We start from the raw sequence: 64,637 nt of genomic DNA on the forward strand, positions 1-64,637 counted from the left end.
TGGCTTCTGCTCCCCTCCTCCAGGAGGCTGCTGGATAACACCCAGGAAGCAGGAACCAGAACCCCAAATAACACATCCTACTGTTTGCTCTATTGCTTCTGCACTGCCTCAGCCCTCGCCTCACCGCGCAGAGAACAGACGAGGCAACCCTTGTCCCACAGGAGCGGGGCCAGACAGCGCAGTGGCACACGAAGCAGGCCGACCCCCAAGACGCCCCGTGTGAGGACAGGAGCCGTGCTGCTACGCAGGCAAGCTGCGCGCCGTACCACAGAGAGACGGGGGCAGCGGCCGCCAGTCGCACCCACGCACGCCTCACCGCCAACTCACCGTGCTTCTGGCTGAATCTGGGGCTTCGTGCTCTTGGCCGCCACGGCCGCGGACGCCTGGCCTTGCCATCGGAGGGGGACCCTCAGGGAGCTGCTGCTTTTGACAACTGGAGGAGAGAAAACAACGCGTCTGAAACCTGGCAGGAACCAGCCCCGCATCAGCTGCAGAAACACTCAGTACTACTGAGCCCTTTGGTGTCTTCTGCCTTAAACGCCGGGTCGTGGAAAGCACGGGATTTTGGCTTTCTTTAAATCCAGTGCATACCCACTGAGGTATCAGGCAGCAACCTAAAAACCAACAAACGCCTCCCTAATTTAGGCTCCAACCGTAAGTTCGAAACAACTGCTGGAAACACAAGTACTGGTACAGGGGCACCCGGGCTGACTAAACACGAGTGTCCCTGCACCACCCCTGCAGGGCGCACCAGGCACGCGCCAGGCCTGGGTCCCCAGCAAACGCCCGCAGCGCGGGGCAGCGCCCCAGGGCCACGCAGGCGCAGCGCCCCTCACCGGGACGTGGGATCCGCTCCTTCACAGCGTCCTGAGGGATGCTGAACGCCCTCAGTCCTGCTGAAACCAGCGACAGCATCTTGCAAACCCAGCTTCTTACCCGGGGTTAAGGGTGTGCACGCGGGGACGCGGGCAGCTGCAGCGCTATAAAGGGCCGCAGCCTGAGGAGCTTCAGCTCCAGCACCCTGCCGCCCGGCTGGCTCCTTCCCTTTCCGAAGGACAACCCTCTCCTTCCAGGTCTTAGCCTGTGACTGACACCATCCGTAATTTGTACACAACAACGGGAGGAGAAGCTTCAGCAGCTGTCAGTCCTCCTGCACCGTAGAACTCCCGTGTCCCGTACGGCGGGCTCTGTGCCCGTCCCCGCCCGCGCCGTGGCACGCCCGCCGTGAGACGCCCGCCGTGGAGCCGCCGTCCCGCACCTGCTCGCGGCACCCGCCGTTCCTCGGAGCGCGCAGCCCGCGGGCTCTCCTGTCAGGCGGCCCTCGGCGCCCCGCTCCCCGGGGGGAGGGCGCCCTGCGCGGCCGGGCGGCACCGGGCCGGCCCCCGGCAGCCCCGCGGGAGCCCGGCGGCCGAGCCCCGCGACCCCCGGCCCCCCCGCCCGGCGGCGGCAGCCCCGGGCCCCCGCGGCGCGTCCGTGGAGCCCCGCCGCGCCCCCGCCCGCCCCGCAGCGCCGGGCAGCGGCCGAGCCCCGCCGGGAGCCGCCGCCTGGGGCACGGCGGGGGCGCGGCAGCCCGGGGCCGGCCCGGCGCCGCTGACGCCGTTACGCAAAGGCGGCCCCGGCGAGGCCGTTGTGTAACGCGGTCCCGCTGCCCTCCGCCAGCACGGCACGGCACGGCACGGCACGGCACGGCACGGCTCGGCACGGCACGGCTCGGCACGGCACGGCTCGGCACGGCCGCCCCCCCCCGGCACGCAGCCCGCAGCACCGCGCTCCCGCCGGCCGCCGGCCGGGGACGGGAGCGGAGCCCGCCCGGCGCTCCCGGCCCGCCCCGGCAGCCCCGCCGCCGACTCACGCGGTCTCGCCGCCCGGCCGGCGGCGGCCGCAGCCATGTTGGCGGCCGCGTGCGTTCCCTCAGACGGCCCCGCTGCCCCCGCCGCCTCCCGGCCGCTCCGCTCGGCTCCGCTGCGCCCCGCCCCCGGGCACGGCGCACGCCCGCCGCAGCGGGGGGCCGGGCAGGGCCCAGAGCGACCCGCCCCCGGCTCCCGCTCCCGCCCGGGGCGCCGCCGGCGGGGGGGGGAGCGGCGGGGCCGCGCTTCGGGCCGGGTTCAGCTCGGCGCCCTCCCCGGCGGCCTGGGAGGGGAGCGAGCGGGAGAGACCCCGCGTCTGCCGGGGCCGCCGCGGGCCGGGAGGGCTGCGAGGGCTGCCTGAGGGACGCCGGGTGAGCCCCGGCCCTGACCAACTACTGCCCGAGGAGACGGCGTCGGGACGCGGGCGCGCGATAGCGGTCGCGGAGCTGCCAGCGGGAGGCCGGAAGGGCGGCGGAGCCGCTGCCCGCAGCCCCGTTTGGCCGTTACCAAACCAGGTACCGGTCCGCCTGGAAAGCCCTGGAAGGGAAACGAACACGCGGATGAGCGCGACATCCAAGTTCTAATCGCTTTTACACTCTTCTGCAGCTTTGTTTACCCTTTCTAATAAGTATGAAATTAAGCACCGCTGCGTTCCCAGCACCTGAGGTGCCTTTCTGAAAATTCTTGTTAGCGGCCACAACCTTGCAGGGCTTGCAATCTTCATGGAAAGTCGCAGTGAAGTTTAACAGAGCAAAGGTTTGTCTGAAGCAGCACTTCCATACAGCCACCTTCCCGTGAGCTAGGCTTCGGGGGCAGCCAGAGGAATTACCCCTTGCCCCCCGCCAAGAGCTTCACACAGGCCCTTGCTGACCTCCAGGATCCTTTCCATGGAAAGCAAGGTGGCTTTCCCAGCACCTCTGCGTCACGAGCAGATTGGGAAAGCGCACAGCACTGTTACGGTTGACTCGATGGCATCCTTCATCTTGGTCACCTTTTAAGCTCCTTATCTGGGCTGCCTCTAGCACGAGCTCCCTGCAAGTCCTCCGACCTTCCCCTGGCAGCGCCCCTGACATTTTAAGGCTTTTAACCTTGCAAAGCAGCTCATCCCTTCCGGTTTAAGGGGCGGAAAACTGCCCTGCCAACAAGAATTTTTCTAGTAGTATCTTTTCCCAACCTTTCTCTGCCCTTATCACTACAGCCATTTGAAGGATTTTGTTAGTTTTTGATAAAACTCCGTATATGCTCACAAATTTCTACACATCCTGCATCACAGAAGCCTCTTGAGCATCTCAACACAAGAGCAATTATAAAAACAAACAACAAAAGAATCAAAACAAACAAACCCACAAACAATAAAAGCCCAAAGGGTAGGATTACTATTTGGTAGCACGTTCAACATTTGAACAGGGGACTTTTCCTATAGCTCGCTGTTAATGTGTTGTCACATGCATCAGTTTAGGAGTAAGAAATAACTTTTGTTTTCTTGCAGTCAAGCTTGTTCATATTTCCCTTCTTCCTCTGGTTTATATACTTAACACATTGCAACAAATACTCCAAATCACAGGAAATTTATGGTTGACCACACCTTTTCAGGTACTTCAGAGAATAATTTAATTGCTAAGTTCAGACAAAGAACAAAGGCATAAATAAAAAGAGTAGGGCAAATGTGAGAAACAGAGCTGAGGCACGTCACTGTATGAGAAGCAGCTCTTAAAATCTGTTGTCTTTTTCTGTCAGAAAAAGACTAGGCCACAGGAAGACTGAGAAAGTCAGTGAAAAATGTGAATTCAAAGAGGTGTGGATAAGAAAAACCATCCTAGCAACGCTTATTTCTTAGAGTACCTTTCATTCATCCTCTTCAAAGGGCAACCCTGCAGGTCAGCAGGCCTCAGCAGTCCCCAGGAAACCCCAGACAGTGTCGGGTCTAAAAGCTCTGGAAGCAACCTCGATCCTTCCCACCGAATCAGTTGGTGTGACAGAGACCATCTCTGCTTACAAACCCAGCCCCACTTCAGCAAGCCCAGGAGAAGCACCGTCAGACGCCTCAGCGACCACAGCAACCAAAGTCCCAGCCCACTCCCACTGGAGGTGCTGCCTCTGCAGCTAGTTATCCAGCACCACGTCTCTCATTTATTCTCGGGACAATATTTCTACTGGGTATCCCAGAAAGTTTATCCAAACTATTAAAAAAAATCATGACTTTAAGTTAATAGGTATTTAGCTTGAAAAAAGCAAATTTTGTTTTAAAGCACATGTATCCACTGCACTTGAAAATTTACTTTTCCTGCTTTCCCCCCCAGTGATTGTCTCTACCAGGATAGAATATTTTAAGCAAGTAAGCTACAAAGGCCAAGTGAAGGTAAAGAAACAGACATCACAGGTCAAGAACTACTGTCCTACACACCAACTTACGCTGACATAATTTATTGGCTGCTGATTTAGACCAGTTTGTATATTTAACATGCAAGGTGAAGAAAAAAGCCTTTTATTACAAAAATACGGATATCGCACAGCTCAACATGAATGGCAAATCCAGATAAAGTCTCGGTGCAAGTAGCCAGTGATGCACCTACAGATTTTCTTCTTCCTAGTAAAAGGGCTCGCATTTATGGATAAAAAGGATACAGATGGATGATTCAACACATTAAATATTTACTTAATTCTATTTGATAACCTGAATACAGCCAGAAAGTCTGCTAAGATGCAGCAGGACAAGAGTACACCAAGCTAGCAAGGCAACTGTTCTACCGTGAAAACATCCTTTAGCATGAAGTGGGAAAGCACTGCTCAAATTACAGTTCACCAAGAGAGGACAGTAATTCAGTCAGCACACAATGCTGAAACCCAATTATATTTCAAAGCTAGTTTCTTTGGGTCTTCGGTTAGTCACTTCTTGTCTAAAACAGATGGAATAACCTTCGTTTCAAAGGCACCACAAACACTCCGGTGTCTCTAAGCACATCCCCTCCTACTGTAATGCAGCTTATGCTGGGAGTGCACGGTCCCACTGTAGCACTCCATCCGCGGGCATCAGGAAAAAGTATCGAAGCATACCTCACTATCAGTCTTATAGTTTTTAATTAATAGAATTAATAGTAAATAATTTGGGAGAAAAAAAAAGTCTCAGTAGAATTTAGTGCTCAATACTACATAGCTTACAACTGAATAAACTCAAACAGAACTTCCATTAAAAGCAGTAAGAGCTAAAAAAAGCACAGCACAATTATTCTCCATTTTTACATTTTGTTGAGCCATTTAGAAGACATTTCTTCATATCACTCTCAGTGGTCAGGATTTGGGAATTTTAAAAGCTTGAACTGATTTCTCCAAAAGAAACCACAAGAGAAAAAAAATCTAGAACACCAGCTTAGGATTTTTGTTTTATGTTGACTTGAGAGCATAAATACACCTAACATTATTTTTCTAAGAATTCTTCCAGTTAATTAGTAGCATTTTCCTTAAAAAAAGTGTTTTCTCACACACTAAATTAATGAATGTATGAACAACAGGTTGCAGTAAGTCTTGTTCTCAGACGGGCTGTAGTAGAGTGTATCGTTCTTTTCCAAGCATCTGTTGCTTGATTTTCTTGGAGTTTGTCACAAGGATGGCTATGGTTTGCAGCGCTGGACAAAGCGTGGATAGAGACAGACATCTCGGATATGGTGCCTATTCAGAATCCAGGTCAGGAACCGCTCTAATCCCAAACCATATCCACCGTGAGGACAGGTACCATATTTTCTCTGTGAAATTAAAATCACAGAGAAGATATTAACCCTTTGCTTGTTAAGACAAAAACAAACCAAAGCCATATTCTGAACGAATGAGGAGGAATACGGACTATGCTCTCCTCAGAGAAGATATTTGTGTTTCGTTCCCTGGGGCAATGTAAGGACTAGAAGAGAAAAATGGAAGCTGAAAGATGAGGTCTTAATGATTTTTTTTTTCTCTCTCCAAACTCATCCTTTTCTCTTCTCCTTGCAGAGCTAGCTATTCCAGTCTGGAAAGACCAACCCATCTTTATCTAACAAGGGCTTCACAAAGGTAGCACACTGTGGAAGACATTACAAGGGGAATATACCTGCCCAGACCAGTTTAATGAAGGCAATCTGGTATGGGCAGCATGCACTGTAGCAAACAAAAGCAATTTAACAGAATGGAAACTATTATCCATTGCATTTTGCCAGTGGTTAAACGACCATCTACTTTTGGTCACGGAAAATGAATGCAATTTAGACTGCATCATTTTAGAAGCAGTTTAAGAAAATTCAAATGTCTGACAAGCAGCACACTGAATCTGTTTTACATACCTGATCGGTGTACCAGTAATACGGCGTGGGATCAATGCCCTCTCTCTTATAGCCTTCCAGTAGCTCCTCACTGTCCCAAATACGCATAGAGCCTCCAACAATTTCACCAACATTAGGCATCAACACATCAACCTACAACACACGAGATCAAACTATTACAGTTAAGCTGCCCTCAAAAAGATGAAGCCCAAACTTAAAACATAACATGTTTTACCATTAATATTAACTCTCCATGACAGAAGGAGAGAAGGCAATTCCTTCCAGAGCCAATTTATACATGGAAGAAACCAGCTGACCAGGATCTCTGACTTAGTCTTTAACACTCTTCGTGACACCAAACTGTTACACCACAAAAACAGTCCTAAAAACCACCACTCTTCCTGGCTGCTAGACAGCTAGTTTTTAGATAATAGTCCCCAAGAGGTCACAGAAATATTGTCATTAGACTAGAACCAACCAAAGGTCATTGAAAAGCATGATCACTGTGATCTAATGACATTTTTTAAGCACTTCAGTGTTGCTTCATTTGTTTCTACAGTATCAACAAGTCATGCCAAGAAAGGCCCCAGACAAATTCTGGTATGGAATTCTCCAACGTTTTCCTGTAGTACTCATTCATTTCATGCTCATTCACAGAGACATTCCCACTCTATTTAGAAGCCTGTACACCACTATGTAAAACACCAACTTACAGATTCAGTAAGACGGGAATCGTCATGACAGCGCTGCATATAGAAAGACTTTATCTCTGCAGGAAATCGGCACAACAAGATTGGCTCATTAATGGAGTCTGTCATCAGTCTCTCAGGAGCTTCAGGAATATCCTAGGGTTAAAGAGAGCCCTATTAATATTTAAAACCAAGAACACTCCAAAACCTCAAGGCCCACAACACATCAGGCAAGACACAGACAAAGACACTTTCAGACCACACATATCCAAGCATTCAACCTCATGTACCTACATTTTTAAAACAAACGTCTTAGAACAACTCAAGAAACTATATTTATATTCAAAAACATACAGGTCAGAAAAAAACTGTTTAACAGTCTACACGACATTTCACACAGGAAACTAGGCAAACCTTGAACCTGAAACAAACTTTCCACACAACTAACAAACACTGAAGAGCTTCATTTCCTCTTCCCCCAAGTTGTTTTCCACAAACCTTAAGACCAAGAACCACAGATGGGTCAGGGTGGGCAGGGAGCCCCATGTGTTCCTGGTTCCCACCCCCCAGCCCAACAGGGCCCCCCCAAGCAGGGTGCCCAGCCCCACGTGCAGGCGGCTGCTGGAGACCTCCCCGAGGTCTCTGATCCCAAACACAATGGGATCATGGTCCAAACGCATTGCTCTTCAAGGAACTCACGTACCCTTAGTGGAGGACTGTGGGATTTTGGTTTTAATTTCTAAGGAGACTCAGAAAGACTTACTTCCCCAAACTCGTAATAAGTACCATCTTCCTTCTTCACATCATGTTCCTTTAACCACTCAATTGCTTCAGCATAGTTCATTCGTCGGAAAGGACGTTTGGGAGGCTTGAAGCCCTGTAAATAATAATAAATGTAAATAAAGACATCAAAATGCTTGGAAGGGTATCATTTTTAAGATTTATTTTTCCAGTCAATCAGCTAGTCCACTTCCACACTCAAAGCACACACGCTACCCTTTGCAGGTTGTGTATCAACTATTGCTTAAAAAGCTCAGAAGTACTGAAAAGCTGGAACCCAACAAAACCATCTTCCAAGTCCAGTGCAGTTCACAGAACAGATGCTGAAAACGACAGCAGAAGAGAGGAGAGGAAGCATTTTCAGAGCTCTTTCCTTTTCCGTATGAATTAATTACACACGTAGGTGCTTCAGACTCAACAGTTTGCAGAAATTCCACACGCAGTGCCACAAAAGAACATTTTTGCTTCTTTGTGCATCAGACTGCTGCAGAATTTGCCTTTGTGACAAGCCCACAGGGCAGGTTGTGCTTCTGTTACTTTGGACCTCCTGCCCATCTCAGTTCAAACTGAAAATGGAACCTTCCAGTACTCATCAGGAAACCAGGTCAAAATGACAGGGATGAGAGAATCTATACGTGCTCTGAGAGAAAAGTTAGTGAAGGAGATAAGATGCCTTTAAGAGACTGCTAACTTTCTATGCAAAGGCAGCAGGAGACAAAGGGTCTCTAGCAAATGAAGATAGCTTTATAGAGCCGCACCTTCCAGCACAGGGAGTAAAATGCCAGGGTTGTTTCATTGCTCCCTTACGCTCAATCTGCGAGTACCAGCTGATCAATTTTATGAGCCCTAGGACAGAGGTTTTTATTCTACAGGTACAGTACACATTACGATAAATCCCAGCACGCTGCTGGCTCCTAGACCTTACTAGCAGGTAACATCTTCCTCTGCAGCCCCCCAGCTCCTGGAAGAATCGTTACCAGCCTCACAGCATTTTCACTCTTTGATGTCATTTAATATTCTTACTTAAGTAAGCAGAGCTCATTGCCATGCCTTGTCTTTCCCAGATGAACATGTTCATCAGGAAAGGTACGCTGCAGATCGTGTCTACTCAAGACTGCCCCACACTGCTGCTTACCGGGTTTAGCTCAAACAGTAAGCTTGATGCAGGTGATGCCAAGACTCTGTCAACTACATCACAAACCAAGTTCTCCAGACGGTCCAACAAATCCTCAAAAGTTATAAAGGGACATTCAGCTTCAATATGAGTGTACCTGAAAAAACAGGTCTTGACATTACAAAACCACACTCAAGCAACAAATCTATAGCTATGAAAAAAACTCAAGAAAAAACATGAAACCCACTTTTGTCCTGTTTTTCAACTCTCCCACTTCTACACTGCAAAGGAAATAAGGTTCTTCAAATACAAAAAAAGGAAGGAAAACAACAGTATGAACTGTTTATTCTAAAAACACAGAGCTTCCTAAAACCGTATCAGTTCTGTTTTGAGCAAATCCCCCTTCACTGAACATCAAATATGACCAGCTGGACGTTCACTGATACGAGGAGTTACCTCCAAATACACTTTTGATCAGCTGTTCCATAGTAGCATTACGCTGTCTTCTCGCTGTATATTGTCATCGAACCACCAGCTACTCCCCTTGTTTTAAAAATTCACTTATACATAAACAATAGAGAAGTATACTCTCTCCATACTCTGCCAAGTGTCTGCGTGTCCTGGATTGCTCAGCTCTGTATGACTGAGCAATACAGAAAACATCTCCTAATGCTGGAATGCAGGTCTCCAGATAGAGCTGGGACGATTGTGTTAGGTACGCCTCTTCTCCAAAATAATCCAGCTTGAACAGGGTTGAACCTCCTTCCACCTGCGTCTGGACTAAAGTTGGTGGTGTGACCTGTTAAAGAACAAGAGAGTCATTACTTGAGTGAAGAATTAAGGACAGTGACAACAACATGTTACAGCAGTGAGGTAAGGCACGCTCTTCCAGAATCCCACCTACAAAACTTTCGTAGCTATGGCTACAAGTACTTCTTCCTGATATCCTTCAGCACCCTGAAAGGAGGTATGCAGGCTGTTTGTGAATCATGCTGTAACACTTACCTCAGAAATGTCTACACAACGTCGAGATCTATGTCTATGAAAGTGATCGCACAGTAGTTTCCTAAGAAACAGATTTTTTCCCCCCCCAACAATTCAAGTCAATCAGAAAATCTGTACAGGTTTGCCCAGAAAAAGATAGCCTTGAAGTAAGGAAATTAGAGTAGTCACTTACCAACAAGGGCAAATATACTTACTTCATAATATCCATTGGCAAAGAAGTGATCCCTGAAGGCCTGTACCACCATGGAGCGCACCTTGAAGATTTTGGACATATTCTCGCCTCGAATCATCATGTGCCTGTTGTTAAGTTGCACGTCAACCTCCGAATCCTCATTGAGGAGATTGTCAGCCCCTCCTGCTGGGGCCAGACCTATAAGCTCCCAGTAGTCGCAGTTCAGCTCGTGGCCTCCTGGAGCCTGCCAATTTAAAAGTGAAACAAAACTTTCAGAAGTCTGCTTTTCACTCCCTGGACGTCACCGTCTGGCTGTGGCAGAGATGTCAATCTCGTTTAAACAAAAAGATACTAAAATCTTTCTAACTGCAGTATTATCAGTAACTGCCTTGTAACCCAGTCATACCAGCCTTGAAAATGCTGTTTGTAACCCACCACAAGTCTGTCAGACTCGATGTGAATGGGACTGAGTACTATTGCCAAATAATCAGAGCCTTCCAGATACGTTCTGTTGAAGTGTAACATATCAGAGACGGTTGGGTTTATTCAGCTGGAAGGACAAAACGCTAAACAGAAGGAAACTACTTGCTACTTTGAATTATTTCATGGGTGGTTATAGAAGAAATGGAGCAAAAGGACAAATGTCTTAAGTTGCAGGAAAAAGATTTCAGTTAGCTATAAGAAAAAAATTCTTCACAAAGGTCACAAGGAGAGAATGGACCTCACTGACTGTGTAATCTCTTCGGAGATGTTCATAAACACACTTGGGCAAGCCTGCAGTATGATATTCAATGGATTTTGTTCTTCCTACTGTTTGAGCCACATTCCCCTTCCATTCTGGCGGCAAACTTCGAAGAAGTCCCTTAGATTACGCCAGAGGAAGAACTAGCTCACTACAGGTACTTGTGAGTTCATCTGTCAGAGACGCCCGAGCCAGCTTTCCAGAAGGCAGCATTTCACCACGACATGAAAACAGCAGGTTCGTGCTGGCCAGGTCCCCTCTGCTACCTGCTGCGATAAGCAAGCCGAGGGGCCAGAGGGGCCAGGGCTCCTCCTGGCTGCCTGCACTGCCGGCCTCACCAGCTCCCCCGTGTGGGTCACAGCAGGCTTCTGTCCTTCTTATATTTACAGCAGTTTCAGGGTATAAATGCCGACTTACAAAGTCTAATTAACAGATTTTAACAAATCTGATGATTTTGTGCACTAAAGGCATTCTATTGCTGTGATGAGACACAAAACCAAAGTGTTTTCAGTGTACGAAACATTCTGAGCAGTCGCGTACAAATGAGTAATTTAGTTACTAAATTGCGTGAAAGCTGTTTAAAAGAAGTGTTTGATCCCTGTTTACCTGCACTTGTTTTTAGACTTCACAGTAGTATAAGCTGTGAAGAAAAGGAAATTATACTGATTTCTGATAGGCAAACGCACCAGGCAATGGACTCGTGTTTAACTGAGCTTGGCTCTGTAACCTTCGGAAGATCTCTTGGGGATAGGACTCGAGTAACAGGGCAAACTAGAACCATTCAGCTTATCCACGTTTCGTTAGCAAAACATGCTGGTAATGGCCGACAGCGCACTGCTTAAAAGTGAACTGAATTCTCTACAAAGCACCACAGAAGGTTAACACTCTGCCCTTATTTTACACTCTGCCGGCAGCCACAGTGAGGGGACTACTTTGCTCAGGTATTGTCTAACACATCTCAGAAACACTGTTTGAAGCAATATAACATCACTTCAGGATGCGATTCTGTTCAGATATATTTCTTCTCTTGTCTTCCTGGAGTCAGCACACTCGATAGACCAGACAATAGAGTGCCGATCCACAGAGAGAACCAACTCTCACTGCACAGTCAATGACAATTATGAATATGTATCTAAAGGAAGGGGTAAACTTGAAAGTTTCTTTGCTGCCTTCAGTCTGAATTCCTTTTTATGGACTGTGCCTCTGTGCCTTATGCATAGCTACTTAACATGGCATTAGCTGTAACTCTATATTCGATCCATCTTCCAAACAGCAACAGTTTTTAGATCTAGATTGGAATGAGAGAGGGACAAGGCATAAGCGGCATGGTATTTTGAAAGCTACCTGCCCAGCCAGTAATCTGAGACCACCGCTGCAAACAAAGCGCTACAAAAAAAGTTATAGCAAACTGCCTAGCTCATACACCCACCACGTGTTGGAAGACAAGTAAATGTCCTTATACAGTGAACAATACGGTGAAGAGTCAACAAACTCAACTCAGTAGAAGAGAATTAACCCTGAGTTCTTAACCTCACAAAACAAAAAGTGAAAAACCTCATTCATTACCCCTGTTAAGGAAAATAAAACTATTTATTTAATATAGTTTTCCACTGTTATATTTTAGGAAGTATCTATGTGACGTATCAGGGGAAAATTGTTTCAGGCAAAAGTTAAGTGAGAAGAGCCATACGGTTCACATGGCACACAACAAAATGCGGGTGACAGCGGCAACTTTGGGATGTTTGTTCTTTTTCCTAGAACAAATTCCCCCTGAAATCATTCAATAATTATTTCTACCTCTGCTTTTCCTCTCATCGGGAAAATGATAAACTGTTGAAAAGGAGGACCGAAACACACAGCACTATCCAGCTCCCCTACCTGCTTGCCTTCAGGAACAAGGTTCAGCACACCATACACTGCAACACTGCTCTCTGTGGAGAGAATTAGCCCGTTGTAACACTGACACTACAGAGAGAGAAAGAAAGAGACACAGTTATGGTAATTTTTAATTTTTGGTTTACCTATCTACATCTCCTATTGGAGGCACAGACAAGATAACTAGAGCTCACATTGACAAAGAACTAGCATCAGGAGACTGAATTTAACAAAAATACAACATAATCAGTAGATTTAGGGGAACTTCCTATTGTTTACATAGAAGACAGACGAAGTATGAACACCTCATTTATTTAATGAGGGAACAGAATTAAATCATCACAACTTACCAGTTCATCTGAAAGGACACACTGAAGAAAACCTGTGCCATCTCTCAAAACAACAAACATCAAATTTTTTCCTGGTTAGAAAGAGAAGAAAAAAAATACAGGCTCAGACGTATTCACCTGATCCATTTGAACAAACCCACCCCCAAGAAACATTACCCACTGATGTGCCGATTATTAACGAAGGACCATGATCACATCTTTCGATTAAAGAAAAAACAAACATGCAAAGATGTTCTGAGAAAACACCAAAGCATTAGCTCGATCACAGAAACATCAAGAGCACTGCCTGCTCCAGCCTCAGCACAGCTGGGATTGCACTGCCACGCCACGACCTCAGGCAGGGTCCGGCCCAGGGGGGACCAGAGGCCCCTTTAACAGCAATGCAGAACGCACAGGCCCACTTTATGCCTGAAGTGGATACAGTGACATCACCTCCACCCACATCTCCGCAAAAGCATCTGATTAAAACATTGATTTTCTATAAAATGCTCATGATATTCAGATCCATAACTGCTTGGTCAAGTCCTACAGTGACAATCTGAACAAGTGCTCTCTGTGAAGTCAGACTCAGCCTTGCCATGCACTTCCAGAGTTGTTTGGCAGAAGAACACAGGAAGCAGCCTGCGGTTTTCAGGCTTTGTGCTAGGAAGTTTGGCATAAGCCTGTCACTCCCCAGCGAACGCCACCTTGCGAACCAGAGTTCGAGAAGCGTTTGAACAATTCTCTCAGACACATGACCTGTTTTTTTATTTTTTTTTTGGGTGGTCCTTTGGGGACCCAGGAGTTGGACTCGATGATCCTTGTGGGTCCCTTCCAACTCAGATATTCTATGATTCTAACTAAAATACCGGTCAGTTTGAAAGCAAGTATTACTTGTTAAACTGCTAAAAGAAGGTATGTTACTTTATGAAACTTTAAAGAAAATTCTCACTCACTGATTTCGCTATGAGCGGATGCTATCTAGCTCCTCAGTCTCTACGATTAGTGTAAGAAACAAGTCTTTTGAAGAAATTCTGTAGGACTGGCCTCCAAATCAAACATCTCAAAAGTTTTCAACTAAGAAATGTCTACATCTTCATACATTGTACAGAATTTGTTAGTGTTGTACTGATCAGTGTGATACACCAAATCTAAGTGATGAGCTAAAAATTTAAGACTAGATGCTGTCTGATTCATTAAATGTCTGAATGTTGATGGCTACTTGGTTTGTTCCATCTCCCTGCATAGGCTCAATAAGCTTTAAGTGCTCGTGACTTACCTTGCCTACGTAACCTGTGAATCCAGCCAAAAATCTTTACTCTCTTGCCTCTATAAGCCTCCAGAGCACCAATCTTTACCTGTAAAGCAGGGAATAAAAGCAATCAAAAATAGGAATATAACTCACCATTTAGATGGTGTTTTCCACACAATTACACAAGTAATTTTGAAAGGGATCGTGCTTCAGGCAGTTAAACACTAACAGTGTGCGCTGGTTTGAAAGCGACAAGGATTTAAACCCAGCTGGACCTGGCTGCCCCTTTCACAAAGGGGAACCACGAGAGTGCCTTGCTCTAATCAGATCCATTTTCTACACATGTACATAGAAACCCCTTCTGTCCAAAACCCCACCACACATCTGCTTACTAAGTTAAGGACTGCATCGAATCACCAAATCCAGCAGGACTCTACAAACAGCCACGTAAGAACTGCTATAGGTGTGTCAGTGACTTAAATTACGTCCTCTGACCAGCAGGGTATCTTCATCCTCCACCACTACAATAACCAACCAAAGCAAAACTCACAAACTTTTCCAAATGGTTTCCATATGGTATCTGCCAGCAAACACTGACAGAGAAAAGTCTGGTGCATGAACCGAGAAGGTTTAGATACCCACCAATGCATTAATATATTGACTTCGGTCTTTCTGGAGTACACAGATAACCAGAAAAACAAAAGTACATTTAGTGACAGCAACTGGACAGTGGCCTTCAACAGCTGTCAGAACCACAACGCAGAGAGACAGCCTTTGTGCAGACAACATGCTGGAAACCAGGCACTGGACCTTACTCACACATTTTGGCTCTGGAAGACTGGGATCATTCTTGATAACAACTTTCTTAGCTTCCTCCAGGTTCTTCTCTCTTCTCAAGAGATCTTCTGCCTGGTTTAGGGGAAAAAATAAGTATTAAATAACTGTGGCCACGCTTTATAAGAGTCTCACTCTTTATAATTACTGGGGACTACAATGTACACTTACAGACAGACGTCATAAAAAGCCTTGTTGTTACCCTGCTGGGGCTTGGCCTGCCCTGATTTAAGACCAGGACGAGAAACAATGCACAGAAGCATTTCTCATTTTTCCCCAAAGTCCAAAGGCAATAGATTGCCATCATTCAAAACTCACACAGTTTCAGTCATTGCTTGTCCTAATCTAAACAAAGACAAGCTGTAAATAACAAATGTAAAACATACGGTACAGATGAAGAACAAACTAAAGGTTTATGGGGCGTAGGAAACAACACCAACACTGCTTAATATTTTTGGAAAAGAAACAAGGCATGCTTCCTCCAGCTTAGCACCATCCGCAACCTACCTCTTTCTTCTCCTTAGCCTCATTCTTCATTTGTTCCCTGTGCCACAGTTTTTTGACATTTTTCATCTGTGACTTTGAAATAATGGCCCATCTCTAAACCAAACCAAGGAGAAAGCAGAAGACAGAAGATTACATTTGTGTCACTTCACACAAAGGAGTATTAAAATAATTTCTGTTGGGAAGGTGTTACAGCACCTCATTTTCCTTTTGCGAATCCACGTAAATAGTAGGAAACGGTTCCTTTCCTGCTGTCATCAGAGCCTTAAAAGTGGGGAGGGAAAAAAGACAGAATCAACAACACCACAGGTGAACTGAAGTAATCCCATTAAAGGGACTGAGCAGGCAATCTACTTCTGACATTTTGGTCGGAGCTGCAACAGCAGCTATAAAATTTACATTTAGGAATACACGGCCAATCACTTGACCTAAAGCAGTTCACGTGCTTCAGAACAGCACACGTTCTCTGCAGTTACCTTTAAGACAGTTTTGAATGGTTTCTTCTGTGTCCCATCGCCAGTGGAATCACTGCCCTCTCGTTCAGAAACATACAGCTCTTCTGTAAGACATGACAAATATAGGCAGTTACTCAAAAAAAAGTATCAACTATGGAAATACACAGGAAGAAACTGGACACACACAAAAGATATAAAATGTTCGTGGTTATCAGCAGTGATAAACCTTCAGAAACAATCACTTGGTCGCACAAGTAAGAGCCCGTTAGTATTTTCCATGTTAAAAATCATTCCACGCAGAAAATGCATTACGTTGAGGCCTTAAGGACTCCCAAAGTACCGGACTCTTGGAAGCCCCTGGCTGCACACCAGGGGCCAAGAAGGAAGCAGCTTTCTTTGGACATAACGTCTAGGCAAGCAGGCAGATCATAAGCTGAGAAAAGTCAGACAATTCAACCCAGCATTTAGCTCACACATAGCCAAGGAATGAGTCACAAATTATAAGAACAGAAGATACTTCGTCTTTTTTCTAGTGCCCGAACGGACGCAAAGGCCAGAGGATAAGGCCTGCACGGCCCAGAGCCTTCCACGCACGGCCACTGCTCCTGCCCAGGTGCTCCCACCCCACGCCCCGACTGCTAAAACATGGACCTTTTTCTCTAACGCGATTTGGTTTCGATTTCCAGGGATCAGAGCACATTACACCTCTGTCTGACCGCACGGCCATTACAAAACCCTGGTTTCCCGTATCAGCATTCCCGTCCTGCGTTCAGAGCACCCCTTCGCCTTCTCCACTCCTCTCACCTCAACAGGCGGGCAGGGGGAGCCGCCAGGGCTGCGGGCTGGGCCACACACGTAAATACAAACATATACACACACATGTACCTGCGTATGTATAAGTATTTATAGGTATGAACTGATGTATAACCACCCGCACATGTATCGGTATGTCCATACGTGCACACGCTCCGTTCTTTGCCACCCTTGCACAGCTAACAGCCAGAAATGCAGCAAAATACGTGTGTGCAGTACTTTCCTTAATTAGAGGAAAACGCAACGCTTTCTTGTTGTTGTTTTCTTTTTACTCAAGTCATTCAGAACAACTGCACTCTCTGCAGAGGACGGACGGGCCTGTTAGGAGCAGCACACACACACACACAGGCAGCACACGCAGCCACGGTACAGGCGCTGGAGGCGTTTGGCTTGTGCTCAGCAGAAGGCCCCGCACGCGGCGCAGAACTGACTCATTTTAGCTTTTAACAGGCGAATTCTTGGGAAACGGCAGCGCCGGGCGCCCACCCGGGCTCGGCACCGCCGCCTCACCGCCCCGACGGCCGCCGGGACCCTCCCGCACGGCAGCTGGGGGTGACCCCGGGCCGGGCCGGGCCGGGCCCCGCCCGCGCCCCCCGCGCTCTGCCCGTTGCCCCCAGGCCCGGCGGGGCCCGCTGCGAGCCGCCCGGCCGCCCCCATCCCGGCCCGGCCCGGCCCCAGGGCGCGGAGCCGGCCCGCGAGGCCCCGGCGGGGCGCGGCCGCCGCCATCTTCTGCCCGCGGTGAGGGCCGAGGGGCCGCGGGGCCGCCCCGCACCGCCCCGCACGCCCCCCCCCGGGCCGCAGGAGGCCGCCCGGCCCCGCGCCTCACCCAGGGCGAGCGCCGCCGTCCTGCCGATCACTTCCCCCGCCATGGCCGCGCTGCCGCAGCGCTACGGAAGCGGCCGCCCCGCGCTTCCGCCGCCTTGCATCAGCCGGCCCCGCCCGGCCCCGCCCGGCCCCCCCGCCCCGCCCCGCCCCTGCGTGGAGCCGCGGGGCCGGGGCCCTGTGCCGGGCAGGGCGGGCCGCAGGGAGGTGCGGGGCGGGCGGAGCCGCGCTCCTGTCAGCGGGGCCCGCGTCCGGGCGCAGCGGCAGGGCCGTAGCGGAGCCCCGGCGGCTCCCCCTGCCCGCCAGGCCGCACTCCTGTGCTGGGCGGGTGCCGCAGCCCCGGCCCAGGCTGCCCAGAGAGGGGCTGGGGGCTGCTCGGGGAGGTCTCCAGCAGCCGCCTGCACGTGGGGCTGGGCACCCTGCTCGGGGGGCTGCCGGGCCGGGGGGCAGTGAGCCTGCGACGTGTCCCAATGACACGTTACAGCTACCGCCATTTCATATCTAAACTCCTCTCACACTCCCATTGTTACCCATATACTTACTAGAAGAGAAGCTGAAAACTTTCGTATATTTATCTTCACTATATTTTTGCAATGTACATCCTGTTGAACAAGAACTGCATACCATGCTTTTTACTATAAAACCATTTCAGTAATCAGCCTCAGACCATGAGTCAAAAGTAAATAAAAGCGACACGTTTATATATCTCAAGAGTGAAAGTATGTGCAAACACAAAAAGACTCATAAAGAAATACTTTTTACATTGTAAGAATGGTATTTATTCACTAACAATTGATACGTGTTTCATATAAAAACAACTGGTTACCTATTGGCGACTGCTGTATCTAAAGCAGAAATGCACAAACTGACAGTTCGAAGGGCAGCTCTGCAGAGATTAAATACGCCTGTTCATAAATACGCTGTATAAGCACGTAGCCACAAATATTCTGCACAGCTGGAAAGACAGAGAAACAAGTGAGAAAACAAAATCTGGTAACTGTTGACTCAGATTTCTTTATTCCATGGAAAATCAAGGAATTAGTTCTGAAAGGAACAATGGCATATCACTTATACTGACAATATGGAAAGAAAAGTCTCTCAATTTAATGCAGCAAGCTGTAGTCAACCATTCAAGAAATCAAAATGAACAAAAATGACATCTATAAGTGTCAGAATACCCAATAAAGTCGGATGCTGACTAAAGTTTGTCACCAGATATTTCTTAATCTCAGCTGCGCAAGCTCAGATGACAGTATCTATGACTCTCTCAAAAGTCTGATCATCTAATATGACATTATCATTGTACAATTTAATGAAATGGCGCACACAAAGTAACTGCTACTTAGCAGTTTGTTTTCAAAGACATAATATGAAATGTAGCTGCAATTTTATGTAAAGAAAAGTTGCAATTCCAGGCATGGAATTATAATGCCAGTTTTCATACTCTAACACACAGATCCTTCAGTTTCACATTAAACAGAAATCAGTTGCACAAGGATAAATAGTTCTGCAGAGAACTCTTGGCTCTTCTGTGCTTTCAGTAGTCCAAAACCAAGAAGTTCTGTGATAAAGCATAAAAATTTGGTTTAAAAAATATCCTGAGTTTGTTTAAAACAACAACAACAAAAATGTGCAATCATTTGGATAAGAAACCTCTCCCCAAAAGTGTAGTAAATCAGCTTGCTTCACGAGCTTCTCTAACTTCTGTGACAGCGTTGCCTAGGACTGCATCTAAAGGAGCTCGCTTTTTCCTTATGCTGCGTCCGGAAGCAATAAGATCAGCGTATCCTCGTTGGTGGGAGAAAGCATAAGCAGAACGACGGCTGGATAACCCTCGGCGAAAAGCACTCTGCCTCCTCTTCCACTGTTCTTCTTCTGCCATGTATTTCTTACGGTTTTTCTGAATCTTCATGCATGCAAAGACAAATTAGTTTATGGATTGAAAGGGAAACAACTTGTTTGCATTTTGCATTTACTTTCTTGGGAAATAACCTGATAGGCGTTATTAAAAAACAAACAACAAATAAAAAACAAAACCAGAAACTGCTTAAAAGGAGTGTCTTCTTGTTTAAAATTGATTGTTTGAAACAAGAGTATATGAGGTCATGTATCAAAGTTTCTGAAGGCCTTCCTGTATCATTTTGTGCTTCATTATTTTCATTTATCCTCAAAGTGTCTTTCACTCAAAGTGGACTGAAGATGCTTCTACTGAAAGCTATTACTGTGTTTGCATGCTGATACTTATTTAATACCTTTTTAAACAACTGTGTTACACAGTCTGTTACTCTGTTACATACATCATAGCCCTCCCCGTGCAGTTTACCTGTCAAGGCAAAATAGAAGCAAACCAAAATTGGCCGCTATACCCTGGTACATAATAAAGACACTCCAACGCAGTCCAAATAAAAAGCAGAAGTAATACCATCAGTAGCTTCAAAGCAGGTTTCTGTGGTTTTACAAAGAAAAGCGCTGGGCCAAGACAAAGGATAAATTAGCCCACGCTGAACTGTGTGCTGAGCTTTCACATGTAGCTCTGCATTACACAGAAGTACGTGAGGAAGCCTCAGGGAAATAAGCACACATCAAAGCACGGATCTGCACGGGACGGCCGGGACGGCAGAACGCCACGGCAGCATTTGTCACACGGCTAGGAGGCAGGCCTGGCCTGGCCTTTGGAAAGCCCAGCTGCCACACTCCCTGGCCTGGGACCTTGTTTGTTTCCAGTATCAGTACCAATACTGGTGCCTGTAAGTAAACATGTGCCGAAAATAACATAAACCTTTACTCACTCGATCACTTTCCGAAGGCCAAATTGTCATTGATAAGAAACGCTGTGCCACCACAGGAAGTAAGCAGACAGCGATTGTTAAAACCATGGTCAGCCAGAGGTACGGCTGTCTCAGAGCATTTGGAGCAGTTCCTAGGAATAACAAGAGGATATTTAGATGTAAGACAACATATGAAAGATTTATCTCTAGGAAAATTAGGAAGCTTGCTATTCCTAAAAATATGTTTTCCAAATGGCTGCTACATGCACCTCCCTGGACTTCCAACAAAATCCCAAGGAGCTGATAACAGCATTTGGCTCTGTCTTGCTTTGGGCGTTTACCTTCCACTTATCAGAGCAACTTGGCAAACATACCCCCTGCAAGGTCTTCACATTCTCTTTACTTCAAAGCTGTGCCACCAATTTTACCTTAGTTTTCATTTGCAAACACCTACTGCTGGGCAGCATCAAGTTCCAGCTCGTTTTCATTGAAAGAAATTAAATATTCTAGTTAAGCTGGCCTCAAACATAACAAAACCCTTCCTTGGAAGTATATTTGTATTTAGCATAATTTCCTTTCACAGACATTAGTTCGTGCCATGACATTTTGGCAGTGGTTCTGCTCAAGTTACACAGCTTTGTAAACATGTTCTTGGGAGACAGGAACAAGACACACAAAACACCAGGACTGACCTGTGAACTGAAAAGCAGAAGGAAAGAGAACATGGATTCCAGCACTGTGGAAGTCAAATGTGATACCAAAGTAAATTGCAATACTCCCGAATACTGAGAAAGCATTAACAAAAGTCCAGTAAGATGTATCCAAACCAATCTGAAAGTAAACAAAAACTCCAAATGAGTTTATTAATTCAAAAACAGATCACTATGAGGACAAACATTTTGGTCAAGTAATCTCTCACCTAGTTACATTTCAGTCTGAAAGAGTGTCGACAGAGAAGAGAGATGGCAATAAAGTAGAAAATTTTGCAAATTGTTATGTTTTTGCTAGACATATTTAAAAACATGGCCAGAAGTTTTTTTCAGAGCAAGAGACATCAGAAAGCTAAGCTTACTTGCCTGAAGGTTGACAACAAATACAAGAGAAGATGCTGCTGTGACAGCAAACGACTGATAATCTGAAGGTGCTTCTCCATCTTGTCCCATAGTTTGAAGGTAAGCTCCATATGGTATGAAGAAGATAATCAATGAAGTTATAGCTCCATGAAGCAAACTTAGAAAGAATTTCCTGTAGTTAAAAAGTAAATCTTTCTGTCCCAAAACATATAGCCTAGGGAACCGAAGACTCAATTTGTCGCTCACATCCTTAATAAAGGGGGAAAAAAAAAAAAGTTGCTTCAATTTCTTGTTCTCAGTGCAAACCTTGAATAGTAAGAAATTAACTATATAATGTCCCAAAGGAAATGGCAGATTCCCTTTTCTTTTCAGTCAGCAGCATCGGCAGCTTTCCAGAATAATGCATACAACTGGGAAGAACCAAGACTAGAGGACATCTCTTACAAAGCTGTCACATACCCCATTTTCAGGACTTGATGACCTTAATTGTCTTCTCCAGCCTAAATGATTCTATGCTTCTAGGTTTTTAGCCCATTATTTGCAAAGACAAGACCATCTGCAGTTGTGTCAGTCTTTACAGCTACGTATTGTTTTGGAGTCTTTCTCTACGCTGTGAATTAGCAGACTAGGGCTATCATCACACATCCTGACTTTTAGTCTCTAACATATACTCAAGTGGGAGCTTAATTTGGTACTGAATTTATTTCGTAAGTTTTACTACAGAAGTAAACAGAAGCATTGATCTGCCTGATCAGCTTGTATGGAACAACAAGCAAAGAAGGCCAAATGTACTTGTTCTGCTGAATTAAAACAAATGCTGCACACCAAGACTTCCCGTCAAGTACAGTCATTCAAAATTGTCCATTTCCTGTATCTACAGGTCAGAAGGGTACACAAGAAGTAGCTTTTCCATTAATAAAGCTGCCTGCTTCTTGTTCTTCGTGATGTCATAGAACAACAGGTACTGAGAACTATTTTTTAGCAAACAACACTAGCACTGAAGACCTCTGAATTGATTAACTTTGGCTATTTCAGTAACCCTCTGCTTATTGTCTTTTGTTACCTCACATCCTGTATAGGAATACATTCAAAAAGAATGCCTTGTACATAAAACAAAGCAACCAGTTTCAGTGTAATTTAAGACTTGATTCTAAATGCCTCTGAATTCATCTGTTGTTAACAATGTGGAGAATACCTGGTCAAACAAGCCAACCAGCAGAACCGGGAGACTGGAATACAATACATTGTACAGCGTGATGAACCAGTCTTCATATGCTGTCTGAAACAGAAGCATTTAAGTAGATAATGATTACCTTTTGATTTCACCTTTTCCTCCTAATTCCCGAGAAAATTTATGTGCTCTGTTATAGCATTAAATTGCCTGTCTCTGTTTACCCAAAAGGCAAGAAACACCTTAGGTCAAAACGCTGTTAAAACCATTTCTAGCATGTATTAAGCTTCCCACTCCTTACATACTATCAACACCACCTGACCTGAAACAGTGCTGAAACTGAACACCACACGGAGTGTCAGCCCGGTTTATAGCCGCATTTGTGACTGTGATGAGCACTCACAGCAAGTTCAGGAACCCTGATTTCTTCTCTTTTGTTTTGTCCAAAGCATCCATAATTTCCGCCACAGAAAACACTATTAACCTCAGCAGGGATGCTTGTCTGTGACTATGGCCCTGATGCTCCGTGCTGCACCACACAACTACATCTTCCCGTATTTTGCTTCTGCCAATGGAGATGCATCTCATCCCTTAAAGTCTTTCTGGCACACAGATAAGCACAACCTTTCAACACTATGTGAACTTCAAGCACTGCCATTTACAATGAGCACATTTCAAGCCAGCAGTTCAAGATTAAAAAAATAAATAAAATTGTTTTGGTTTCTTATTGATAGATAAATGCACCATCTCACTTCACCTATGAATATTTAAACAGCATGGTTAAGGAAGGTTTCCCAAACCACCATTTAACAATCTCTTCCTCCATTCCTCCCTGTACAATCATGATATTGACTGTAACTGTTCTGAAATCATAACCAACTGCTTTGCTTATGAGTAACTAGCTTAGTAGTTATAATCAATTCTCCTGCAGAAATTACTGATGTTGAGTTCGGGTTCCCATCACTTCCCAGGTTAAGCTTTTGCTATTCCGCACCAATGAAAAGGAAGACCTGCCTGTTAATAAATAGTAGACAAGAGCATGCCTTCTTACCTGGGCAGAAAAGCCATTAAAGAACGAATACCAGATATGGACTAGTGTAAAAGCAAAGTTTTTGTAGAAAAAATATCTTAGAAACTTGCACATCCTAATGTAGGACCATCGTCCGTGGACCAGCAGCAGTCTCTGGAGGTAGCGGAATTGCCCAAAAGAGTAGTCGCTTGACATGACAGCCTGCATCCCTTCTTGGCCACTGATTCCAACTCCAATGTGGGCAGCTAAGGTAACGAAACAAAGACCACACACACTGCATTAAACAAAGGGAGAGCAACAACATGACCAAGGGCAAATCTTTCACCAGTTCCTTTTCTCTGCTTCTCGTTCTCCTGCCCCGTTTTATTTCTGTATACAGCACAAAGGCTTCTTTAAAAATTAACACAACAGTGCACACACCCTTCCTTGCCCTGTTATTTACTGCTCACGTCTTCACTGTCATTTGGATTCTCTCTCCGTGCTTGTTCCATCTGAATGGATACTGGGAAATTTGACTGAGGTGACAAGTAAGTGATGAGACAGAGCAAGCCAACCCCTGAACACGCTGGTCAGGCAGTTTACAAACACAGACTTCCTAACATAAACCATATCCCAGAAGTTTGTTTTTCAACGGGCTTCCTCACCGAGTGTTTCAAAGAATGCCAGTTGCAATACAGCAGGCTAATGCCTCCAAGCAAGGGACATCTAAGCTCTTGTTTTGTCTTTATATTACATTTGTAACTCCAGACATGGTAACAGACATAAATCAATGCCCTTCTTGGGGAATGTCTACATAAAATGCTAAAATATATCACCAAATCCCACTAACCATTTCATAAAGGGTTTCCTCATAAAGGGAAAGTGCAGGCATAGAAGGTAACAAGGACGCAAGAAATGTTAATGTAGGTAATGAAACAGATGGTAGAGTCTTCTCAACAAACAGAAATAGCGAGGAGATTGTGGAAGAACTCCCAGAAGAGATGTTTCCTACCGAGAGAAGTCTTACAGCTGCCTTACTTTTAATCATGTTCACATCATTGGCACCGTCCCCAATAGCCAGAGTAATAGCTTTCTTGTATTTCTTCACAAGCTCTACCACCATGGCTTTTTGTTTCGGAGTCACTCGGCAGCAGATCACAGCCTTGCATTCGCATGCCAAATCGACAAAGTTCTTCTGCTGCTGCTCTTTGTAAGCTTCAGCCTTTCTTCTCTTCTCAGTTTGCTTTTGTTTCTCTTCTGCTGTTCTGGGGAATTTCAGCTTAAGTTTCTTTTTCTTCTTTTTCTTCTCTAGCAGGATTTCATTCTGTGTAACAAAAACGTTATGTTCCCTTCTACACCGTTTAAAATAGCACTCCAAGGGCTGCCTATACACACTACACACTTAACTTCATTATATCCCATTTATAGCATTTTAATGAAATGCTCGTGCAGAGGAGTGAACAAACAGCCATGGAAACAATGAAAAGAACATATCTGGTGGGATTAACAAAATCAAAATGCTTGTATTTAGTGTCACAGCACTCCTTGCAGAGTACAAAGGAATATTTCTTCTGATGGGAGCTAATTCACTTTTGAAAAACATTCTGATATTGAAACTTGCCTCTTTCTATAGGAAGCACGACCACGCTCAGCAAAGGTGGAAGTTTTCTATAAATACCCAAGTGAACTCTGGGGCAGTACATCTGGGATAGGGGGTAGCAGACCTGCGATTTTACCAGACGCTCATGCTAGATAACTTCGAGAGACTTCCAGCTTGCTTCCTATGCCTTACATACAATAGTGTTTCTTTATACAGAAGAAAGGCTTAGAGCTGGAATGCTGAAATGTGGCAGACGGTGTGTAGCTCTTCACTGGACTTTCTTCTTGTCAGCTGTCTGTAAAAGCAGCCTGCCAACGGGGTGGGTAATAGTCACCGAATTACTGCTAGCCACTTCTGCCAAAAGTTCTTTTCTGCTTTCTAAGCTCCTGTAAGAGCACTGTTTTGCAGGACTGAGCAGTAAACTTGTCTTTTGTTTCTACAATTTCACTTCCATCTTTCATTTCAAGCATGATTTCTGTGCCTACACTGAAGCCATGCATCCTCTGCAGCTGGCAGTCATCTCTTTCCCTTTCTCATTTTTTTTCCATTAGACTGGGATCCTCATGAAAAATAAACACTCTGAAAATCAAGCTGCGCTTTTGCAGAGGTTTGGTTTTACTTTTACGGCAGCTACCACAGCGATTTAAAAAGCCAAAGACATTACTTTCTTTACTGAGGCCTATTTTAAATCTTCAAAAATAAAAATATTTTTGAACATAAATATCAAACAGAGATGGTCAACTGGTGGCACAAGGGCCAAAGAATTTTCATTGATTGGTTTAGCAAGGCAGACAAATGAATGGAGTGAAGGACACCGTGACATGGTAGTACCCCCCAAACCTCAAATGCACAGGAGCACAGGAGATCTTCCTTTCTACATACCAACCAGGAGCCAGTGATTATTAAAGCACGATCTCTACTACCCTGAAAGAAGGGCTCATTCATTCTTAGAGAGGAATGTGTACTCGATCCAGCTCTGTTCCTCTGGTTTTCCAACCTCGTTTGAAGAAGAGCACTGGAAAAAAAAGCAGATACGTTACAGAAAAATCAAGGATAAACTTTATACTAAGATAAAGTTTGTGGATGCAGTGCTTAGGCACATGATTTATTGGTGGACTCAGTAATGTCAGGTTGATGATTGGACTTGATGATCTTAAGGGTCTTTTCCAACCTAAATGATTGTATGATTCAATAATTCTATAAATCAGTCCCAGACTGCAATAAAAACATTTTTGATCAACTAGCAACACTTATTTTTCCAAGAAGCTTAGAAAACCTTAATTTTAAAAGTCAGTTCTTCAGAATCATAAAGAAAATGCATCTCCTCAGCATCAATGTTTTCCAATAAAGGTTGCAGGTTTTTAATCAGTTGCACTCCAAAGCACACAGAACTTAATTCCATTTTTTGAACTACAAATTTAATGTCAACAGTTGTTGACCTAGAACTTAAAACCTCCTCCAAATAGGGTATCACCACCTTTACCCACAGTGAAGATGTTGCTTTGTAAAATTACAATTCCAGAAAAAAAACAAGAAACAGCGTATAGCCAAACAACAGCCAGCAAATGCTGTTCAGGCGTTGAAGAACCATTGTGGGATAAACCAATGTTACTGCTGGGATAATTTTAAAAATTGAACATTTTTAACTCCTACACAGAAATTCTTTGTGCTTTTCACTTGCCTGATATCTTCTCCATAGCAGATTGTTGTCTCATCTGTTAAGAGTTCACAAGAAAATCCAATATTTTCAGCAGTTTCTACAATTAAAAAATAAAAAAAAGAGCAAAGTATCTACTTAAAGTTCGGTCTTGAGTAACTACTGGGGGCAGCCAGAAGTACAGGAAGTCCTCTTAAGTAATTTTTGAAGTTGTGTTTCAGCATGGCGTGTTCCCTTTCACCACCACATAGCATGGAGGAACAGGACAAATAAATCTGACTACAGAGAAGCTGGGGGGAATGCTTCTTCATTATTTCCCATAGAATAACAGTGGCCTATATGCAATGCTGATCTGGCTGCACCTCTATCCATGCTGTAGGACCTGGATTTCACTGTAGAAAGACAAGTTTGGCACGTAAGTGTTCTGCCCTAAGAGCCAGACAAGCCTGGTGGCAATAAGGTTTTGTTGTGTGTGTTTTTTTTTTTTTTTGTTTTTTTTAAAGCAAATTGTTCTTTATTTGCTTTGCACTGGGAAAAACAGTAGCTGGGTATTTCCCTATAGAAGACAGCCACTAAATCAGCCATCTACGTTAATCTATTGAAGGAACAGAAGTTACCCAGAAGCCCACCCAGTAACTCTGGATTGGAAACAGCTCGCATGAACTTCTGCACATTGTAGAAAGTCTTCCAGTTTTGATTTAGATGCACTTTCATACTGTGCTTTTCTAGAAAGCTTGTTTCATTACAAGTCTGCATCTGTCCCAGTTTATCTTCTAGCTGTTACCACGTTTTTGCTAGCTCTTTGGCTGTAAACAAACTTACCTTTTTTGTCACCAGTAAGCACCCAGATTTTAATATCTGCTTTTGAAAGTTTGGAAATAGTTTCTGGAACTCCATCCTGTAGTTTGTCTTCAATAGCTGTTGCACCAAGGAGCTGGGAGATATTTGAAACACAGGTATTCAGTAGGATAAACATCTATAGAAAACTGATTCATTTACAGTAGAGAACACCACTATTTTGGCTATGTCTTCAAGCCAAGGTACAGCTCAGGATAAGAATACAGTAAAGATAATGCCTTATATATAAAAGTCAGTGCACTGAAATACATCTACTAAAATATCAGAAGATAAATTGTTAGAAACCGGACAACTCAAGTTTTCTATAGCTTCTGCATGTTATTAATGATCAAAATTTTCTTCAAAGGAAAACAAAGAAAGAACCCTTTGACATAGAAAAGCTGCATCACAGAGTAGATGCTAGAACTACTCTGGGCCTGAAGGGTGTAGTAGCAACTTTGGAGGCTTTTTTTGTTTCTTTGTTAACAACGTATTTGTAATACAACTACTGACATCCTGAAATGAACCTGTAAATTAAAGAATAACAGGGATGAACAGGATGATTGGGCTGGGGGAAAGCAAAAAATATATATATATTATTTGAGAATAACACATTTCCTTTCATTCTTTTCAACTTTCTCTAGAATTTGTCGTGGTCTTAAAGCCAATAAAATACTGAAAAGATCTAAAGAAAAAGGTCCTATAGAAAAGGATAATTTATTTTCAAAAAGATCTGTTTCTTCTTACATAAGAATAGAAGTACACTACAAATTTTAAGCTTGACTTACAATCAAGTTTTTTTCTATTTCCTCATATACTTTGTCCAGAGCTTCATCACGATTAGTTGTAGCTACACTGGCCTCCATGAACTTTTTATTCCATGCTTCAAATTCATCATCGCTAATGTCTCTGTAGCAGAGGCAGAGTGTTCTAAGAGTTTCATTTGCAAACACCTGAAAAAACAAAGAAAAAAAAACACATATGCACAAAAATCCCCTTTGTTTTGAAATCAAACATCAAAGTTACAGTCATAAGCATTACATAAGTCTGATAAAACAAGTGACTGCACAATTAATCTTGAGCATTTCAGAAATGACAAAAACTAAATTATAACTTGCAAGGCAGTCTAAATTGAAAGGCAGCCTGAGGAGGTGACAAATAGAACAGATTTTAGTGACCTGGAATACTCACGAAAACAAACAAAAAAGCAATAGACAAAACGTAAGTTCATTTCTCATGCAAAGATAATGCATTTTTAAAAATATGTATGATAACCTAACGCTGCTCTTATTATTTCTCAGGTTTGGGATAATATGTAAGGCCAATCATAGGTCTGCATTTGTTTAATAGCTTACCAAAAGGACATAAATGAAATTAGATTATGGTCAGAAATAAATTTAATATGTGATTGTAAAAACAGAATATAAAATGCAAACATACATCTAGTGCTTCTTCTGTAGCTTCTCTCTTTACATTCCTTGGGTGCAATCGTTCATAAATTACTGTATCAGCTCCTTTACAATACAGCCTTATATTTCCATTGGATTCTCTCACTGTAGAGTATAATAAGAGAGGTGGGACAAAATGTTAAGAGTACATTTAAATAAAGGAATAGTTTCAGATTAGATTCTTCAGTGTACCCCTATTAGCTGCCAAAGCTACATGACCACGTTTCTTTGTAGCACCTCATCCCTAAAATTGTTCAGCTAAGTATCTTGGTTGACAAGTGCATTTCCTTTTCTCTTTCATGACAGGACAGGATATTTAAATTCCCAAGAATTATGGTTTTGATAATGTTTCATACAATATTAACATCTCATTTGCACACAGGAGGTGAGTAGAGACATACAGTAGAGGTATGAGGCACTGTAATTACAGCCTTAAAAACAGCAGATCTGTAACTGATTCAAGATTGACTATTTTAAAAGGTAATTAAAATCAAAACTAAAAAGGTACTTATAACTCATCCTGCATTCCTAGCTCTTACAAGAAACATACAACTAATTTCTTTTTGGGAATAAGGGGAATGAATTATCTTTGCAAAATTTCTTTAAGCTTCTACTAAAGGAACCACAGATCATCTTCAGCAGAGGCCACATCTGAGCACCAGGACTGTTAAGAAAACACATTTGCACCTTATTACAAAGCCTCTGTTTTGCTATCCAGAACTATGTGGATTAAAATCTGTCATAGGAGTGTGTGTCACACAGCCATTCCTCCTAGGAAATGCAAGTGACCTATCCTATAAGAGGTCTTATAAATCAGAGGTTGTTTGTAGTCAACTTACCAATGACAGACATTCGTTTTCTATCACTGTTGAAATCCAAGATAGCAAGGACATCATAGGTTTTTTCAATCCCCATTTCACTTATCGTGATGGTATTTTGTGTTCGCGAGAGAAAAACGTAGCCAAAGTTTCTGGCTGCCGTAACCAAGGCCCCTTCGTCTGGGGAGGCTGCCTGGTAATTGATCTGACCTGCATTGTTGACACAGTGAAAAGGACAGAAAGCCAGGGTACACCTGAGCGTTACAGGGGCGCTCAGCCCCCACAGCTCAAAACTTCACACCCATCCTTTGTAACTGACAGCTGGACAGGCAATGCCACGTCCTTTCCCTTTCTGAAGTGGGGTCCAACACACTGCTGCAGCACCCAACAGCAGTGCCATCGGAGGAGAAGGACTAGGGACTCCCCCTTCCCATCACGTGCACTTTCCAAACGGACTAAGTCACTGAACCTCTTCCATCCATGTATAAAAGCAAAAACTTACTTCTCTGTCTCGAGACAAATGTAACTTAAATATCTTAATTTCTCAGTATGTTCATTTAAGCATTTCCAAAGGAAGTGCAAAAACCCACCGCCACCACCACCAACAAAAAAATCACAAATTCTTGGCCAAAAACACCAACATAGTGGAAATAACCCCAAAAACATCAGTAGGAAGAGCAAGAAAGGACAGGAAACTGCTGGTTTCACAAAGATCTCACAAAGATGCAAGTAAAGCAGTATTACTCTTCTCTTGTGTCAAGCATATTTTATTTATCTTTCAACCTTACTTTCCACATGAATTCTTCAATACCCATTCACCTTCAAATTCAGTTTCTGTCACACTTCTGTTACTCATCTTGGTTATTTGCTGCTGATATTCTTAGAACAGACATACACAATTTGTGTACAGCTATGGGCTGTACTTCGTGGAGTAAGCGAATGAAATCTTTATGCTGAAAATGCTTGTTTTTCCACACTGAAAACAAGTTTCCGAAAGTGTTTCCATTTTCACATTTGTGTGTGGAACCAGAGACTATGCTAGTATCATTTTCATTTTATTTGAGGTTTATGCTTTGGAGATTTTAAAGATGTATTTGAATAGATAGATCAGTAACAGGAAACACAAGCCCTCTGTACAAGCTGTTCCACTACCTTTCTAAATCTCCTGTTATTCAAGATTCACATTCATCAAAACTGTAACCATCATAAAGACAATCCTCCTTATGTAAACAGGTAAATTCAGTACAGGGAATAGCACAGGAACTTGCTTTTGTTTAACTTAAAAGAACAACCTAACACTCCTCCTCATTTATTGGATTAACATTAGTGCTGGACCTCTCTTGTGTAACTGGACTTCAATCACTGTTTCCCCTTACACAAGAGAAAAAAATGATACTCACCATCAGAAACATCGACCATGACTGTGTGACAAATAGCAAGCAGAAGAAAGAACTTTTGGATTTCTGGGTCCTTTCTGGACTTTATTTGCTCTATCAGGTAGTGATCATAGAACAAGAACTTTCCATCTGCATACATGTTCCAGCTGAAATCCACTTGCTGCTTAGAAAACAGAAGAGAGAGTTTGAGTTATCTCATGTGCAATTCTTCAAGCCTACCTGCATCCCTTCATACCTTGGCAAGGCAACGTTCCCTACAAACTGTAGGGACTACTCTGCAAGGTCAGACCAACCTACCTCCGGGTGGCTCGGAAGCTGCCCTGCTCCATCACGGCAGTCTCCTGCAATGCAAGCACCATCAGATGGAAGGCACAGGGCAGAAAAATGGAAGTTTTTACAACTCATTCACAAAGTCAACAGTATATAGAATATTTATATTTATCACACTAGAATATCTCTGGTTAAAAAAAAAAAAAGGCAAATTCATTCACAGCAGCAGTACCTTTGTGTCTTGTCGGGTGTAACTGTCTATGCCAGTGATACCAAAGCAAAAATAAGAAAAGGAGAATGTGGTGGAATTGTCATAAAGCATCCATCTTGTTTTAACATAGCTTTTACTGTCAGAAGTTCCTCTTCTCTCTTCAGAGGCACATTGTTTAAAAAGCACATGATATTAGCAAACTGCTCTTTGTTGTTTGAACTGACCGAACAATAGCTCAGTTTGGAGCACATCACTGTGTATTCCAAACACTGAAGTCCAGACAAGTTTGGAAATGGAAGAAACTAACATTAAACTGAAAAGCTGCTGTTCTTATTATACTTTCTTATTTGTTTCTAGATTCATTTCCAGAAATGTTCCCAGAGCATTTCTATGAAAAGCAAAGCATTCTGTAAATTACTCATTTCTGACTTTTCCACTGTGAAGTTTCCACTCAACTCCATCCATTTCCCCATTTCCCAGAAGAAAATAATGGGAAAACTCCAACAATTCAGTTTTTCTGGAGCTTTGCTCAATGCCAGGGCTATATTGTGGAAGCTCAGTTGAAAGTAAGAAGACTCATGCACCTGATTTCAAACCAGCATTAAAGTTCCTCCCCTTCAGCGGGAGGGTGCAACCTGGAAGCACTTCTGTTTCCCTGCAGATCTCTGCAAATGCTCCTGCAAATTTCTCCTGCCGGACAGAGATCACGGGGCACAAGCATGCTGCAGGGCAGGGCAGGCTGGATCAGGGCTGCGCCATGCCCCCGGGGACCAGCATTGCACCTGGGACCAGCTGGGCAGAGGCCCCCCTGGCTCTGCATCCACGCGTGGAGTGCTCAGCGTCACTGCCATCAGCAAAAAGGACCCCTGGTACTGGAATGCTTTGGCATTTGCTATGGAAATCAAAGCTGGTTGACGCTGTGGGGTGCAGCAGCATGGCACAGACTTACCATATCGTTGGCCATTTATGCAACATTTTTTAAATGTCATGATGTTCTGTGTGAGTGTTCCTGTCTTATCAGAGAAGATGTAGTGGATCTGCCCCAGCTGCTCGTTCAGTGTGGTGGTTCTGGCCTTCGCGGCCGTGTCCTTCTCAGAGTAATACATTTGCAGGTCCCAGTTTATAAAATAGCTTTGGCCCAAACGAATCACTTCAACACTAAATGAAATAAAACAAAAGTTCTTACTCCCACCTGCAACTTGTATGTCAAAGCAATGACATTTTATCAGCGTATTACAGAGCACCATCACCCCTAGACAGGCCTCTCAAACTCATGTCAGACCACACAGCTCAGCTTCAACAGCTGGGGAAGAGTCTCTATGGCCTGATCAAGCCAAAAGTATTGATGATGATGCTCCCATAACAAATGGGAATCCCACTTGGGAACAGCATTTTAAGTACAGTTTGGAGAAGAAGATGTAGGAGGCTGAAGGACATTAAATATGTTCCAGACAGGCTTGTCAAAAGTAGTTATCCATACTTCATTGAGTATTAAAGCCTCTGTTTTGAAGAATAAATGTAGAGTATATGTTTTTTTCATTTTATTTTACATGTAGTTTCCTTCATGCACTGTAAGACTGTAGAATTACTTTAAGAAAAATACTAGCAAGATCAAGTCTCCAATATTTTCACAGATCACTGTCTGGGAACTTTTTTTCCTTAGTCAAAGTAAAAAGTATACATGCTTAATACTGTAAGAAAAGCTTGTTATCTTTAAATTCTGAGTCAAAAATCTTTGGGTGATGATTTTATATGAAAATGATACATAACAGATCACTTTCTTCTAAAATCCCAGTGAAGAGGGTGAGTACATCCAACACATTCTCAGTAAGACAAATCAGTGTGCTTTCCACAGGGAAGCTGCATCTGTTACCACCAATGGAAAATTAAGTTCGTTCACCATTAATTCCAAAGTTTAGTAATTCAACCCTATCACCAGTTCAGCTGTTGAATGGCCAAGGCATTTACTTACCTCACATAGAGGGAAATGGGAACCATGGTGTTCAGAACAATGATATATCCCCAGAAGTTAAGGAAGCCGCGATACGGAGGACTGTAGTCTTCAGCGTCGTAGAGGTACCAAGAGGAGTTGCCAATCTGCTGCTCCCAGTAAGTGTGCCCGATGGCAAGGCCAGCCGACAGCAGGATGAGGACCAGAAAAATCTGCAGCGTACACAGAGAGGCCTGTCAGACACTTCAGAAATGTTTGCTAGGCATAACTCTGAAATCTCCATGTTCAAACGTATTCAAATATTACACGTATTTTTAAGTAAAAAGAAGGGGAGCAAATCTTTCCCACAAAATAGTCTCTTCAAATAATCAGGGTTCTAATTTTAGTCTACTTCCCAAGCATAGTTTTTATGTTTATACATGTGCTTAAGCAGGCAGCGAGTAAGGCTCATGAACGTGCCCAGAGCAAGGGCAGGACCACAGTCGTGCCGCGATAGATGCCTCTGCCTGCCTGCAGTCCAGCTCTTTTTTCCTCTTTCAGCACTCCTCCAGGTGCTGAACAGACCTCAGGACCAGGACGCAGGTCCTCAAGGCTCTACCCAGCAGCTCAGTGCAGACCAGAAGCACCTACAACACTGCTTCTGGAGCACACTTCTGCACTGCGTTGACTGCCCAACATCTGCAGTTAAGCATCACAGATTCCACCAACAGCAAGGCACCTTTTTAGATTCCTCCCTCTACTGCATCCCAACCCAAAGTAGAAACATACTTCCTATAGCAAAACAAACAAACAAACAAACAAACAAAAAACTTTTCAAAATTTGCATTCACTCTATTCACTTAAAAGTGAACTCAAATATCTGAATTTTAAAGAAAACGTCTTACAGTATAAACCATGTAATTCATAAGGGAGTCAATTTTTGTCCTTTTAAATTTTGTCTTTCCACTATTTTTCATTATTTTTGTATCAGCACCTAAAAATAAAGAAGAAAATAAAGATGTAATACATTAACAAGTATTAGTATTACTATTTTACAAGCCTGGGACATAAAATATAGTCAAAGTTCATAAGAGAAAGACAATTTCCCTCCTAAAGGCACACTTTTAGTGAGTAAATGTTACACGTTCATTTGTTCATTTCATAAATACCTGCAAATATGACAACTCCATGGCAGAAGTCTGTATTCCTAACTTTACATCCACGTAGTAAGATCTTATCGGCATCTAACGCATAACTCATGTTTCTCCAAAATAACGTTCCTGTGAACTTATCCAGTCTGTTATTAGGTTCTTCACATTCAATCAGACCTAAATTTTCAGGAGAATATGTTTAATATACAATAGTTAAATAAAAATGGATCAGTTTCTTTCCACCATACAAGTTATTTTACTTTGTGTATTTGTTGTTGTTGTTTTGTATGATTGTTCTAAACAAACCATGTATGTGAGATTTTGTGTGTACAAATATTCAGTGCTGTGTTGCTCACATTTTAAAAATGGCTTCTTGGGTGGCCTTTCATTTTCCAGACTGAAATAGAAGAAATAATTCATTTCTGCACCAAGATCAGTACACACAGCATTTACTGCCAAATAGGATGCTTTTCTTGTCCAAGCTTCTTTTAATATTTCTCAAGTTTTAACAATGGCCTGCCTACAACAGCGAGTCTCTCTCTGGACCTCTCTAGGATGAACACAGCATTCAGCTCATTTTGACACTGAAGACTTACCAGCAATGATCACACAAGGGAAGACAAATCTCATGAAATAAACTGCTACTTGTTCAGATATAGGTGAATATTTCAGCTAAAAGAGACCTCTTACTTTGACTCTTAGAACTTGCCCTATTCCCACTGTCTACTTTATGGTTGGTCATTTTTGTTTCCAACCCCAAACTGAGCTCATTCTAAAATTTTGGTTCATGCTGCACTTAGAATCATCCAAACTCCGTTTCAGACATAAGTAAATAAATACATAAGTGTAAATGGCAACATAAATGCTGATCACTACAGAGGAACACAGAACGGCACTCTGAGGCCCAAACAGTGGTGTCCCCGGTCCTGCACCCTGCCTGTAATCAAGACTGGTGGATGTGTAAGGAAGAGAAGAACAGGAGCAGACAACCCAAAAAAACAAAAAACAAACAAACAAAAAAAATCAAACACAGAAACAAGAAAAGAAAACAGGCAGGCAAATGGCAATAAAGGGTCCTGTCCTCCCTACTCAGTGTGTCATATCTCATTCGTGGCAAAGGTCTTATCTTCAGATAGACTGTATTTTGCTCAGCAGCAGTTTCCTTGTGCAATTTGCCAATGCTGCCTTGTGACAAAAGCTAGGAAGCCACTAACTCCAGTGTCACAAGAATTATTAGCAATGTTTCAGTCTGCACCTGTGTTTTATTTACTTGTACTGTAAACTGAGCAACATTTGAATATCTGTAACAATAAAAATGCAACTGTACAAACCATTAAAGTCCGCCATTGCACTTTCTTCTTGAAGATACTTGTCTGTTACCTCCAGTGCCATTTTGAATTTTAAGTTAGTCTCACTAAAAAGAAAGGATAAAAAGGTCATCTTATTGAAAACATTGATACAGGAAGAAGTTTGAACAAATTAAACTAAGCAAAACAATACGCCATAGACACCAACCTCCCACTTGGAAGCAACGAGCTGAGCTATGCATTTGCATGGATGAGAAACATTCGTGAACAACAGGACTAGTTCTTACACTGCTTGGTTGCTTCTCCTCACAAATGAAACCTGACACGGTAGCACCCCTGTACTTAGAAAAGTGAGGGTGCTCAGAAACACTGTTTTTCTAAAGCAATATTTAAGTTTGATTAATGGTTATTTGAAAACAGGATTTAATAACTGACATTGTTAAAAGTTCCAACTGAGAACAAACATTTGCAATATAAACAGATCCTTCTTCGGCATGATTAATTATTGTTTTTAAGATCACTAAAAGCTGAGTGAGAAAATAATTGTTTATTCAGAAAAACTATCATTTCAGTTAATTTAGGTGCAGTCCATATCACTACAGCCTTTTCTAAAATAAAAATAATCAGCACTACCTTTTCTGACAACATGAACTAAAGCAACACTTACAAAGCAACTGTGACAGAGACACTAAGATTTACCCTTTTTAAGCAGTTTCTATGAAAAACTTCCAAAGAAAACATGGATTTTTTTTTTTTTTTTTTTTTTTTTTTAATTTTCTCACTGTAACTGACAAGGAATAAAAAGAGCTTAGAATAATAGAAAAGTCCCAGTTGGAAGAGACCTCTGGCAATCAACAGTCCAACCTCCTGTCAGAAGCAGGACCTTAGACGAGGTTATCCAGGGCTCCATCAAGCCAAGCCTTCATTGCTTCCAGCAAGGGAGATGTTCCCACCTCTCTGGGTGACTTATTCCAGTGGTAAAAATTCTTCACCACGAGAACAACCATTCTTAAATCCAAACAGCATTTCCTCTGAGGTAACTTGCATCCATTGCTTTTGTCCTGTTGTCCTGTCAATGTGCATCCTTGTGTACAGAGCATCTTTGCTGTAACCACGAGATATCGCAAGACCGTGATTAAATTACCCTTCACTTCTCCAGGTTGAATAAATCCGGCTCCTGCACCTTTTCTTAGTGTACCAGGTACTCCAATGCCTCAACTATCTTGACGCTCCAGTGGACCCTCACCATATTTTAATGTTCCTTGAATTGTGGGGATCAAAAACTGGACACAGCTTTCCAGGTGTGGCCTAACAAGTGCCAGGTAGCATAGAACAACTCTTGATCTGCTGGCTATAGTGGGCCTGAAGAAGCCCAGGACACAGCTTCCCACTGCTGCAAAGGTGCACCGCTGTCTTCCTTGCTGTCCACAAGAACTCCCAGGGTTTTTTTGTTTGTTTTTTTTGTTTTGTATTTGTGGGACATCATATCAAATATTTTCATAAAATCAAGGTAAATGGCATCTTCTGCTACGGAATGGACTCCATATCCAATGAGCAAGGTATTTCAATACACAAAGCAATAGCCAGTTTGGTCAAGCACTATGTTAATCCTTGTTGGCTTTCCCCAGTCAAATTCTTGTCCTTCGTGTACCTGGACATGGCTTCCATGAGGGCTTGCTCCACAGTTTTTCCAGGGACTGAGGTGAGGCAGACTAGTCTGTAGTTTTCTTGATGTCATTTTGGCTCTTTTTAGTAGAAGGGTGTGATACTTGCTGCGTTCGAAGCCTCTGGACTTCCCTGGATCTCTGTGATCTTTTGAAGATGATTGACAGTGGCTTAGAATGATGTCAGCCAGCTCTTACCACCCTCAGATGTATCTTCTCAAGTCTGTCGGGGTCAATTTGTACAGATGGTCCCCAATTGGACCATCATATACTACCAGTTGCTTGCCATTCATTTCACCATTGCTTCTTGGCATAGGGACTTAGGGGCTGGCCTTATCCATGAAGACTACGACAAAACAATTAATTGCACCCTTACCCTGACAATAACTGTATTAAATTACATTAGCTTACTTCTGAAATAAACACTTATTGCTCTTTTACCAGGAAGCCAAAAATAAATCTAAGAAATCCTTAAGTAGAACCTTACCCATCTAGTTCAGCTGTCTCTACATAGCAGAGACTGTTTGGTTCTGAGCTGGATAGCAGCAAAATATCAGCCTAGTGAAACAAATAAATAAGCAGCAAATAAATCCAAGTCAAGATTTGTACAGAATTCTGTAGAAACATAAAACAAACATATCTAAGGCACTTACAGGAACGAAAGTATTTTTCTTCAGACGAATGATATCACCAACTTTAATATCTTTCCATTTTGTGTTTTTGAACCTAATATCAAGATAGTTTAATGATTATTACTATTTAATTTAGAACAGTATACAATCTATAAATCTTGAAATATTAAACTTTCCTTAGTATGAAAACATTACATCTTGGTAAGATTTTTTTGTTGTTGTTGTTGTTTTGGAAACTGCAGTTTAGCTGGGAATCTAAAACTTAGAAGAGAACCTACCTCTGCTCTTTCCTGTTCACCCATATATGAATTTCTGTCCAACTCTCCAAGTAAGTTGCTCTTAGCACAGATTTACTGCCACAGAACTAAGTTTAAATGACTCCTTCGGGCAATTCTCTTCTGTTTCCAATTAGGTTTTCGCACAGATGTATGGAACGGTAGAGAACAAAAAGCTGAACTTTCCCTGTCATCTGTGGTTTACGATCTGTGATGAAGCTTTGTACCAAAGCAACAAACTTTACTTACTAAGTTAAGAAGTGAACAGCACAAACCTTCCATCCCTGATGACTTCACATGTTCTGTTATTAACCTCGTTGTCCATCCTGTGACGGGCCTGAAAACCAGGAGCAGAGAATGTACTCCCCACTGCATATCACAGCTGAAGAACAACACTGTTTTCTTTTGCTTTTATTAACAAAACATGTTGCTTACTATGTCATCCACTAGGTCTTTGACTGCAGTTATTCCCAGGACCAAGAGTAAGGGCACCAGCGTTGTATACCATGACAGGGTAGATATTTGAGGAATCGCCTGTCAGAGACAAAGAGAATCAGCTCATTACAGGATTGCTATCAAACTCAATTCAGAGACATTAAGGACTGGGACATTTAAAACACAAAAAGGAAAACCAACACATCAGAGAGAGAATTTTAAGGCAGGTTGTGAAGATGAAAAAATCTCTGGGGGAGATTTTGACTGTGCTGCTGTACCTCAGTGCTGTTTTGTCTTTAACAACTGTAATTGCTCATATTTTCTGTTGGCGCTTCTGGTTCATGAATGGGACTTGAAGGCCATCATATTTCACAGAATAATAGCCAAAAGAAACACCCTGTCCTCAAAAATTTCATAAACTCTGCAACAAGCTCATCTTAGCTAATACAAAGCTAGGGTAGGCTGATCCAGATTTCTGTTAAGATGTGCTTAGTTTCAATAACAGTTCAGTTACAGTCCCTTACGCAGCAACCTGCAATTTCCTAACAGGATAGCAATGGACGGTTTCATAAGTAGTATTCAGCTCAGTAGATTAGCACCTCAAACTCACTTTACAGTTAGTATTCTCTATAAACTATGCCTTACCTGCAAAATGAGAAGGACCAGGAAATAGAAGTTGGCTGCTCTTTTAAACTGTTCAAACAGATTCAGCGGTAAAAAGGTGATGGGGTTGTACTTGTATGTCTTAATCGCGTTTCCCTGTTGAAGAAACCAAATGTCATTCACAACACCAGATTCTTCTTACTTTACAAATGTGCAGTTCATATTTTTAGTAAAGCATTTTACTAGCGAAAACTTTCCTATAAACTTTGTTAGAGCTTTATCTCTCATCAACAGTTTCCCATGGGTCACTGTCTTTATGAAACCAGACAAAAAGGTCTGCTGCACTGGCATTAACACACCCCAAAAAGCACCTCACACTTCCACCCTAGCTACAGCAAGGACTACAGAGCATCACAGAGTCACCGCGTGGAAGGGAGACAGCCTGGCCCAGGTGAGTGACACAGTGCACATGGCACTGCCAGATGGGCACGGAGAAGGGGGAGGACAGGGGGGATTTCAGTGCTCTCCCTGTCCTATGCAGTCTTCTCTCTGATGCATATCAATTTTATTTGCTACATACACAGTATCACTATTAGGGATACAATTGGTCTCAGATGTCAAACCACAAACAATGCATCCAGACACAAAAGGCTTTTAATCAGACTTGTTCAGGAGGGACAATGTGAGACCCAGCAGAGGTTAACTTGATAAGTGGCAGTCCCTACCTAGCTGAAGCAGAAAGGACTTCCATTTAATAATGGCTCCAACTGTAGAAGTTTTACTATTAAATGTTCATAACCATGCATGAAATAACCCAAACTGCCTCACATCTACAAGGCAGATACCACAGCAGACACAAGGAAACCACACAGGCCAATGCATCACAGATAAAGCCAGACAGTCCACACACAACCACCAAGTCCAATCCTCTGTCACTCACAACCAGCACCACATACTAGCACAAAAGCTTATGTACTTTGCAAAGTTAAAAAATTAGGATAGAAAAAAAATAGTGAGCCTTTTGTCTTGATAATTGAGATTATTTTTTTAAAAACGTTGCCTTGATCATAATCAGGTGGATTTGGAATGACGCTGTTTAAATGACTGAACGTTCCCAAATGTCTACTTTTAAGACTGCCTCAGTCTAGCTTATTGGGATATTGCTTAACGCTACATGAAGACTTCTTGTACGAAAGGTGACATCTTTCTGGATGTTTGCAACAGCCATAGTTGAGCAGATAAAACTCAGAATTTGGACTGAGGACACCTGGCTTCTAATTCTCTATCTCATCTTAAGCAAGTCTCTTGATACTTTGTTTTTCCATTCATAAAGCCAAAGTCAATTATATTTCACTACCTTTGATAGAAATCCTAAGGAAGTGTTAATTGTGGTTTTTAGATGAGTCAAAAATGGTTGGAAAGATCTTATTGACATTAAGAAAGCGTTCACCCTGACAAGTACTGTAATCACATAATTGAGATAAAGAAAACTTACCGCATATTTGCTTTTTTTGAAGCACAGAAGTATTGTTCTCTTAAACTGGGGCTGCTCATGGAAGTGTTGATCATTTGCTTTAACTTGCCAGCTGCAGTCTGGAAGAGGCAAGGTGAAAATGGGTCAACATCTGATTGCTGTAAACATGAGGAAGCCAATCTGCCTTCCCTTTCTTTCAAATGCCATATTTGTTAGGTACTTTCAATTGAAACAAGACCGGTACCTGCTTTTCTTATTAAAGTGTCTAAGAAAGGGTTTTCAAGAAATGTCCAGCTTATTTGTCTTTACTAACAATTAAAATATAATCTCAGCAAGGAAGAAGTAAAATAACAATTTGGAAGTTCTATGAGAAATTGAAAACTTAGAGGAACATTTAGTCAGGTTAAATTCTCTTCTTTCCCCTCTTCCAGTTTGCTTTTGCTAACACCTGCGAAGCACTCAGCACCCAAAACAGGATTTCTCAGTCTTTTTTAAAATAGAAAGATTCACCCATCCTTTGAAAAAAATGAATTCCTATCACCAAATCGTGCAATGATTTCTTTTGCAATCGTAAGCAAAAACCTGAAGCACTCATTTTATTTCTTCAACCATCAATTTTGCTTGCTTGCTTGAGACCTTAGGAATATAAATTACACTATGCAGCAAATCTAACAAAACTAAACAAGTGATGTCAGCAGCAGCCTTCTGATGTTTTGGACCACAAGCTGACAAAACCACTTACAGAACAACCAAACAACCTTATCTCCTGTCACCTTCAGTATTTGTCATTTAGAGTTTGACTCGACATACAGTTTTCCTTGGGAAAAAGGTTCTGAAGGATTTCCTAACAAACCATCCATCTCCACAGTAAGGGCCCTTATCATTTAGAAATGTATGGAAACCAACCCACTAAACAGAAAAAAATGGCTTATACTGGTTCAGATTTCCAGGTGATGGGGAAGGCAAGTTAACTGAAGTTCTGCTCAAGCAGTTCTCAGACCACGGGTTACGTACATCTAGCACCTGCCATAATTAACACGAGGTCACCGGGCAGATCAGTAGTTGTATGCAACAGGCAGTGGCACAGAACTCTGGTTGTCGACTGGAATTAAGTTGATTTTCATACTGGTATTTGTTAAAATGAACTGCTACCAATCACTCCTTCAGACATTTGGATAAGCCATTCCAAATCCTATCCGACAAATAAGCCACAAAAAGCAAATTGATCCACACACAGCTCAGCATCTGTACTGCAGATCATTTGCCACCCAAAGCAAGTTTCTAACCTAACAGTACCTTTTCTCAGCGTCTCTCGGCTCTCCTCAGTGCCTCTGTTGGTTTGGGTTTGTTCTGATTCGACACCAGGCTGCCGGCTGTCCAGCTCATCCTCCGTGTCATCGTCGCTGTAGGGCACCACCTCATCGTTAGGCTGGGAATCCTCATCGAAGGTGGTCTCCGAATCCCTTTCCGAGCTCATGCCGCTAGCGCCCTGCAAACATTTTGTAAAGGTTCAGGAGCGGAGCTATCGTAGCAAGTACAGGAAACCATGTCCCCATAATTTCACTCTGTCAATACCGGCCAGCAAAACCCACGTTTGAAACCGGTTTCCCTGGAAGAGCTTAGAGCACAGGCTTGGTTTGCAAGTACGGACCGAAGTCACGCGGCAGTTATGTTCACAGCAAGTCCCTCATTACCGTTGTGCTGTATGTAATTAGACACACTCACACGGCAGACCAAGGAACACCCTACAGTCATGACGCAGGACGTCGTTAATGGGACACGGAGATGAGCAAGCCCTCGAACACCCGACTCCCAGGGGCCACGCCACTGACCTGCATGCAGGGGTGAGGAGGAGCTGCAGGAGCTGCAGCCTCCTTCAGCGTTTTTAGACCACCGAGACAACTCCTGCAGCTTCAGCTGCTTGCTGCAGGGGACAGCATCCAGTTAACTGGCTGTAAGCTAAATCCAGAAACCATCTACTGGTGTGCAACTCCACCCCTCCAGTCCCACACAAACAACCACCCGCACAACTCCTAGGTGGTTTCCATCTCCGCCTGGCCAGCCTATCGCTCTGCTGGCTGTCCTGGCATTTTAATTACCAATCGTTACAACAGTTTAGATTGTTCTGATGAGTGTGCCCTGCTCATTCCCAGCCAGGCAATTCCCAAACTCTTTGTACCGAAGCTCCACTTGCGCTCGTCTCTGAAGACCACCACTTCGGAATAGGTTCTGATCTGCCTGTGCTAGCACAGTGAAAGCTGTAGGAAATTAAAAGCCCCGAGGAGAGGAAGGGGCTCCATCGCCCCGGGGGCTTCTAGCAGGGCCCTGTGTGCGCCAGGAAGCCCCTCAGCCCCAGCCAGCCTCACCTAACCCCCCGCAGCACTGGCCCCAGCAGCCCCGTTTTGGCTCAGCCCTGATGCTTGGGAGGAGCGCCGGCCTCCAGCTCAGCCGTGCCCGTGCCCTCTCCGGGTGCCTGTGCCCCCTCCAGCTGTGCCTGCACGCTGTGCACCTCTCAGGCCATCACTGGGCCCTCCCCACCACGGGGACATCGCCGTCCTGCGGGCAGCAGCCCCACTCAGCTGCCCCGACAGCCTCACGCCCCACAGAGGCAAGGGGCAGACCGGGCCGCTAACGCAAGAGCCCGGCCTCAGGAGGCAAGGCCAGCGCCACCCTTACCCACGTGCTGTTGTCGACAAAACCAGCGAACAGCAAGCTCCGGGGCTGACACCAAACCCTGCCGGCACCCACGCTACCTTCCATTTTTGCAAAGCTGAACGGCCTCCCTCCTTAATATCTCTTAAGAGAGAGATAAATATTAAATGAGCACTTAATATGCTGCTCGGATGACATGAGCGTGGGCTGGAAGCCCAGCACATGCCACGCTCGGTACCATCGTGCTCTCCTGGCACACAAGCTAATGTTTCAGGACTGCCAGCTTACAAATCAAACAAAACTAGCAGGTATCGGATGAACGCACAGTTTGATTTAGTGCGGATTAATACAGCTTCTTCCAAGACCGCTCAAGCTGTTAAGAGTCTGCTCACCGATGTAAGTAGCTGGGACTATGACAGCTAGTCACCGATATACAAGGTGTGGAACCTGAAATTTTGGTGGAAGTATTGCTTGTTTTCCTCCATAGCCTTGGAGTTAGGCAACTCATCCGAGATGCAGGGTTTCAAGCTCAAATTCTCTCAGAAAATAGTAAGTTTTCCCTCTGTTGAGAGAGAAATGCACGTGACAACTTCAGGCAAGCATTTCCCTCAACAGCCACAGTTTCCAAAGCCTGGCTCTGAACAATGAGCCAAATATTATTCTCTGGGGCTCACGCGACTTACCTGGGTCTCTTCTCTAGCGTGGTTAACCCACATTTCTCAAACCAGACCTGGTCACGATGCAGTTGAAGACCCATCATAAAAGCCAAACACATCACCAGTCTGAGCGCCTCACTGCGTCCCACGTCTGGTAAGCTTCAAACAGCACTTCGCTACCGGAGCAGGCGTGGTCGGCCCCGAGGTTCGCAGGAGCTTCGCCCCCAGCCCCGCTGCCCTGCCCGCGCCCCGTCCCTCACCGCCCCGCGTGCTGGGCAGGCTCGGAGCAGGCAGGGCACGGCAGACCCAAGCTCTGCACGGTGCCACGCAGTGTCAGTTGTGAAGGCAAACAACCCACAAACAGGACTCAAGAACACGGAGTGGCCTTTTCAGTAAAGAAAAAAGGAAGCCGACCTAACTAAATATTTCTTGAAACTAAATTTCGGAATTTATCACTGACCTCTACTTGGCTGTGCCTCTAAATGGGTCCAGTAAATCGTTACAGACTCCCGAAAACAGTCCTGGCAGTAGTTACCATGGAAGCACTTGGGGAATATTGAAATACAACATAAAATTGTGTTGGCAAGTAGGTGTGAGGCAGCAGAGTGCCATGTGCTGTACAGCTAAGCTTTTTTCTTACCCACAGCACTGCATGCAGTACCACGCCGCACAGAGGTACTCCCGGGCACGGCAGCCGCTCACTGCCACCAGCCAGCACTACTCGGAGAAGCTGGGTTTGGCCAGAGGGGTGTTAACCACTGGGGAGCTCTGCTAACAATCAGTAGGCCAAGCTTTCGGCAGAGTGGAGAGCACAGAGTGTGAGCGACACAACTCAGCCACCCTTCCGCTCACTGCACCGACAAAACCGGAGCAGAACAGAGGCGCTCAGGTGTTCCCCGGCAGCGGGCTGCTCTCTGGTCCGGGGGGAGCTGGCACAGCCCGTGACCAGCCGCCAGCTCCATCGCCTCCGCGCTGCTGAGGCCAAGCACCACCACCATCGGCATCGCCGCCCCCGCGGGTCCAGCGGCGAGGAGGAGGAGGAGGACGGGCAGGCACGCGAGCACCCGTGGTGGTGCCACCAACAGGTGAGCGACACACGGGCCTCGGCCGCAGGCAGCGGCTCTGCGCACTCGGAAAAGCAGAGTGTGTGCAGAAGCCATTTCTTTCAGAGTCACCACAGCCCATCCTGTCTGCAGTGCACTGGAAAACTGAGCCACAGCATTTCTGCAGGTGTTTTTTACACGAATGCTAGTTCTGTTGCATGCTCAGGTGGCTTTTTTTATTACAGTATTGTTCCCCGCGTTACAGAGTGGAGGCACGTGGACCGGGAAATCCCCCCACGCTGCACCCAGGAGGGAGCAATCCCAGCGCTGAGGGGGGCCGTGGACAGAAGCAGCTCAGCAGTTCATATTTCTGCGAGCTGGGGAACAAAACGCGCCAGCTGGGGAGGAGGGCGTGCCTGCGGAGCGGCGGAGCAAGGCGCTGGTGCAACTGCCCGGACGTAAAAGACATGCCGCCTGCACTACAAAGGTGGTTTCGCTGGGCCGTACGCCAGCTCTCCAGTGACAAGCGGCAGCGTTTCTGCCAGTCAGCCAGGCTGCCTCCTCTGCGGCCGGGGAAAACCCTGCCGCCACCGGCACTCCCAGCAAGGCAGGGCTTGAGTGCCTCCCAGCCTGCCCAGCAGCTGCCCCACACCGGCAGCAGCACTACCTGCCCCAACACCGACCGTGCCCCAGCAGCCGCAGAAACGGCTTGCCCTGCCGTGCCACAACGCGGGGCTCGGCACCACCGCGGGCCACGCTGCGCTGCGGGGCCGTCGCGCCGCCACCTCCGGCTGTGCCTGCTGCAGGCACCCGCCAGCCGCTGCTGGAGACGAGGCTGCAGGCCAGCAACCGGCCTCACCTCCCGCCTGGCAAGGGCTCCAGCTGTTTCTCTCCCAGAAGGGATGCAGACAATCCTGCCCCTGTCCAGCGATGCTGTGGCTCTGCAGGCAGGGCAGGGGCAGGCCTGCTGCCCAGGAGCCTGCTCTGGGTTTTACAGACACTTAGGTTTTCTTCTCACCGAGAGTCTGCCCAGACGGAAGAAATTATGAAGAAATGAGTCAGGGATTATGTTTTCAATCCCAGAAAACCCCAAGTTCAGATCCCTGCCACATAAAGCGATTCAGCCTTTAGTCTATTAACCTTTACTCAACTGATTAATTGACTAATTAATCATGCCAAGGGTTAGATGAGATGTCAAAAAACAACCACAACAGAAAAACCACTGCATCTGTTTTCTATTACAGACGCACAGCTAAATGGAAATACCTAAAATATAAACAGAGGCGGCCCGCGGTGCTAGCTGGGAACGCCAGTGTGGTGGCACGCACCAGCGACTCCAGGCGGGGTCCGCCAGCCCCGATAAGACGGGTTGCACAGGGCCGGTTTCTGCAGCCAGGGCCCACGCCACCAGCAGCCGGGTGCCCGGCAGTGCCCCCGGTGTCCCCCAGCAGCCGCCCCGCAGCCAGGCGGCCCTCGAGCGGGGCCATGGGTGCTGCGCGCTGCGCTCACTGTGACAGCCCGGGAAAACAGGGAAGGGCCGAGTTTCTTGACACCTAGTCCGCACAACAGGGGCTAGACGGGACATCTAACACGTTCTCAGAGGGGTTCTTTAAGTACCAGGGAGGAAACAGAACAGTAATTGCTTTTTTTTTAAAGTGAAATTCCTGTGGTTGCCACCTAACCTTCCTCCACCTTGTGCAAACAGAGACATTGCTGCCGGTGAGCGTTACAGGACCTCTGAAAGGACTGTTACACCTCGGGACGCTGCAAGGCCGTCTCCCAGCCTGATAAGCATCGCACTGGTAACACGGGTTTGCCGAATGCTTCGGCTGTTCTTGCCCGCTATTCAATCCTCACGAAGCAGCAGTCAGCACTGAAGTCCCTTAATGGCGGGATATTGCATTTCTCTTCTCACCTCAGTGATCCCGGCCAAATGCTTTAATAGAGTATCGGCCTTCATTAAAAATATATAAATCAACTCATCTACCTGTAAGAAGAGCTTCTGCAAGGTAACAGGCAAATAATAAAACCAGATCTGCTTCCAAAATATGAGATAGGTCACAAGCTGCACGGAACAGATATGAAATGTTAGTGGTAACAAGCGTTTGGACAGGCAGACAAGTATCTTCTGAACAAACCACACCTTCTACCTAATATTTATGAATAAGAATTAAAAAAAAAGTCTTTACGCAAAAGAGCACGGAGCAAAATGGGCCAAGGAATGAACCCTCCCTCTTCACGACTGAAGCCCACGTAAGCACCAGTGAGATTGCCATGTGACGGGCATGCTTTAAGCTCCCCAATTTATGTAGCCACCTCACACGTAACAGCTAGGCTTACTTCACTGAGTGACTACTTCAAAATAATTGCACACCTCCCAATTATCTATGTAAGAGGAATGATTCCTATTGGTCACTTGTTCTGAAACACACCAACTTTTTTATGCACCCTTACAGTGTACCATGACTGTGGTATAGCCCCAGCTCTGGAAATACCTTGGACAAGGGCAACCTCAGTTGTTTAGATAACTATTTTAATTCAGCTGTGACAGGAGGCATGGTCTTGTTCATCTGAGACAGTCCCCATCAAGTACCATGGCCGAATTTTGTCAGGAACTCCTTGTTCACCTGTGCACATCCCCTGCCACCCCTGCCTGACGTCCTGCTCACCGCGATAGACCACTCCTGCACCTGGAGGACGGGATCCCTGAAAATCAACCAGCTCTCTTCTCTCCAAGGCCGTGCCCCATGGAACTCGTCCAAGCAGATCCCTGCACAGGCAAAGTCCGCTCTCCTGAAGTCCAGGACTGTGGACTTGCCTTGCTCCTTCCTATCAGGATCCTGAACTCCACCATCGCGCGGTCACTGCTTGCGGGACTGTGCCGACCTTCACACCCCAACCACTGCTTCCTTGTCTGTAAGCAGGAGGCCCAGCAGACGACTCCCCCTCTAAGGTTTCATATATCTTAACTACCTTTATCTTATACATATGACACACTCAAGATAGAGGTGAAAGAGACGAGCTCACGAAAAGCTGACAGCTCAAACCCCAGAAACGTTACCTAAGACTCAGTTCACTTGGGGTTTCTCAAATGCACCTGGAATCCTGAAGCTGAAGCCTCAACTCCCAAAGGTCAATCAAGTAAACATTGCATTAGGGAAAAAAACTAGTTTATAATTCCTGTTATTCAGAATACATCATATATGGTGGATACCCCTTGATGTCAGCCTGGGTGCTCCCAACAGCTACCAGAAGCAGCCGGGCTCGGTGCTTGGTACATCAAACAGACTGCCCAGGCACCATGGCCAACTAGGTCCTGAGCACCCAGCTAACAGGCACACCCCGCTTCTCAGCGCCGCTCCAGGAAAACAAAGCTGCTGAATGCTCACACTGTGCAAACAGGGCAGCGCGCAGCCACACTCCTCCAACGGGAACGCCTCGGAGTGCAGGACATCAGCAGAGGTTTGCTCGCCCATGAGAGCTGCCACACGCCTTCCTTCATTGCACTGTGACCTTGGGGAAAGTTCCCACCTTGAAACCTGCCGGAGTTGAGCAATGCCAACACATGCTTAACGCGAGGTGACTCAGACTTCCCATCTAAAAGGTTAAAATTCAAGTGATTAGACATGGCTAAGGGTGAAACACCTGTGGTGAAGCAGTGCATCTACATCACAAACCCCAGCTCACCAGAACACTTCACGCCCAACAGGCCGAGATGGCCTCCACCATGCAGCAGAACCAAAAAGATTCAGATAGCCCTTTCAGGGACTCAGGCTATCGCTGCAATGCAAGAAAATCTCGGGAAACCTGTCTTGTAAGCAGCAGCTCTCATTTGAGTCAGCTTGGTTCTATCTTCTGTCCTTCATCCAGCCCCAAATCCTGTACACACGTGTGTATAAGTGCCATGTCTGTGCTGAACAAGGATGTTGGGAAATAAAGTTATGAGCAAACTTTTATTGATATTTCCCACTGTGTAAATAAACCACTTTAGCAAAATGCATGTACTCGACTAAGACCGCCCTGCCACGAGCAGTGCTTCGGCACAGTACGCGGAGACGGCTGCGGGACCTCTTCCCACTTACCCTGCAACAGGAAAAGTATGCACCAGCCTCCAGAGACGTGCCAAGGGCAGCCACTCATTAAGTAGGTGTTTCCAAAAATGCATCTTGGTCATGCATTTTCAGCTGCAAGGATCAAGGACTTACTGAACTGGGCCACTTCCAGCTCCTAGAGATTTTTTTATTGGCATTGCAACCGGCCAGCCTTGTAATATCCGCAGATCTTTCTTTTACAAAGAATGAACTCCAGTTCCCCTTGGAGGCCGTGAGGACACAGATAACCTGCCCCAGCAGGAGCAAACACCAGGGTAACATTCTAACACAGGGGTACCACCAGCATCTGTGAAATCTGTTTTTCTACAAAGTTATTATTTTCAAATTTGGTTGAAGGGAAGTGACCATTTCTACAAGGAACATCCTGAAGTTCTGCACAAACAGCTGAGGCATCAAAGCCCTGAAACCCTTTGGAGAGAGCTGGCTGCAAAGAGGAAGTGCAGTTTTGTACTGCTGACAGGTGTCCAAGACCAACCTTGGCAGAAAAAAAGAACAGAAAAGAAAAAAAAAAAAAAGGAAAAAAAGCATGCAAGATCAGAAGAAAAGGAAAATATGGGGGCCACCAGTCTCCAAATGCCTTCACTCCTAATGTACTAGTGCTTCTCATCTCAGTTCTGCACAACTGCACCAGCTAAAGAAAAGCACCTCATTGCCTCATTTAAGAAAAACAAAAACCAACTACTACAACAAAACAACCAAAGAAACAAAACCCAACCTTCCTCGTCCAGGAAGAACTGGAATTAAACTAGTGGTCATTGTGTACTCACTAACATAGCAATGTTAAAATTTTTGTAGGCAGCTATGTATGAAAACGAACGTAAATTATCACCAGGAGCCAACAGGACTCTGCAGAAGGAAGAAGCTGACTAGGCACTTACCGACAGCGTAACAGAAAACAAGCATAGCAGAGAGATCCCCAGCCTACAGTCTGAGCTGTCGAGGCTAAGCAAGGGTGGTTGAAGGTGGGGCACTTACAGAGACGAAATAATAATTTTACCCATTATCTGCATTGGGATTTTTCATTAACAGATATACAGACTTTCCTTCTCTTAAAGTCCAAGTCAAGACAAGTTATCTTTGCAGATAATAGAAAAGTTCGTAACCTTTGTTCAAGCTGTAGCTTTAAGTGTACTCTGGAGGGGTTTCAACCTGCATTTTCTAGAGAGCGTTAATTTCCTCTCAAGGTTCACGGTATAGAACAACATGGTTTAGATTTAACAAAAGCAGAAATATTTTAGTGCATACATGAGCCGTATTGTTTGGCACAGAAGACTTTTTGGAAGTTTAAATAGAGTTATTTTTCTGGGTGTTACCCTCCCGCATTGAACCCAACAGGCATTTTTAATAGTAAAAAATACGGGTCACTTCCTGCTGCGGGGCTGGAGATTGCAGTGCTTATCCTTCCTCCACTTCTTCCTTACATCTCCCTGCGCATCGCTGCACACCTTTCTATAAACAAAGGCACCTGTGAACTTGCCCAAGCTGTCCAACTCTACTGCCAGATCAAACATATGTTTCTAATTTTTATAAGAACACCTGAGAAAAAACCACAGCACCGAGCGCACCGCCGTGAGTCACAGAACAGTTCGGGAAGGCTGCCGAACAGCAAAGGTGCAGCAGCGGGGCTGTCACAGGGCGCAGCATCCTCGAAACGGGCTGGGAGCTCCTGAACCCCCAGTCTCCAAGGGCCGTAACGGGAACCATGTCCTGTACCCCGACAAGCACAGACACACAGAGAGGGTAAGTGATTTGCCCAAGGCCACAGCAGAAATGGTAAGTCACAGACAGAGCCAGGGTTAGGTTTCTGCAGCTCCTGGCTACTGTCCTGCATTCAATTACGTCTGCACAAAGCACCTCACTTAACAGAGACCAGATCAAGGAAGCAGATGAGGAAGAACATCAAAACCCCTCATAATCAAAAGAAAATCAATCAGTCCCCTCCCCGTATCTACATGCAGGTAGCACATTACCTTCAGGCCCAATATGATTATCAATGGTATCAAAATAAAAGCCACAACAACAAAAGAACATGGAAAATTAATTCTAACTAATTTAAATAGAGGACTTCAATGCAAAGCAAGCAAGTGGCTTATTGAATTCATCATCACAAATTGCAAACCCAGGGACTGGAATATTCATAGGCCGTCTCACAGCGGAGATCTAATGAAGATAACAATTCACAAGTTACTGAAAGGGAGCGTTGTATTACCTGACGTTAACAAAGAGACACATACAGGTTTGGGACAGATACAAAAGCAACCACAGGCTAATGTGAACTTCAGTAACAGCAGCACGGGGACTGGCATAGAAAAACACAAAATGATCACATACCACTTGACACCTGAATCAGGCTTGGAAAAGAAAACCAAATAAACAAAATAAATCAAAACCAACAAAAAAATCAGAACCAATCAGAAAACTGTGAGCAAATCTGAGTCTGTAAGGACATACTGTGCCAGGAATTAAACCCACGGAATCTAGACGCAATTTCAGTTAGGGTTTACAGGAGCCAGGTTCGTTAAAAGCCCCGTCGATGTGCCCAATGCTCAGTTCCCCGCAGCTGTTTCCACCAGAGCCCACCCACGCGAGGCAGAGGGCGCAGCGCTGCTCCCCGCTGCCAGGAGCACCCCGCACAGTACGGCGTCTCCAGCCGCAACACGCTCCTGCTGACGTTCAGGCCAGCAGGAAGGGCTCCGTCAGCCGGCCCGTTCTGCAGCAGCACCGTTTTACTCAGCCCTTCAGAGAAGGGATGCTATTTAAGCTCCAGACACTAAGCAGTAGGAAACGGGACTGAGATGCTGGTTTGTTTCTGCCCAAAGAGGTTTTCCATCTTCCAAGAGTGACCAACCTCACAAGCAACTTCTCAGTATTCGCTGCTGTAGGACGAGGACAGTTCCTTAATGCAGACCCCTGTGGCTGCTCTAAGGGCTGTATAAACACTGGCTGGCGAGTAATTACCCCACAAGCACGAAAGCTATTTTCCTCACGTATAGATGGGGGGAAAGAAAGGAAGAAGCAGCACCCTGGGCCCGGCCCCGCCTGAGCGAGCGGCACCGGGCTGGAGAAGCAGCCGTCGCTGCGCCGCGCTCCCCAGCGAGCAACTGCGGGTCTCCAGGTTGTAAATGGCCGAGCAGAGAGCAAACAGCCCTCGGGCTGCCGAGACGGTATTTCAGGGCGAATAAATAAATAAATACATAAATAGATAAATAAATAAATAAATAAACGAAGTAGTTTCAGAGCCGTTTTGGCGTCAGCCTCCGAAGCTTTCTTCGGCCTTGCCGCGACCGGGGAAGCCCCGGGCAGCGCCTCTCCGCCCGCCGGGCGCTGCCCCCGGCCCGGCCCCGCGCCCCTTCCCCCGATCCGCCCCCGCTCCCGCAGCAGCCCCGCGGCCGGAGCCCCGGCAGCGCTCGGTGCGGGCCCCCCGGGCCCCGCGCTCCGGGCACCCCCCGGCCCCCGCGGCCCTGCAGGGCGCGGCCGCCCCCCCCGACGGCCCGGCCCCGGCCCCGGGACCCCCGAGTCCCGGCCCCGCCCGCCCCGTCCCGTCCCGTCCTGCCGCCGAGCCCGGACCCCCCCCACCAGCGGCACCTGTGGGCGCGGGTCCCGGCCCCGCCGGCTCAGGGCCCGCTCATGCCCCGACGGCCGCCGCCGCCGCCCGGCCTCCCGCGGGGGCCGCCGCCGCCAGACCTGCCGAACGGGTTCCCCGACGGGGGAGGCGCCGCCCGGCCCCGGCCCCGGCTCCGGTTACACGGCGGGGCGAGGGGGGGGCGCCCCCGGCCGGCCCCGCTCCGCCTGCCCGGCCCGGGGCCGCCCCGTCCCGCCGCAGCCGGCGCCGGGAGCAGCGGGGCCGCGGCGCCCTCCGGCGGGCGCCCAGGCAGCCCCCTCGGGCCCGGGGCGCTCGCGTTGCCCGCCCGGTTGAACACCGCGCCGCGGGGGGAAAGGGCAGGGCCAGGGACACAAACTCGTCGTGCCGGGCGCAGGGCATTCCCCGAGGCCCCTTCCCGGGGCGCGCCGTGCCGGCAGCCCCGGCGCTGAGGAGGAACCGAACCTCCGCGGAGGGCGGCCCCGCGCTCCCCGTGCACGGCCCCTCTGCGGGGGCCGGGGCCTTGTCCGGGACTCGAGGCGGGGAGGTTGGGGTGCCAGTGGCCGGAGCACGGCTTCCACATGGCTGCGGTGGTGCCAGCGTGTGACCCGACACACCTCTGACAACCAGGTCACACCAGGGGAGCAAATGACAAGCACCACAGTCGTTATTCCTGAAATAAGAAGCGTGCTTTTCACCTTAACGTGCTTTCTTAGTTTAGCAAAACACCAGTCTTATTATTGAACTTGTATACAAGCAGGAGAAAAAAAAAATAAAAAAACAACAACAAAAAAAAAAAGCTTCATTTCTCGTAGCTTTTAATTAATGCACCACCAAACCATCAGATTTTTTGACCCATCCCTGCAGGCTTTGCTAATAAAAGCATATTTGGTCATTACACATATAAGAGACTAAGGTGAGCACTTTAGCTGTTCATTTATGAGCAGCTGTTGCAGAAATGGAGTCTGCCCACACCTGGCTGCTGCTCTGTAATAACAGTGCTCTTTGCTGCAGACTGACAGATATGTAAGAGATTGCCTGGTTTATTTTTCAGTAGCAACAATGCTCAATTTCCCTGTGCCAAAGAAAGATTTGTTCAAACAGACCTTTTTTTTTCCTAGATCTAAAATCTGAGGCTGGATTACAAAGTTCTGTCTTTTAGCTCCTTTCTCTTATAATACCTGTATCACATTCCTCACACAGGAATGAAACCAAGTTAATTAAAAATCAGTAACATTTTGGATTAATGTGAAAGCAAAGGTTTACTTATGCCTTTGAGATTTTTTTTTCTGTCCAGGAAAATACTTCATCTGGTTATCTGTATGCCCAGCTGGGTTTGCTTGATGTTCTTTCAGGAAGAAGATTATTAGAAATATTAAAAAACAAAATAAAACATTAGCGGCGATTAATTGCTATAGCAGTGATTAATGGCCCAGCCCAAGCACTTCCTTTTACTGGTCCGTGCTTGAGGGAAACGCAGCGGCCATTCTGTGGACTGGGGGCACGCTCCCCCTGCTGCCTCCCACAGACCCCGACCTATGTTTGTCCCAGCAAATCTCTCTGAATTTCTCCTCGAATCTTGCTCTGTGTCTGGATTTTTCTCCTACATAATTCCTTCCTTTCCATTATTCTTCCAACTTATCTTTCACCCAGGCTCCTTTGCCCCCAAACAGCAGCATGCTCTGCTCACACACCACTTGTTTCTGCACCGTTGCCCCTCTCCACTCCTCCCTCTGCTCGGGGTTCGTGTTTGCGCTGTTGCAAGCCACCAAGCACCCTCTGTCAGGGTGGAGTTGGACAGTGTTTGGGGCCCTGCGTAATGCTTGGGATTCCCTGGGAAGATACAGGGCCTCGCGCAGAAATGGCCGCCCTGCTGCGCCAGGCCTTGCAAAAGGAGCTGCTGCCACCTGAAGGAGTTCTCCCAGTGTGTGCTAGCTCCTGGTGGATGCAAAGTAAACATATTTTTTAATTAACCTAATCACTTAGAGACAAACAAGCTGAAAATAGATACAGCCACCATAACGTTTTGAATCCGCCAGACAAGCTATTACCTTTCCCATCAACCTCCTACCCATTTCTGCATCGCCCTGAAGTGAATACAAAGGTGCGTGCCCTGAGCTTGTTTGGTTTTGATGCAGTCCTCATCACCAGAACGTTTACAACTTTGGGCATTAACTAATTTGTTGAGAATTGGGAATTACATCCACATTTTATCGAGAGAGAGAGAAAAAAAAGATACAAACACTCAAATTCTTTTTCTGCAGATCATACCAGTAGGCTGTGGCAAAACTGGAAACTGCACACAAAAATTCCTGAACATTGGTCTCATCTCTCAAATGCAAAAGTTACCTTTTCATTGTCAATAGAGTCCTTTTCAGAATGAATTGTATAAAGTAAGTAAATAGTATTACGACTGCTACACTTGGTTGTCAATTTTTTTTTTTTTGCCATGAGTGGATCTTGATTAAGATGTATTAACACATGGCAAAGTTATGTCATGCTCCCCGTTTACTTCAAGCGGCATTGTTAAGCAAAGAGCAGCGGTAGGTTTGTGAAATGCCTCACTACTTCAGTTCGCTGTGCGTGAAGTACATTACCTTTCCTGACCATGATCTTTCAAATATATACACAGAGATATTATGGAAGTCCCCGTTCCCGTATGAAAGATCTTCGGGGTCAGGCAAGCCAGTGACGGTTTATGAGAGGAGAGCAACTTCTCTCCAGAAGTGCTGCAGTTGTACAGCCAGGGCTGTGTTTCCAATGGATACAGAAGGAACCCTTGACTCCATCTGTTTTCTAAATCAGTGATGATATTATTGGCTTTCAGAGCAAACTGTGTTTTGTCTCATCTCCGAAAACTATACAAAATATTTGAGAGCTTATTTTCACAAACGACAAATAAGCAGAATACACCAATAGGTATTTTTTTATGCAGAGAAATACATGCGGCGTTCCAAAACACTTGTTTCTGTGTGCTTCCTCTAGCCATGCTTTTCCTAAAATCAAGGGGTTTTGTTTCACTAAAACAAACAAACAAACAAACAAGGAAAAAGCCGCCCCCACCAGGCCCCGGCCCCTTAGGCCCGGTGCCGCCGGGCTGGGCCCTGCCCGCGCAGCGCCCCGGCCCCGCGCGTCCCGGCGCTGCTGCCCCGACTGCGGCCCGCAGGTGGCGGCCCCGGGCTCCGGCCGCCGCGGTTCGTGTTGGGGCCCCTTACCTGAGAGGCCGGGGCTGCTCGGGCACCTCGCACCTGCGGGGCTCTCCGAAGAGGAGGCCGGGCCGCCCCCGGCTGCCCGCGGGTGTTTGCGGCCCCGTACAGCGGGGCGGGAAGGAGGGCTCTGCCCTGAGGGGGTTGTGCGAGGGCTGCGGGAAGGAGGGCTGTGCTCTGCTTCTTCTGCACCCTTTGGAGAATCTTTTAAAATAACGCTTTTAGAGCTTTAGATACATTTGCTGTCGCTTAAGATTAGTTCAGGAAGCGGAAGGGGAATGGAAATCCTGCACGGTGTGGGCAAATTGGACAGAAATGCGCTCCGCTGCCGCCATTCTCTGTGAGGTACTGAAGTCTGCGAAATTACAAACCATGCTGTGTGCAATGATAAATTCAGGATAGTAGAACGTACTCGCATTCTCACATAAATATTTGGACATGAAGGGGTCTTGGACAAGGCCAAGGGCCTGCAAAGCAAGGGACCTGATTTGGGTGCCTGTTTCCACACGTTTCCTCTCTGACCTCGGGAGTCTGCCGGTGAGCGCGGCAGGGCTGGGCCCCGTGAGGGCGGCCAGAAGGCTGGGCCAGGGGCCGGGGAAGCAGCGCAGGGTCTGTCGGTGCAGCGAGGAGCGCAAGGAGCACCCTGCACGTGGCTGCCCCTGCTACGTGGGGCAGCTGGGCCGGGCGGGGAGCCGAAGGCGTGCAGGCGGGGCGCTTGTGCCACAGGCTTCAACTTGCACCGTAGCTCTTCAGTTTTCTGATGGGGCTAGTCTCTGGACACTTTTGAAAACTCTAATTTTGCCGTAACAATACACTTAGGAAGTCTGCCTTTGTTTTTACTGTCAACGCATTTTTTTCTCTCTTTTTTTTTTTTTTTTCTGCGAGCCTGTGTTTCCACAAATCAAGATTCTGTATTTTCTGACTGCCACTTCTCTTCTCTGCAATCTGTACAGCAAGCTGTCGTTTGCCATTTTGATGCGTCTTTCCTGAAGGGAGCATTATTCGTGTTTAGCTTACGCTTAATGTATTTCATTGTTCAACTCTGAGCAATTGTTTTTGTACATTATTGATTTTGTGACCTGCATTGTTGGATGCACAAAACTGTGCACATTTTGGGCAATTTGCTGCTTTCTTACTTTCTCAGAGAAGGTAATGTATGGTGGGTTGATTGAAGCTGCAACAAAAAAACAACTATTATTTTATGTGGCTTACAAAGGGAATCCATGTTGTGCTTCCCTGCAGCTACTGTTGGGAGCTCTTCTGTGATCAGAAATTGCTGTAACATTATTCATTGAGCTCTTTGTCAGGGTTTCCTTAGGAGGGTTATCCCAGAGAGCATACGCTGGTTGTTACTGTGCTCCTGACTCGCTGGCCTACTGGGAAGATGGGAGAAACTAGTCTGCCAGGCAATTTTAGCTAGTTATTCTACAAAAAAAACAGTGTAACGACAGAATCCCAGAGGAGAAATAAAGGTATTAAAGCAATAATATTACTTATAAATTCAAAATATTGTACGAACCTTAAATAATCCTCAGAGCTACCCCACAAGGTAATTTCTAGTAGAGTAATTTCAGTGAGTGAAATGCTGCCGAAGACTCTGGCAGGCATTGGCTGTGACCGTGAATTAAAAAGCAAAAGAATGCCAAGGAGAAATCGTTGTGGCTGTAGGATGTGCCTCCAGGTGCTCTTACTGGACGCGTGCCCTCCGATTGCTCGCTTGCCATGCGGTCTGGCATGCCTGGACAAACAGTTTTAAGGCATAAAAGTAATATTGGGTTATGTGCATGCCTTGCATTTGTTTGCTTGTTTCCCACTTCAGATGGTGGTTCGTGAGGAGGCCGCCCAGGTGCAGCAGCGTGAGGCCGGCCGGTTCGCCCCGCAGCCTGGCAGAGGCAGGGCAGGGCCCGCTGGCGGCTCTGCAGCTCGCCGCGTTCAGCCATCGCGCCGCCGCATCCCTGTTTTACCAGAGAGTGCCATGTGAAAGTGAGTCAGTTTGTTTGTTTTTAAGGGAAGTTGCTGCTTTTAGCAATCTCTGAAGAGTCATTTTATGTAACATTTTCATGAGTGGGCTTATATGCAACATCCATGGCTATATATATTTCAGAGGCATTATAATATCATGGCCACATATAGTCTTTCTAAAAAACTTGCCACGGCATCCTTCTTTTCTTCCTGTCTTATAGCACCTGTGGTTCTTTTGGCAGGCTGCATGTCATTTTTTGTGGGCATTGCCTTTTGGGCATCACTTTGCCGCATATACGTACAAGGACAGTCATGGCAGTGCGCACTTCCCCACTGGGCGTTTTGTGCTGTTCAGCAATTAGTCAGCTGAGAGCTTGTTCAGATGAAGAAGGATTTTGAGTAGTAATGGTAAGTCCATTTAACTGTAGTCAAAAAATCTGTTCAGTCTTTGCTAAAATATAACAAGACAAAAAGTGCTGAAGTGATTGACTGAACTTCATGCACAGTGAACATAAATTATTTTGGTCTCTTTTCCTCTTTTTGTATAGCACATCTCTACAGAAAGGTGCTCTATGAAAATTAAAATGCCGTTCCCTACAGATAAGGCTTGAAGCCTGGAACTCAGAGGAAACACTACGTAAAAGCAACCCCACAGCAGAGCTCTTGGTATGGTACATGTCCCTGAGCCATAGGAAGGATTAATTTAAATTATGATGAGGGGCTGTACCTGCCAACCAGCTGAGCTAGTAGGGTGGTGGGTGCATTTCTTTCCCAGTGTTTAAATATTTACCCTGGTTTCTCTTGGCCATTGCATACCAGTTGGGATCCTGGGGTGCTTGACTTGCCGTTGTAACTCTTAGCCTACCTTTTTAGAACTAGAAAAACTTTGAATTTAACTTCCGAACTCATCACCCTTTTCATATAGAGTGAAGGTGTGTTGGCGCTTTTATACACAGTGCTGCAGGCATCTTCGGCAAGGGGTTCTATGTTCTATGTTCTGTCTGAATATTTCAGGGTGCTCTTGAACTGCAAAGCAGAGACGATCACAGATTTAGTGCTGTAATTCATTATTATCAAACATCTGCACAGGAAAAATGTATCTCCCATTTATTTATTTACTTATTTATACATTGGAAGGCATTTGGAATAAATTCTAGACTTAATACATAAAGAAGCATGAGCTAACTAGGCATTTATTCATTCATACATCATTAAGCCCTTGTTACTTAAAATGATTCATTTATGATGTTAGAGGTTGATAGCATTCATTTCATTAAATTCGCCAAATAAGCAAAGTAGAAATGAATGAGCACTGGACTGCTGGTAATGTGCTGTATGCTCTGTGTCTGGTGTTCTCATTTAAAAGTTCATCAATGTTTATGTAGACACATCTGCATTAAATTTTTGCAGCTTCTCCAAAAGTGTTGTCACTTGGACCAAAAAATACCCCAGAATATATTTATGTTAAATATGTGCACCTATGTACACATACATTCTGTTTTTCTCCCCGATGATTTGTTTAGACACAGTGTCTTGATACCCTTCTATTGCAAGTTTCATCGGAGGAAGCATGTAATTATTACATTTGGTGAGTTAAAATGTATTGGCTTAGCTTCCATCAAAGGAGGATTTATTTTATTTATTTTGGCTATCGCTGCTGCTTAGCTACACTAGATTGTCTCAGGTAGACTGCCCATCATCTGCGTTGCTTCCTGGGGGACTTATTTGGAAGTAGCATGTTTAGGTCTGTTGTGAATGTACTATGGCTTTCAAACCTTTAAAGATATGTCCATCAAAGTATAAAAATATGTTTGAGAAAAAGAAGTGAGGGAGATAGGGAAACAAGAGGGAGAGGGAAATGGAAGAAGAGCTGGAGAAATACGGATGGGAAGGAGAAATGAGAGGATGACTCACATGGAAAAGGTAATACAAGGGGGATGTCACATCCCATGCGTGACATCCCTGGATGTCACATCCCACGCGTGACATCCCTGTGCCAGCAAGCTCTGTGGTTTCCCTGTGGGGAGAAGCCCACCGCACCAAGGCCTTGGTGCAAGACGATGTCAAGGAAACATAACTCTATTGCAGATTTTTTATTCATGTACGATTTTAAAGAAGGGTGAGGGGTTCTGGAAAATTGGGGCAAGTTATGTGTGTAGGTTTTTGTTTTATTTTGTTTTTGTTTGTTTTGAAGCTGGAGAGCTTTTGTTGAGGTGCTTGCAATGGGTGACTAAAACCACAATTAAAAAAAAATAAAAATTTAAAGTCATTTTAATTTAAGAAAACTCGAAAACAATTCATAAGACTGATGAGCTTTATGAGACAGAAAATCATACGCATATAATAAAGCTATGTCTGATTAAAAGTCAGGCAGAACCACGCAAAAATCTGTTGGCTGTATATAAAGATGTATAGCCATCTATACAGCTATGCATACAGAAGTTTTTGACAACGGAAGACTTACTACCTTAAGCAGTGTCTTTTTTGTCTCTATATTAATCCTCCTCCTACTCAGCAAGGAAATTCAATGCAAGGCTTACACAAATGTCACATTATGAGACTCATTCTAGAATAATTTAACAGATCTCTGGAGAATTATTCCTGACTCTCGCTTGTGCAGGCTGAGAATTGGTTCCCCGTAGTGTTCAACCTGCGTCCTCAGAGAAACAGAAAGTTCCAGTTCTGATCGAAACCAACTGATTCACGTTGCCTGCAGACAGAGCTTGAGTAACAGCGAGTCCTTCCAAGTTGTGTCTGTTCCTCTCCCAGAAACTGGATTTCTTGGTTAAGACTCCGTTTCTGTGCTTGTCTACCCAGCTTACGACCCTGTCCTGCTGCTGGAAAGCCTTGGAGCTGCAAGTCGCTGGAAATGCACAGTAAGGAAAACATGGCAGAAGCATTTCATGTGTCTCTTACCATTTTCTACTTGAGCTGCACGTAAGCGGCAGCCACCTTGCTCTCGGAAGCCCTGCAGATTATCGTCTCGGCAGGGCCGGACGCTGGCAGGCGCAGGAGCCCCGTCCCCAGGGCTGCAGCTCCCCTCTGCCAGGCACGGCCTCCACCTATCCGTAACGGTGTCAGCAGGAGAGGCTGTGTTCAGAATCAGAAAAACTGCCAAGCAAAAAATGTTTCTCCGGTACAGAAATGCAAACCTGCTGAACCTTAGGCAGTGCAGACTTAATATTTCTAATGGATGAGTTGATATTTTTTGCTGATGAAGATTTATCTATGGATCTTTTAGTGTCAGAGGAGTTCACCCTTGTGAGGGTTATCTGAGTTAACAAGGTCCCCTTCCTGAAGAGCGTGTCCTCCCACTGGTGTTATCTGCTACCTGGAGGGTCTTCTGGCAGGAAGAGGTGTCACTCGCCGCATTCTTCTGGCTCTTCTTCCAAGCACAGCAGATGGAGAGGAATACAGAAAAGCCAGAAAAGCAGTCTCCACGTGATATTTAGCCAGTCAGATCTGAATTTCATCCAGAAAGATCAACATCCCAGTTCATATGCATCCTCACTGTCCCGTACTTATTACCCAGATCTGTGGCGGAGGGAAGACCATTCAAATCCAGTCTGAAAATATCTGCATAAAATCCTGCAAGGCTTTCAGGGTAGTTCTGAGCTGCAGAAACATCCCCCTTAGTTTTCCACTGAAAGTGTTAGGTCCCAAACTACCAGTATAAATACCTAGAGGAGTGTGAATAAGTAAAAATGGCTGGAGATGTCTCATCTGTCGAAGGCACCTTTTAGCTTTGTTTTTGTTGCTGTTGTTGTTTTGTTCTGTTTCATTTTCTGAAATAGTAGAAATGCTGGCAGAGGGAGCCCCAGGTGCTGTCCTGCTGGGACGCAGAGACCTGGGCAGCGCAGCCCTCGGCTGGCACGAGGAGAACGAAATAGCTCGCTGCTCTGCCAGGACATGACCTGTAGGCAGAAAGTCCCGACTTGTTAAAAAAACATTCCCAAATGTTTGCAAAGAGGACGAGGAGAGGAGTTGGGCATCGCAGCAGATTCTCGGCCAGGAGTGATGGAGAGGATTCAGCTTAGGCTATTTGTAATCGCCCCTCATGAGCTGCATGTCCTGCCACCTCTGCCGTCTCTCCCAGGAGCCACATCAAAGGTGTTTGGCCTCACAGCCCAGTCCTTGTACTCGCTCAGGCACAGACCCGTCCGTCAGTGCTGCTCCCAAGCTCCCAGCCCTCCCCACTCCTTGGCGCGTTGGTCAGCACCGCGGTGTCCAGTGGCAGCAATAATCATTGCAGTATCCACTGTCAGTTGGAATCCTTTTAAATGTTGCATAAACCTTGCAAAATCTCTACAAGGAAAGTTACCCATCTGTTTTCTAGAAGGGAAGGTGGAATAATAAAGTGCCATGTTCACATGGGCATTGTTCTGACCCCATTCCTTCCAGCTGGTATAAAACAGCTAGACTGGCCAGGCGGCTCCTGCCCGTGAAGTGATGATCAGCAGCCCTGGCAGGAAGGACAAATGCTGGGCGGAAGCAGGTTGTTGTAACATCTTGCCAAGTTTCAGCATCTTGAAACTGTTCTGTATGTAGTGCCACATGGTCTCCTGCTTTTACCCTGTGTATTTACAGGATTATGTATGTCTTAGTTATGAAGTATTAGTATTGCAGTTTACTGCTTCAGGCTAACTCCAGTGGAAACTGCAGAAAATTCTTCTGGTATCTTTTCATTGGGTTGCTGGATTGCTTTATTTAAAGTCAGCAGACCTGTAAACTCATTTTTTAATTCTTTTACATTGTTAGAATAAAATAAAAGGAATTGTTTGCAATTCTTCAATCCGAAGCTTTCAGTAGCATCCTCACAGCTATTAGTGCTTGCTGTATCAGCTTTATTCAAAGAACAAACAGGTGAATACTCTGCAAAGAGGTGGAAGATTCACATACATTTCGCATACTTTAAACTATGTTTTTTATAAAAGGAGGAACAATTTGCAGCATTTCCACTCCTGTCTTTGCAGGATGCATACACGTGGTGCAGCGTCAGCAGGCAAACAGCCTCTGGTGAGTGAGGAGCGAGCAGGGGGTAGCTGTGAGACGTGCTGTCTCCATCAGTACTGCTGCAGCAAATGCTGCCTCTTCTGCTGCCAGGAACAGCTACTGCTCTTGATATTCCAAGTTGCCAGGTCAAGGATCAAATGGCCAACACAAGATGAGGAAAATTAATTCCAATTTCAAAAGTCTTTCAAACAGAGAAAGTGCTCAGTTATTAATGAGGCCTCCATGGCTCTGCAACACTGAAGGATATTGGAAAAATATAAATATGGAATGAAATCCTTAATTGCTTTAACTTTATGGAGGTAATATTCTGAAAAGAGAAGTGAAACACCCACCAAAGCACGTAACAAAGGAAGTCAAATTTCTCTCTACCAAACTCTGTCCAAAAATTCTGATTTTCATAGCAGCACAGGGGATGAGCAGGTTGGGAATGCTGGACTGGTCCCGTGCAGTATTAAACGTATGGTTGTGATTTGCACTGCTCTGGTTTGCAGAGCAATGGTGGTCTGTGAGACCATGGTTAGTTACAGGCAAATAGCCCACACAGTCTGGAAGCATAAAAGGTAATTACAGGTATGGGTATTTGGGGGTCTAGGAAAAGAAATGAATTGACTACACACTGTTAGGCCAAGATTTTAGGAGATGCTGTATAAAAGTGTTAACCTAAAGAAATAAATGGCAAGTGTAGGTAAGGTTCTAAGTCAAGAGAAAACATCACAGGTTTCATACCATCTATTTTTGGCATTTTTAAGTTTGCTGGGTTGTGTCTAAACTCCCTCTTTGGCATGTCCCCGAGTGTAATTCAGGGGCTGCGTGGATCGAGTTGATACCTCTTCAGAGCCTAAATTTGCTCCAAATGCTGCAGGGAGCTTGCTTTTTGGCAGGCTGATGTGCCAGCCTGGTCTTGGCCCATCCCCAACCCTTTCCCTGCCCAGCCACCCGGGGCTGTGTCTGTATGTGAGAAAAGTAATTATATATTCTGGGAAGCTAATTTTAGTGAAGCGTTAAGACCCATGGGACAGTGGCAAGGTCCTCAAAAACTGGACCTGTCTGAGACATAAGAGTAACCCATGCAAATTCCAGCTTTTTCACGCTGAGACTTTTCAAGAGTTTCAGTTGTTATATTTTGCACAATATTTAATCCCTCTCTTTCCCTATATTGTATTT

The 64,637-nt window shown here is 45.4% G+C and overlaps 3 protein-coding genes across 7 annotated transcripts in view; all 3 read right to left on the reverse strand.

The window, feature by feature from the left end:
* FECH (ferrochelatase) overlaps positions 1-2,008 on the reverse strand; it is a 19,971-nt gene extending 17,963 nt beyond the window's left edge. Inside the window, exons 1-2 of one of the 2 annotated variants that reach the window (XM_066987826.1) lie at positions 1,853-2,008; positions 328-433 (exon numbers count right to left, since the gene is read on the reverse strand). In XM_066987826.1, coding sequence (XP_066843927.1) covers positions 328-433; positions 1,853-1,889 — 143 coding nt within the window. In that variant the 5' untranslated portion in view covers positions 1,890-2,008. Of the gene's footprint in view, positions 1-327; positions 434-1,258; positions 1,407-1,852 lie in introns of those variants that run through there. The other variant, XM_066987825.1, reaches the window with a different exon arrangement.
* Positions 2,009-4,255: 2,247 nt separating this feature from the next.
* On the reverse strand, positions 4,256-17,676 carry NARS1 (asparaginyl-tRNA synthetase 1). The gene is made up of 15 exons (XM_066987824.1): positions 17,524-17,676; positions 15,906-15,988; positions 15,628-15,693; positions 15,433-15,525; positions 14,911-15,000; positions 14,119-14,197; positions 12,861-12,931; positions 12,514-12,600; positions 9,916-10,137; positions 9,316-9,515; positions 8,738-8,873; positions 7,586-7,699; positions 6,847-6,978; positions 6,155-6,286; positions 4,256-5,587 (listed from the first exon to the last, which is right to left on the reverse strand). Exons 1-15 carry the CDS (start codon positions 17,564-17,566, stop codon positions 5,456-5,458), a joined length of 1,680 nt encoding a protein of 559 aa, XP_066843925.1. The 5' UTR covers positions 17,567-17,676; the 3' UTR covers positions 4,256-5,455.
* A 516-nt stretch (positions 17,677-18,192) lies between these two features.
* ATP8B1 (ATPase phospholipid transporting 8B1) lies at positions 18,193-56,626 on the reverse strand. 4 transcript variants are annotated; one of them, XM_013195116.3, is made up of 28 exons: positions 56,508-56,626; positions 42,546-42,738; positions 41,271-41,368; positions 39,818-39,931; positions 39,173-39,271; positions 39,013-39,074; positions 38,484-38,556; positions 38,318-38,388; positions 36,191-36,273; positions 34,878-35,036; positions 34,614-34,702; positions 33,751-33,941; positions 32,728-32,936; positions 31,595-31,638; positions 31,301-31,457; positions 29,922-30,110; positions 29,075-29,187; positions 28,423-28,587; positions 27,620-27,731; positions 26,822-26,897; positions 26,023-26,155; positions 24,579-24,864; positions 23,583-23,806; positions 22,556-22,639; positions 21,364-21,609; positions 20,980-21,118; positions 20,309-20,439; positions 18,193-19,425 (listed from the first exon to the last, which is right to left on the reverse strand). In XM_013195116.3, the coding sequence occupies exons 2-28, from the start codon at positions 42,724-42,726 to the stop codon at positions 19,195-19,197; spliced, it is 3,759 nt and encodes a 1,252-aa protein (XP_013050570.2). In that variant the 5' UTR covers positions 42,727-42,738; positions 56,508-56,626; the 3' UTR covers positions 18,193-19,194. The 4 variants fall into 4 exon arrangements, 3 of the variants coding, with proteins under 3 accessions (XP_013050570.2, XP_066843923.1, XP_066843924.1); XM_066987822.1 differs by lacking the exons at positions 18,193-19,425; positions 20,309-20,439; positions 56,508-56,626 and adding an exon at positions 53,298-53,455 and having other exon boundaries at positions 21,115-21,609; XR_010827467.1 differs by lacking the exons at positions 18,193-19,425; positions 20,309-20,439; positions 20,980-21,118; positions 56,508-56,626 and adding an exon at positions 53,298-53,456 and having other exon boundaries at positions 21,530-21,609; positions 24,391-24,864.
* Positions 56,627-64,637: the final 8,011 nt, after the last annotated feature.

The sequence above is a fragment of the Anser cygnoides genome, chromosome Z (genome assembly GCF_040182565.1).
Source record: "Anser cygnoides isolate HZ-2024a breed goose chromosome Z, Taihu_goose_T2T_genome, whole genome shotgun sequence".
Taxonomy (NCBI): Eukaryota; Metazoa; Chordata; class Aves; order Anseriformes; family Anatidae; genus Anser; species Anser cygnoides.

Excerpts from the sequence above, each read along its gene's own strand:
- NARS1 (XM_066987824.1), bottom strand. The coding sequence starts at position 17,566 with ATGGCGGGGGAAGTGATCGGCAGGACGGCGGCGCTCGCCCTGG. Across the intron at positions 15,526-15,627 it reads ATTCGCAAAAGGAAAATGAG|AGATGGGCCATTATTTCAAA; the intron begins GTGCTGTAACAC and ends GGTTTGGTTTAG. Across the intron at positions 14,198-14,910 it reads GTCTTCCAGAGCCAAAATGT|GTAAAGATTGGTGCTCTGGA; the intron begins GTGAGTAAGGTC and ends CCTGCTTTACAG.
- ATP8B1 (XM_013195116.3), bottom strand. The coding sequence starts at position 42,726 with ATGAGCTCGGAAAGGGATTCGGAGACCACCTTCGATGAGGATTCCCAG. Across the intron at positions 34,703-34,877 it reads TGGAGTTGTCATATTTGCAG|GTGCTGATACAAAAATAATG; the intron begins GTATTTATGAAA and ends CTTTATTTTTAG. Across the intron at positions 24,865-26,022 it reads TAATCACTGGCTCCTGGTTG|AATGAAATCCTGCTAGAGAA; the intron begins GTATGTAGAAAG and ends TTTGTTACACAG.